Source organism: Poecile atricapillus, chromosome 3 (assembly GCF_030490865.1).
Source record: "Poecile atricapillus isolate bPoeAtr1 chromosome 3, bPoeAtr1.hap1, whole genome shotgun sequence".
Lineage (NCBI taxonomy): Eukaryota > Metazoa > Chordata > Aves > Passeriformes > Paridae > Poecile > Poecile atricapillus.
The window spans coordinates 10,283,481-10,355,058 of NC_081251.1; the positions used below are offsets into that span (position 1 = coordinate 10,283,481).

The following is a 71,578-nucleotide window of genomic DNA, read 5'->3' on the forward strand; positions in this document are numbered from 1 at the left end:
CCAGGACATAACTATGCTGCTACTGCCCTATGACAGTGAGGTTCTCAGCCCAAGGCTCTGCAGTGTGAGAACTTCCAACAGAACAAACAAAGGGACAATTGTAAGAACAGAGTGGTTTGGCAAATAAATGAGTAAGAGACTTTATTTGGCACATTCAGAGTTGCCAAACTGAGGCTGAACCATGCCCTGGCATCTGTCAGGACATGTCCATGTCTGTGTCCATATCCACTCTTGTGTGGGACATGTCAGGCAGGCTGAGCCTGGCTCAGAGATCTCCACTCTGCTGCTGATGGTCTGCTGTATCATAGGATCACAGAGTATCCCACGTTGGAAGGGACCCATAGCTGGGTTATAGAATGTCCTGAGGTGATGAGAGATCCTGGGAGCATCCCTCACCTCATCTGTGTCATCCCATTTTTTGGATTTTGTCTTCTTACTTCAGTAACACTTTCAGCATGTGCTGCTAAGCTGGGTCCAGTTTTGAACCACGTGTCCTTGGAAACTAGAGCAACCCTGTCTCAACCATACATTCAGAAATTTGGGACATTAAATTACTCTGTGCACCTTGGATTAGGCAGTGTTTCACCAGTCACCACATAAAGCTTTAACAAAGTGTTTTAAATGAACAGAACTTTATTAGAGGGAAGGGAGGGAAGGAAACAGAAGGAAGCAACACAGGGAAATCTGACTTAACACTCAGTCAACCCCAGGCTTGACCCTCAGCAGAGTCTTAAAGGAATTAGTCTGGACTCATCTTTCTGCTTGCAGCTGTGATGGTGTCAAAGGGACAGCACTGCCCTCCTGTCTGGTTCCATTCACCCTGAAACATACCTGTGCTCAGGGTGCTTCAGTGGGGTCACTGGTCAGGTCATTTCCAGGACTCTGAGTATCCCATGGACGATGTTCCCAGCCCTGCTGCTGGTGCCTCCATGGAATCATCAGGTCAAGCAGGTGCTCCCAGTTGCCCCAGACTGGTGCCCAGTAGCCTGCAAGCCACAGGTTTTGCCATGGGGTGCTGCAGCTCATGCAGTACCAGCTCCTGCTTACAGCCAGGGACCTGCTCCCCTCTGCTGTCACCACTTGCTTAGGTCACCTCTGGGCCACCACAGCTCCCTTGAGAGGCTGGGGATGCCTCTTCTCCAGGCTCCCCAGTGGGGCTGGTGAACTCTACACCTTTTAGGACATCTAGAATCATGTTTACAGGCCTCCTGGGAGCAGTTGTCTCCTACCATGAGTTTTCACTGTACCAAGGGCAAAAAATGTAAAGTTTCTAGCTATTACTATTGCAAGTGACAATGCAGTAGTGATACAATGATACATGGTCTGTGAGGGGATTGTAACTCTACCTAATGGCCAGAGGTGATGGGACTACAAGGAGGGATGATATCCCTCAGCCCCCTGATGCCCAAGAAGTGCTCAGGTACAGGAGGAAGAATGACACAAAAGCAGGTAAGGAAAGAAAACACAGATGTGAAAAACAAGGTTCGCATAATTTTTATAGAATTTTAAAGTTTAATAAAAAACAACAGTTAGGAGAAAAAAATTAGGTATACAGATATGGCCGGGTGTCTCTGCATTCAGCCAAGAGAGCACACCCTACTAACAAAGGATTGTCCCTTAAAAACAGAACCCTACTACATATCCATAAATTCTCATACATATTCATACATTCTTCTTAGGATCTTTGGTGTTCTTCTGTTTAGTTTTCTCTTGCCCCTTTCCTAATAGATCAATCTTCTTGGCACCATCGAGATTTACATTCCCTGATACCAGAAATGCAATAAATTCCTCCCCCCAGAGTTCTGGTCACTGCTGTCTTCATCTGGATAAGATAGCTTACAAAAGAAAAAAAGGGTCTCCAGCTATCTTTTTCAGTCTTTGGGTTATACAGACAAAAGCAGTTTTTGTTTTAATGCTATGTCATAGCTTAACATATATGTATTATACCACTATTTCTAACAGAAATAAAGGAAACTATGTTAATACAACAAAATTTCCCATTCTTATACACATAACATTTATTTTAATATTTCCGAAAAACCAACAATATAATATGTAACTATAACACAGAGAACAAGGGGGAAAAAAGAGTGGGAAGAACACATGATATGAAACAGGTCAAAAGAACAGGATGAGGTAGAGAAACAGCCCATCTGAGACATGGTGCAGCCATTTCCTACTCATAATGTTTCATTTTCCCTGAGGATACCCCAGCACTTTTCATTCTTCCCTTACAAGTCCACTACTGGCACACTCTGTGACCTTGGGGCTGCAGGCCAGGACACCTCCTGCCTGGACAGCCACAATGGCCCCAGGGCTAGTTGCATCCAAAAGAGTCTGGAAATACTTGTTTCCACCCTCAGCATGTCCAACACTGATATTAGCCTTGAAGGTTCTTGTATCAAGAACATAATTCATTTGTAACATATGTTGGTATAATTCGCGTTTTATTGTACATGTATAAAATCAGGTATAAAGTGTTTTTCATGTATCAAACACAAACAACTTGGGATTGCAAAAGTTGCTGCTGAGAACCCAGGAAGAGGGTAATTTGCAAGAGAACAAGGATGGCATCGAGAAGGATGAGTCCACCCAGGCACAATGGGCCTACCAAGGACCCAGTGATTAACGCCTGATACCAATCTAGTCTAATTCCTCAGGACCATGCATCTTAATGTCCAATTCCCAAAAATCTACTCAAACTCTCTTTCCTTCTCTGAAATCTCATCAACAGACCCGCAGCAGAAATATGAATATGTAACAACACAAGAAGGACAAAAAAACTGAAGCTGCATAGCCTCAGGCCGAAAAAACTGTATAAAACTCAGCTCTCCGAAGGACAGTTTGTGAACTTTGGGGGAACCAGTGCGATAGAGGCTGGTTCAGAGTTCACCCAGCGGCAACCCCAGGCTCGACGCTGACTTTGTGGCTGTTCGGAAATTGGAGTTTTCAAATTTTTCAATAAAACCCTTATTGATAAAATTTGGCTGATTTCATTTATAACAGTTCAGGTTTGCCGGGTGCTATTACAATCCATATTTGTATTTCTCCAAAACCTTCCCACCAGGTCCCAGGATATATTCTCTCTCTTATTACATGTTACAGAAACTCCCTCTGTGTTGTCTCCCCTCCCTGCACACATAGCAAAGTACGGGGTTAACTGAGTTCTCCACAGCACTCAGATTTTTGAAAAATGGGCCATGGGCATCATTCTTTCCAGTGCTCTCCCTCCCATGGGGAGGTGCAGAACCGGAGCGTTCACAAAGGTGTGAGAGACACAGGTGTGAGCTGCACAAAGGTGTGAGAGACACAGGTGTGAGCTGCACAAAGGTGTGAGCTGCACAAAGGTGTGAGCTGCACAAAGGTGTGACACAGGTATGAGCTGCACAAAGGTATAAGTGACACAAAGGTGCGAAGCTCAGGCTGCTGCGGCTCCCTGGGAGCTGTGGCTGGGCTGTGGGCAGTGCTGCCAGCCCAGCCCGGGAGCGCAGACATGGTGGGTGCTGTTGGGTTTGATGAGGGTGTGTGAGAGATGCTGGGACCAAAGGCGGCAGAGCGAACCCCTCTCCCAGTGCCCTGAGCCAGGCTGCCTCGCTCCTGAGGAGCTGACTCATGGAGATACACTAATCAAGGGAAATGTGAAATATTTCACATTCCTCGCATACTCCCACAGCAAAAAACCACACAGTTATCAAGGGAAATGTGAAATATTTGACATTCCCCGCGCCCTGTCACAGCGAGAAGTGGAGAAGTGCGCTGGGTTTCAAGGCCTGCAGGCACCTCACTCCCGAGTGTCCGCGTTCCTCGGAGCACGGATACGACTCGTGGCGCTCCACCGGAGAAGGGAAATACCTGAGCCGTGCCAGGGCCGGTCTGGGATGAGGAGGAGAAGAGCAAACAGCCCTCAGCAGCCGGGGCTGGGCGAGGCCATCCTTGCGCCAGGGACGTGCTGGCAGCCCCACGGGCATCAGGATGCAGTGACGGTGCCAAGTTTCTCTCGGCCAACAATGAAGAGTTGTGAGATGAAATGGAGACTTGCCATGTGGAAGAGTCCTGATTCACATTAAAAAAAAAAAAATCAGTCTGCTGCCACATGCCTAGCTTGGCCCTGTTACAATTTGTACGCGATTTTTGAGCAGACGTCCCCGAGGCTGGGGCAGGCATCAGCCATTTTGTGCTTAAGTAGAAGGTAAAGGATGTCTTATCTCTGTGTTGCCATCGTCTGTCCTCTCTGTACCTCATACAGATGATCTTTAGACATCCTCACTTTACAGGAAAGGGCGAAACACCTAAGAATTCACTTGTATTGCATCGAAGAGAATGTTTTAAAAAACCCCAAACAACAAAACCACAAAAACCCCAAACAACAAAACACCCACCCTACCTCTGTTCCTCCCTCCCTCAGGTGGAGATTTTGGGACCTTGCAGTACCAATCTGGCACTTTGGGCTCCTGTTTCAATGGTGTGTCTTCATGAAATAAATCTTACTGAAATCTGCTTCTCCATCACCAGAAGAACCACGCTGGATAAATCCCACCTCTCTCCCTTCTGTAAATGGCTGTGATGTTCTCACCCACCTGCGCTGGATCTGCGTGGCTTAAAGCTAGCAGCAGTGTAGAGAAATAAAATTAGCATTTTCACCATTTCTTTCTCAGAAATTCATTTCCTGATTTCTCTTTCTTACCTACATAGGAGGAAAGAAAGTGAGAGCCTTTCTGCCTGTGAGAGAATTAATACTTCTTTTTAATTGTCAGGGAGTTTTGCCATAAGTGTGGTTTAATTTCTACCCAGGTTGTCTTCTGCTTCTCTCACTACTTCTCAAAACATTTAAAATATATAATGTGCTACTGCTTCATGGGCTCATTGACTGCTACATTGTGCTGGAATATGCTCCCATGGGAATACCTATTAAGTCAAGCTTTTTAAAAATTAACGGGGCTTTAAGCAATCCTTCTCCCTGCCAGTCCTGATTGCATTGCTGAGGACAGACTGGGCTGAGGCTGCCCCTCTGCCCCCTTCCCATAGGGTCTAGGTGTTTTGAATCCCTGCCTCCCTCTGCAAGGCTGCTTTTTTTTGGACCAATTTCTTCATCACCCCTGCAATAGCAGTTTACATTGTTGAAATGTGAAAGGAAATCACCCCACAAGTACCCCAGCAACAAGAGAGGGTTAAACTTTTCCTACAGAAACCTTCTCTATCTGTAAATTTTGGTTAATATGAAACAAAATTATTTTTTAGATTATGTAGTAGCCATATCTGCTTTGGAGGGCGGGGGGGGGGGGGGGGGAAAGGAAGTGATTTTTAGCTTAACACAGGAGAAAATTATTGCACAAAGGTAACTAAGAGATCTTTGCCCAGACCTTTGCCTAGACCAGAATTCAAATGTCCTCTCTACAATGAGCTGGACATGAGAACAGGGACTTGACTTTTCCTCTACAATCTATATCTGAGTATGAAAACAACATTTCCTGTTTAGGCAGAGACTGAATAAACAATTAGATGAGAAATTTTGCCTTAGGTTGAACCAAGAAATAGAAGTTAGGGGTTTCTGGAGATGAGAAATACTTTTGTTAATATCTAAGATATTTTTGATCTAAACCAACATTTCTCTTGGGGGAGATAGAACTTAAACCTCCAAAGGCTTTTTTTTGGATAATTTTAAAATTCAAGGTGGCTGTCTGCAGTGAAAAGTAAAAGATTTTGTATAGCTAAAACCAGGAAGGGATACCAAAGTAATATTTTCAAAACATTTGCCTCCACTTTGAGGGTCAATATTTTTGGCCAAACTTAACCCAGATTTATAAGTAGATTTATTCATTCTAAAGGTGTTTTGATTTTGGTGTGTTTTGTTTGGTTTTTTGGGGGGGGATGGGGGGTGGTTTGGTGGATTTATTTATTTATTTATTTATTTATTTATTTATTTATTTTCAGGAAAAAACATACTGGTTGTAAAACTAAATTTAGAAGGCTTACATGTCCTCTCACCACATCTGGAATAAGGATTGTGACCATTTGGTTATGCTGAAGTAGGTGAGAGGCTTCTCCCTCACTCCTGTTATTTTTTCATCTCTAAAAATAGTGGTTTCCTCCTGTAGTGAAACAAGTAATCAGTTTTGTAGTCGGATTTCTTGCCAGGCTGTGACCTGTCCCTCGGGGGATGCACTCCACTGCAAACCTTCTTTCTCATTTAAAGCCTGGCCAAGGCATAGGAGCAGTTTTGAACAGGAAGACTGTCAGCAAACCCCTGTGCACTTTCCAATCCTCTGGCATCTCACCAGGCTGCAGACAGAGAAAGAGGTGACAGAGGAATTATCTCAGGCAGTGGCACAGTCTCTTGCAACTAATTCCTGAAGGAAGCAAGGAAAAATTGTCTTCAAGGTTTGAGGATGTTACAGTCCAAGGAAGAGAACAAAACACCAATGCATTACTTTTGGTGAGCTACCCGTAGGTACAAACATGTTTAACTTCTTGAGCTGGATATTGGTTACACTATTGTGGGTAATATCAGCAGGATTACGATGATTTTGCCACTCCTGCATAGTCAGAGGACGGCAAACTGAAATCGCTGCCTTGATCTGCTCTGCCTGTTTGCTCTTGTTAAAAGGCTGGGGACTGGTTTTCAAGTGGGACAGGTTTTTGAGGGCTCATTGTCAACAGCTGTAAGTGCTTTCAGCACAGCTCACACCCAAAGGCAGGTCAACGAGCATTATTTTTTCTTCCCTTGGAAATGTACTGAGCAATGCCAGAGATGCAATTTTACGTAATGCAGTGGTGTGCTTCAGTATTCTGCAGGCAGTTTAGGGGCTTGTGATCTAGACTAGCATGAAGAGGCAAGGTTACTTCAATAAATGCTCACTCCTGCCTCTATGGTATCATCAGAACAAAAAAGTTTTACATGACCTCAGCTTCAGGCATGCTGGTTTTCAATGGCAGTGTGGTGCACTGATGGACATGGGAACTCCAGCTTCACAGACAAAAAACTTGCCACAAATTAATATCAAAAAGTTTTGATTTTCCCTGTATTTGTAGGACCAAGATGCTGCCATGCACGTGAATTTCTCCTTAGCTTTTACAACAGCTTCCTTCTGTGGTCAGAAACCTTAGAGCCCCCCAGATAAATATAATTAAACCAAAGTAAATGCCAAGGGAGTAAGGGCTGCAGTATACACTGCCCAAACTCTGACTCCTCAGCGGATGCCTTGCTTTTATAAGAACCACCAAGTCAGAGTATGACCCTGAGTGCCCAGCCACTGCCTCCAGGCTGTCGTGGGGAAAGCAAAGGCTCATCTTGCCACCTGCTAATTCTGGAAAGCACGTAGTGAAATACAACATCTGAAAGGGCAGGACTGAGCTTTACATCACTTTTTAATTCAATGGCTTGTTCATTCAAATAAGATTTACAAAGACATTATGCAATTTTGCAGCACGCAGTCATCAAGGTTGTGTAATGAATACCTAACCTGCAGCCTGCGAGCCTTAATTGGATGTAGATCTTCTCATGACCATGGCTGGGAAGCAAACAGGGGCCGTGCACCAACTGAGATTGTAAAAATGTGTTGAAGTCTCTGACTCAGTTGTTGTCTTATATAAAAGAGAAATGCTAGAGAATTGTGAAACCTTGTGAGTTATGCAAGGAGGGAGTTTAATTACTATTATTGAATTTGTACATTTTTTGCACTGCTAGTAGCTTTTAATTACTCATTACATTTTGAGCACTCGACAATTAAAAATAAAAACTGCAGGCACATTTGTCCTTGATACTGCTTTTAGAGTAATGGAAAGTTAAACCTATCCATATAGCTTATTTTACAAAGATATCTTAATTCATACATGATATAATGAAAAAGAAATGCTAATAAAAATCTTATTCACTCATTTGTCCCTGAGAACTTGTCAAAGAAATTAAACATTTCTCATTAACAGTGCTTTAACTTCTATTAGAAAGGTTTTCCCACCTTAAAGGACTCCAAAAGCATTTATGGAAATTATAACACACACAGACATCTATTTTCTAGCCTGCAGTTTACTGGGAATATTGATATAGTTTCTTGCAAACAAAAGGTGTAAAAAAGGTAAAAATACAATATTTATTGCTAAATGTATGGAAATCTAATAATAAAACTTGACACAATTAAATTGAAGAAAAAATATTTCTCATTTAAAAATTGTAAATTTTTAATTGTAAATTCAGGAAGGAAAAACAGAAACTTAAGTAGACCTCATTATCTTATCAAAGGTTTTGAGTGCTAATGGAGTGAAGGGCAGAATGAATTGAATTTTTTTTTTACATGGACATCTGCAACCATTCTTATAGAAAATATCAGAAGAAAAACAAGCAAAAATTGTACCACATTGTGGCAGGTACTCAACACAAGGAAATGGATGCCATTTCTGCAGAGTCACATAAAAAACCACAATTTACACTACGCAAAAAAAACCCCAAAAACTTCAAATAATGCTGACCTCAGTCTCCCTTGTCCCTTAACATAATCCCCATGCCCATGGCAGTGACAGTCGATGGACTTAACTGAATTCTTAGTTACATTTCTGTTGCCACTACTGGGTTAAATTTACTTATTTGGTTTATTATTATTTGATTCACTTGTGTGAATTCAAGTGTCTGTGATTATCAATACCAGTGTTGCTCAATACCTGGGACTGAGTCTCCATTGATTTTATTAACCAGCAAGAAGTACAGAGCCTAAATTGTGGTAACGGATGGGGAGGAAAAAGTATCACATTGGTGTTCCTGCAGTTTTTTAGTTATCACTTTCTACTTATTCTGTGCTCTGCACATCCTCAGGGTTACAGCAATTCATTCTAGTGGCTGATCTCAGTTTGGTAATTTAATTTTTTTATTTGTTTCTCATGTATCAGAGTGATGGCACATATAAACAAAGCATGCCAATTTGATTTGAGGACTTTGACTTCTCCTCTGATATTTTACAGCATAAGCGCAACAATAATAAATCTCTGCCACTATTTATTTTTGCACCAAAATCCCTTGCCAAGCCCAGGAGATGAATGTAACTTATTTCTGCACAAAAGTGATGATTAGATTTTTGCCCTAAAGGTTCAAGGTTGCTGTAAAAATAATTGAGTCACTACCCATGGAGGTATTTAAAAGAAAGACATGCAGATGTGGCACTCAGGGACATGGCTTAGTGGGTGACTTAGCAGTGCTAGTTAATGGGTAGACTCTATGATCTTAGAGGTCTTTTCCACCCTAAAGGATTCTATGATTCTGTGAATTAGCATAATTTCAAGGTTTATTCCCACAGCCAGGATTTCCTGGTAGCCAGAAGGAGATGGCAGGATATGGAGGGTGTTTTGGGGCTGGATGTGCCCAGGTTCTGCACAGGACAGCTTGGTGACCCAGGCCAACATCCCAACAAGTACTGGTGCCTGTGCCTGGAGCTGTGCCCTGCAGGCCTGGAGTCTGCTGGTGCCAGCACACCTGACCAGGTCAGACTTCCAGCTCCAGCCACCCACCCAGGGCAGTTCCAAAACAAGCCCCAAATTACATGAAGCTCACTCAGCCCACCATTGGATATTTATTTAGCCTTGCCACTCTCAGGCAAAGTTTTCAGCCGGGTGGTGAAGAATTTGATGCTAAACACTGAAGCCAAAATCCCCAAAGGCTAAGAAGCAGCGAGAGGCAGTGGCGCAGAGCTGCGATCCCGGCAGCCTGCGGTGCCCCTGGCTCGCCTGCCCCTGTTTTGGGTTACACAGTGTGGGTGACTCAGCCAGGGAGAGGGAGCCCCGGGAGGGGTTGGAAATAAATGTGTTTGGAGGAGGAAATTGAAGGAAGAAGAGTATTTTCTGTAGGGGAGTAGAGTGGTATGTAGGACTGCTCGGTGGAAATCCAACATAAACCTTGCACAAGCCTGACTGCTATGATCCCCACGACTGTCTTCTCATTCCTTAAGTAATTGAGGCTGCAGCTCAGCAAAGCATTAAAGCTCAGGCTTCATTTTATACTGTCAGTAAGTGCTTTGCTGAACAGGGGCTTAAAGCATCAAGCTCCTTGCACGAGATTTATCCTACCTAATTTTAGACATTTGCAGTGCAGATATCTACATCAGAGCTAGTGACCCCAGGCTCTCCCCACTGTGAATGAGGACAAATAAGCATCTCTGGGGTGCTGTTCATTATGTTTACTCTACTCTAGAGCAAGAAATAGCACTCACAGAAGTATTTGCAATCAGAGCTCAAAATAGCTAAATCAGATGTAAACATCTACAATCTGTGTACCTACACTCAAGCACCTGAACCACAACAGCCACTGACAACAGATGAGTAGGGAAAAACCATACCAATTGGGAGAAATCAGGGAAATGCAAACTGAATTTTAACAGAGAACGGAAACTGAAAATTATTTTCTCCCTGAGAAAGTCACAGTTGGAATTGTTTTTAAGACAAACAGAGGAAGAACAGAATAGGCCATTGTTATTCCCTTGTTTAAAGCATTATTTCTTTCATACTTGCATTGTCTGAGATTGCTTCCCTGCTTCCATCGGTTACCAGGGGTTTCTGCTCACCCGCCAAACTTTTAGAAAGCTGTAGTTAGGTGAGGTTAATCTCCTCTTGTGTCAGACAGATATTTTTGAAGGAGGAGTCTCAAATATTTGAAATATTTCTGCAAAGTTATTTGATTTAGACCTCATGTTTCTCTGAATATTGAAAACCACTGCTTTCCCTGCGTAGGCAACTGCGATGTAAACTTCTGGGAATCACTGCAAACATGGGAATGCCTGGAATCCCTCTGGGAAATAACTGCGAAACCTTTAATCCCTGTTATCTCTGAGAGCACATATTTTTGTTTGCTTGATTAGTAGTGGGAGAGGATGAGTGATTGGTGTGTTGGGCAGTAAAGCCTTGTGCTGTTTTTCTGGGGCTGCCTCAGGGAAGGTGCTGTTTCCTGGGCGAACCCTTGAGCCCAAGAGCAGCAGCAGGGCTTGGTGTGAAGTGGTGGGAGCAGGGAATGTGTGGCAAATACAAAAACAGCAACAACTGCAGCTGTTGCAAGTACAAGACAGCGACCAGGACTGTTAGACTTAGGTGGTGCTAAATCACAGAATGGCTTGGGCTGGAGTTCCAGCCCCCTGCCATGGTCAGGGCCACCTTCCACTAGAGCAGGTTGCTCAACACCCCATCCAACCCAGCCTTGAGCACTTCCAGGGATGGGGCACCCACAGCTTCTCTGGGCAGACTGTTCCACTGTCTCACCACACCCACAGTAAATAATTTCTTCCTAATATCTAATTAGGAAGAATTTCTAATTAATGTGGTTGGATTCCCCTGGCATGAGTTTGGGATGCCCGTTTAAGCACTGAATTGAGGCAGCAAGTTAGGAATAAAAGTGCTTGACATTTCCTTCTGTGAACAGTGGAGACAGGCAGCTCTAGAAAATAATTCATCCTATCTAAAGGAAAATACTTAAAATTTGTGGATTGGATCTCTCTCTGAATACAATAGTCTCTCTAACTGCAGGAAAGTCATGAGATACTTAACAGTGGTGGATTGTTCACTCCTTAGATATTGCTACCACAAACACTGCTAATACAGAATCTGGAAAATTCTTTTTTTCTGCACTTTGACATCTACTAAAATGAGGACCATGCTGAGATTGCTGTTTCCATGTGCTCTCACAGGGCAGCTGATGACAGAGCTCTGGGCCCTGTGAAGCCTACAGAGGAAAAATTCATGTAGAGGACTACAAGACATCTTTCTATTTTGACATCTAGAACTTTCTTACTCTAATTTGAAAACTTCTACAACAAGCCTGGGAGTTATGTGGGGACTAGATCGAGTAAAGAGTGTGTTTTACTTGGGGACAGATTCTGTCTGGGTGTTTTGTGGGACCCAAAGAAGAGGAAATGATTCACTGACAAAGGGGGGAACAGATGCCTTGACTCACAATTTCCTGCTCTAACCACTAGACAATTCCTCTAGCCATTCCTTAGTGCATCAAAAGGATGGATTAGTTTCTTAATTCCTTACACATCATTAAATGGTTTTCCAGTATTATACATCCAGGCGTACCATATTGCCTGCTGGAGGAAGATCTCTAGGTTTTATTCTGTAAGTTTGTAGAAAAGGTGCCAAAGAAAGTGTGTTTGCCTGTCCAAATGCTAATTACTGATGAAACCAAAGTCCCAGGTCTGCTGTACTGCTTTCCTCATATGTGGAGGGCTGGGGACTATGGGGTTGATTTATCTTTATCTCACTTAGTTCATGAAATTCCAAACATAACAGAAGATATTTTTTGTGCCTAATTCGGTAAGATTCTGGATGATGTTTAAGAAACACAAAAGGATTATGTCCACATAAAAGCAAATTTATGACATTACTGTTCAATTAAATCATTCTGGGGTTTCACTTTTTTCCCGGTAAGTAGAATTTCTCTGTATCCATGACCACTGTAAGTGGTTTCTAGATCAAACAAGGATGATCAAAAGAGTGATTTGTCAGGCATGGATGCAAAAAGCTTATACTTACACTTAAGCTGTCAGCTGTACTTGAGAATCTTAAACAAAACTCCACTGCTATCAGATTGTCTCGTACACACAGTTTCTTTTATAATTATTTCTCCTAAAGAGAAACCACACTATTTTCAAAACCAGTATGCTTAGGCTGACAAATCCACAGGATCCCCTTGAAGGAACGCTCAGATTCACAGCCGAGGCAGTATTTCCCCTTGCAGGCTGATTTTAGTTTTAGGACTGTGCCATCTGCTGTTGGAATTGCAGATTTCCGCACAGTCTGCAGTAGTCAGCTCCGGCGGGCTGGCCACACATGGCTGTGGTTTGTCCCAGGTGAGGGACACGTTGTAGAGCCACTGCCATCCCTGTCAGAGGCTGCAGCCTTCCCAGGATCATTTATTTCACTGCTCTGAAGGGCTCTGCTTTGGCACAGACATGTAAGGACTTCCATTTTTCCCTCCTGCTCAGAATATGACACACATGGGATGCAGAGTCATATTCTACAATATTAAATTTTAGCAGAAAATAGTACCTCCTTCTGCTCTTCAGTTCCATGAACAGAGAAGGTGCCCAGACAACTAAGGAATGGGCAATTTCACCTTCCCAGCCTTATACTTTTGTTCCCATTGTTTATATGCTTGTGGGATCACAGAGCTATTAAAAACTAGACTGAGGAATAGAGATATTATTCTGCTACTGAAACTGTATTACATTCTTAACCACAAGCATCTCCTATCTGCCAACATGAAAGCGATTCCGCTTTGGGAAAACTGAAAATGACTGTACACTGGGTACTCAGATTCCTCACAAGGGTAACCCACATCCTCTGCAGAAGCATTTCTGAGCTCAAAGGTCTACCAGGAAAGACTGGCAGGGAAGTATTCCCAAACGTATTTTCAATTTTAACATTTCAACACGGGGCATTTTCCTGGCAGTCACTGCAGAACAGCCGTGCTGTGCTCCATGCCTGTCTATGGCAGCTCAGAAAATGAGGCAGCTGGGATATGGATGAGCTCTCCAAGGGAACAATACCATATTTTGAGAGACACAACTGACCTAGAACTTCTTAATCCCACTCCTGCTTTCTGTTATAACTACATCTGACTGCCTCACATCATCAACATGCCTACCTACTGGCACTATTAGGAAGGAAATGTCTTTCATTTTAGACACAGAATTATGTGAGCAGTTAGTTAATAGGATTTTGTTACTGAGAGCTATAGAACCTGGCACTTTTGTCTCCTGTCTAATGTGGGACATGGATATGCCTAGGGATCAAACTGAGAATGGCCAGCACACAACACAATAAGCTGTTTAAACAAGCTCATTAGAAATACTGAGGCATACACCTTAAACCCTGTTCTTGGGTTTATCCTGGCAGTTTTTAAGGCTTGTTTTCCTCTCAACAGCATGAAGAACTCCCAGATCAACAAGCATCACTAATACTCGCAGCTGGCATGACACCAGTGCTCCTCCACATACCTGTCCCCAAGGCTTTAGGTGTTCATCCTACCATCAACAGCTCCTGCACCAAAACATCACCCTCCTGGCCATGCCAGCCCACCCCACTGGCCACACCAGCTGACCCTGCTGGCCACACTAACCCATGGCTCCTGGAACCTGCCCCAGTGCTATCACAGGCACAGGGCATTCCAAAGGTAAAACCAAGGCTCCCAGGGAGAGCAGGGAGTGATGTTGCTTTGTGTAGACCATGGGCTGGTGGAGTCTGGGGAGTGTTGATCTGAGAATACAAGCAGATAAAAGATGTGAAAGCAAAGCCATTAGCTCCTGGCCTGAAATGACTTGGCCAGTGTCACCCAGCAGAGCTGGGAAGTGAACATGGCCCCCTCAAAGGTCATGTAAAACATGGTTTGTTTTCCAGCTGAGAAACAAAATGGAAAATAATCGGGAACACAAGTAAAAAATCTCTTTTGCAGGCTGAGAATGTGGCTAATATTTGTGTTCCTCCTCTCTTTCATTTAATCATTTTAGAATTTGTTTATAACAGCAAATGATTCCATTTCAGACAGAAACACGATGATGAAGTGTCAGCAGAGACCCTTGACATAATGATGCCAGCATTTCCTTCCAGGATCTGAGTTCTTCCCACAGGACATACCATCCACACCAAGCCCTTTTTCAGTGGGAGTTGCCCACTGAAAAACTGGGAGTTTGCTTCCCCCAGTACCGCCTGTAGCCTGAGGCTAATCAGAGGAGAGCTGGAAAGAGGTCAACATGCTGAAGACCTTTCCCAGTTTTCCTGGCTTCAGGAGGTTTCAGAGCAAGCCTTGGGCCAGAAGCAGGACTACAAATGAGACAGGAGGGCTGAAAGCAGGAGGCAAAAGTAGCTGTGAGTTTTTGACAGAGGGCATCAATGGGAGCAAGACATGAAGGGAAGCAAGCTCCTTCTGGAGGGAGGCCCTGGGATCTGGCCATCACTGGACAGACCTGGCAGATGGAAAAGGAGCCACCTGCTCCTGCCTCAGCTTCCCTCTCCTGCCTGTCCCGAGGCTGCTGCCCAACAGCGGCACAACTCAGATAAAGAAACTCAAATAAAGAAACTGAGAACTGAGCCTTGGTGTGACTGCCTGGTATGACATTTCCCAGCCTGGATTGCCTCCTGAGACACTTTGCTTCCCACATTCCCAAGGTGGATTTAAAAATAGGACTGCCTCTGATCCGTGCCAGGCAAACAGATCTTATTTTCCTGGTTTGCATGTTTGAATTGCATGGTATCTAATGACCATGGCAAGCTGCAGGCAGCACAGTTTCTGGAGGCTGAGAAAAGACATATCTCATCTCTGGAGATGTCTCATACAGTGAATTTAAGCTCAATATCCTAAATTTAGAACAGCAATACATGAAAGGAACCTGAAGTGTAGGGAACTGCTAAAGGACTTAAACGTGGCTTAAACACACACTCCTACAGACACTCAGAAAATTGTAAGGTACTCCCTTCTGAAAAACAGCTACCAAGTATGCAGCCTTCCCTTCTAAAATGCTGCATTATTTGGGAAGAAATGCAGAAGAACAAGTAACCCTGTGCATGGGAGACTCCAGTAGCACAGCTGCAACAACATGTTGCTGTATGGTGTGGCTGGCAGGCTGGTGGGATGGCTCTGAGGGCTAAATTATGCCATGTTTTGAGAGATACAGCCCCAGAAATGCAATGTTATCAGTGTAAGTTACAGTATAGTTGCCATGGCAATTATAAAATGGGAAACCATCGGTGTCATTTATTTCATTGTCACATGCTTTATGGTGAGATCTTGGCACAATCTTGTGGAAGGAGACAATAAATGTGGGTTTTATTCCAAGTGGCTGAGGGTTTTTTGTGTAGGCTGAATAGAAGAGCAGCTACCCCAACAAATCCTGACTGTCTGGATCCTTGGGGCACAACTCAGGGACACAGTCTTGGAATCCAGACAAAATTGCAGTTTGAAAAACCTTAGGACTTAGCTGCCAATAGAGATTTCTGCTAAAAAGCCAGATCCAGAATCTTCTTTGTGGTTACTGTAGTCCTTTGGCCTGGCTGCTCAGGGGACAGAGCCCTTATTAGAGCAAACCTATGTTCCCTCTATCCGCAGCCAGCTGCAGCCATGGAGGAGACTCAGCCCTGTGCTGTGACACCTCCTTTGAAGGAATCAGGGTCACATTTTATTTAATTCAAATTTATAAACTGGCTAGCAAGCAGAAAAAAAATGAGTGGCCAGCTCCACTGGTGCCCCTCATATGTTGATGAGGAACAGAGGGCTGAAATGATCCCACACCTTGTGTCTAGGATCAAGTTAACAGGTTACAAAGGCTAAATGTTACCTTTCCATAAGACAATGCAGAAAAAGGATTTTGAGAGAATGTGCAAAATAAGAGACTCCAAAACCAGCATGAGACTTGTTGGAAATGCCTTTTAGTGAGAAATAGAGTTCTAGTATCTTCAGCAGAAGTGAGCCTAAGAGGTAAAGTATGTGTGATACTTTCTCAGGAGGAACACGAGAATGATATCGCTGTCAGAGCAAGTCACAGAAACCAGTGGTGGGAAACCAGAGCTAGATAACATTAAATTAGCAACAAGATGTAGGTTTTTTCACGTGGAGGGTGACTAAACATGAGAAGAAACCATGGAGGATGTGGTGGACGTGGTACATTTTTCAGACCTCCACATCTCCAGATCAAAGTGGAAGATCCTCTTCAGATGCAAAGTCTATCTGAGCACATCTAGGGACAGCCACATCTTTGATACCCAGATGGCAGGAGAATGTGATACTGCCTGAACACTGCAGTGTAGCCACACTTTTACCAGTGGATGTGTATTCAGACATTTTTGACACTAAAGCCTCCCTGAGGGTAGTGATGCCTTCTCTCCAGTGCGTCAGCTGCATCTCTCTGAATGCTGGTTTTGATAGCAATAAACTGTGTGTCATCACTCATTTACTCCAAGCTCACTGTGTCGTGTGCCAGTTTGGAAAAAAGCAAGGAGAGACATCTTAATTTTAGGAGACTTCTCTGTAGACATCATGTTCCAGTAAAATTGCACACGTGCTGATGGTTGCTGATGAGGGGACCTAGGAAGTCTTTAAAGCATGAGCTTGAAGTGTTTGTCGAAAGAAACAGCAAATTACCAGCTGGTTTCCCAGACAGCTGGATGTGGGACACAGGCTGAAAAGCACTGAGAATGAATAGACATGGAAAGAACATAATAAAGCCCCATATTTTGCTGCTAAACAAATACATTTATTACTTGTATAAAATATTTATAATAGTATGTCATAGGTTGTATTCAGCATGGGTTTTGTTGTTTGTTGTTTTTTTTGTAGAGGTGAAGTGAATGAATTTTCCTGTCAGACACCCAAATCACCACTGAGGAGATGTGCAGAAAACCTACCAATCCTGCTGTATATTCATGCAGCTCTGCACAGGCTTCCACTCAGGGGAAGAGTGGGTGCGAAGGGTGCGGGTGCGAGTGACCTGGGGCACTTAACAGCTTCTCTCTGAATTGTTTGACAGGGATGCAAACCTCTTCACCTCCAGGAAAGCCAGTTATGCATACTTTTATGTCTACTTCTGCTTTGCTCTCAAGGCCTTTGATTTTATCTTTAAACCAGCAGTGTTTATGGTTCTCAAGATGATTGTGTTCTGCTAAACAAGTTCCTTTGTCTCACAGTGTGGCTGACAAATCTGCTAGTGAAACAATTTTACTATTCAGCAACTTCAGTTCTGCCTCCAACTTTTTCTGTGTCGCCTTTGAACTGCCACTGCTGCATTGATGCCTGCTATGGCTCTGCCTGCCATGCATGTCGTTGCTATAGCCCATTAAAAGCAGTTGCAGCCGTGCTTACCACTGGCTTCCTCCTTCCTTTGAAGCCGTTTTCTTTGACTGGTCTTAATTAATGCAGAAGCTGGGAAAGTGCCTTCTTTCCTCCTTTCAAGATGTTTTTTGTTTCTTTGTTTTAGTTTCATGTCTTTGGCTGAATAGATGTTTCCAGTATGTTCTTTATGAAAATGAAAGGGAAATTGAAGCTTACACAACTTTTTTATTGGTGAAAGAAACCCAGGCCATGGTCTTTCTTTGACTGCATTACCATTGCGTGCTTTTTTGACTCCATTTCTTCTCTCTATTCAGGAAAGCCAAGTAACATGATTAAAGTCTTCTTCCAACTCAAAGACTTTGACAGCAAACAAAGATGGATCACTTACCAACTGAATGAATCATGTACAGGAAACCAAGGCAAGTGTTAAACATATTTACTAGGGGAATCAGTTAAGAATGGTATGCCGAAGATCTGCAATTAATTAACAGCAGTTCCCTGTACTGAAACAAGAGATTGAAAAGCTATTAGATAATTAGTAAAATTCTATAAAGCTGCATTCCTCAAAGCAGCCACAGATGCCAAAAGGAAATGCCGGACTGCTAGGCCAGATACCAACTTGTCAAGGAATTAATCATCTTATTTAATGGCAAATACCTGGCCACGTGGGCAGCCGTGCAAGCGAGCTGAATAGTCTGAACAGATGGAGCACTCCTCTCTCATTACTGGTTATTGTCACGCTGCTGCCAGGCGTGCAGCTACCACCTTCCTCAGTTTCCTCATCGACAGGCTAAGCAAGCTCAGTACTTCATCAGCTTTAGGCATTTCCATGGAAAGTCACTGCTGCATCAGGGCTTCAGACAGGAGGAAAAATGGGAGAAGTTTGCAAATTACACAAATATGTGATGAATTCATGTCCTGCACATCAGCAGATGAACCTCGGGACTTGGTGCAAATGTCCCTCGGAGCCTGTAAACAAGCAGAGGTTTGTGAGACCATCTCAGACTATAAATGAGCTTCGTCACAGCCGAGCAGGAGGGTCCCAGCCCAGAGCAGGGCCCTGCAGCAGGAGCCTTGCTGGGGGACACATCCTCGCTCATTTCATTACCCATGAATATCTGAACCAGAGAGCTGTGTTTTGATCTCAGACACATCCAAACATCCTCCTGCCCAGGTCTGCACAGTGCTCCCCAGAAAGCTTTCCCAGCTATGGGCTCAGAAACACAGAGACTGCTGCAAACCCCCGCTGTTTTCCATCCAGTTACCCCAAATCCCTGAGGCTCAGAGAGGGGAAAGCAAAGCCTTGTGATCCTATAAGGGTCTGTTCTGAACAGCCTGGTCAGCACCAATGGCTCCTCCAAGGGAAGGCACAGCTCATGCTCTGCCCTTGCTCAGGGATTTCTGAGCAGCTGCTCAGAAACAAAACTCACCTGCTTTCTTTCAGATGCACCTTAGGGTTAAGGGAGTCTGATTAAAGAGGTCTCCTCACTGCCCCTCAAAAGGTGGCCTTGATGGGACCTCAGAAGATGGTTTTGCTGGGTAGTTTAAAAGCTTCCTCTCTATATCTGACTTGTTTAAAATCACTTTTAAAATTTTAAATTTAAAATTTAACTTTTTAATGATTCAATAGAAAATTGAAATAAAAACAATGTTTTAATTTCAGCTAGAAAACTCTGCTTTCCTTTACCATGAAAACTGCCCAAACCAAGATTTTTGCCTTTTTGTTTTCAGTTGCCACATGACTTTGTTAAAATCAAACAGCTTTCATGAAACATTTAAACATTAATAAGACCAGGTTTTTCTCCAGAAAACTTCACAATGCCCACCCTCATAATTTCAGCACCTTGAATGACAAACTCTGCACAGAAGCTGACAGGTTTGACCACAACCCATCAGGCTGTGAGTGTCTGCACTATTCTGTCAGTGAAAATCCACCACATTTTGATCTACAACAGATAGGTTGTACCAGCTCCTAATTATTGCACTTTCTGTCCAGGTACAAAGGGAGAACAACTCCCCATCTGACATTTGCAATTAGCTCATGTCACACATAAATGAAAAAATATCTCCTCGTATTTGCAATAAAATTTCAGTCTTTCCATATAACATGACATGATAATAATTTGTGCCATTTTCATGGAGCAGTAGGGTAAGAGGTATGCTGCCAAATGAGCCTGCAATAATGCTAGAAAAAAAAGGTCTAATATGATGATGCTTATCTTTTTAAATAAATGCCATTAGAGGCTAGCCACAGTAATTGCCTCTATTGAAGAAAAAAAGAAATAGAAAGGAATGGTGCAAAGCAGTAATCTCATACTCAATTAAGCAATGCTGACTCCTGAAATGTCTTTCAGCTTATGTTTCCCCAGAAAAAGAAAAACAAACTAATTTAGATGAGCTGAAACCAGTGAATTTATGTATGAGCTGAGGTGTAAACTGTATGCATTTTAACAGCTCAGACTGAGGAGATGTACCTTTATTTTACAAACAGAGAAATAAAGAAGGGTAAAAAATAAAAATCAAGATAAGGAAAAAAAAAAAAGACAAGTATCTAAACTAATCACATAACTGCCATTTTTAACTATGGAGTAAGTCCCCCTGTCTGTGACATTTGCACATGACTACTCAGTTATCAGCTCAGAGCTCCAGATGGGTGCAAGATAGACACACTCTCACAAGACTTCAGTAGCAGGCCTAGGAACGGAAACACTCAAATTCCTGAGCTTTTAGACCACATGATTATTCAGTGCTGAGTTTTAGAAGGTAGGCAGTATGAGATACAGTCTGACAATGATAACTTGTGTGAGCTATGTTTGAGCAGAAGCATCCTATCCCGACAACAGTGTTTGAAGCACCACCATACTCCCACAGCTCTCTCCTATGTATAAAGCATTTCTCACTCCCTCCCAAAACCTTCTTCTCCCCATAAGACCATTCAGCACATCACTTTATTCACAATTCTCCTGCATTTTGTCTGGAAATTTCCAGAATGCTGTAAACACCTTATTGTGCTTTCATAACCTAGACTTGTTTAGGATTAATTGTAATTAGGCCCAGGATATGGAAATAATAAACCTTTCATCCCTGAAGAGTTGGTAATCCAATGGAAGAATGGATAATGAGCCTTCCCCATTGCTATCTTTTCAGGGGGTTTGAGTTTGAGCTCCAGCACTTGCATCCACACTTGAGAGCAGTCCCTGCTGGGTATGAAATAAAGCCATGACAGATAAAAGTCATTTTATCTCACCAGCCTTTTATCTGTGCTGGCTTTACTACAAACATGACTTTTTATGCTGCTTTAGTTAAATAAGCTTTGTTTACTTTTTAAATTTTTTTGGGATTTTTTTGTAGTTATAGCCCCTGCTAAGTCCTGCTGTGTTTGTGCCAGGTGCAAGACACAACCATGCTGAGAGAACGAGATCATCCCTTCCCTTCACTGATATTCAATGTTTATTTATTGCTCAGAGGTTCCCTCTAGATTGACCAAGGCAAAATTCAGCTTTCTACTTTAAAAGAAACTCGGTGACTTTGAAAAAGACTTTCTGAGAGCATCATTTGCACTTATTCATCAGGTGGCTGGAGAAATTTTCCATCCTGCACGGCAGAGGAGTGTGGTTCGAGGCGCTGCGCTCCGCGTTCTGCTGGCGGCGGGAAGATGCTGCTCCTCGGAGCATCAGCCCGAGATGAGAGCGCATCTCGCACTGCGTTACATGGCAGCGCTTGTCATCATCACAGCGATGCTGCTCGATAACGACATGTTCGTAGCGCTGCCTGACAACAGAAGTACATCCCTAAAGACTCTTCTGTCTAGACTGGGGAATTTTGCAGAAAAGCATCACTTGTGAGCATCCCTGCGCACCCCGATCCTCGGCCAAACATCTGCTCTCAAAACGACGCTGCCGCTCCGCTGCTTCGAATCGCATCGCCTTCACCTTTCATCGCGTTCCGCTCTCATCCTTCTCACAGGGAAGACGCGTTCCGTGCATTAACCCCTTCCTCCCCCCGCACCAGCCATCGGCCGCGCCCGGGGTCCCACTCCCGCCCCCCCGCACGGCGCACCCGCCCTTCGCCACGAGGCTCCCGTAAGCACCGACGTGTCCGCGCCCCCCGGGCCCCCCCTCCCTCCCCTCCCCGCCCGGTGCCCGGCCGGCGCTGCCGCCGCTCGGGGCGCGGGGAGCGGAGCGGAGCGCGGCGGGAGGAGCGCGGCCATGCTGGGGCCGGCGGCGCGGATGGCGCTGGGCGCGGGGGAGCTGCCGGGCCGGCTGCTGGCGCTGCTCTGGCCGGCGCTGGTGCTGGCGGCCGCCGCGGCCGCGCTGCTCGTCCTGCGGGGGCTGCGGGACCGAGGGGCAGCGCCGGGACCCCCCCGCCGCCGCGCCGCCGGGGAGGCGCAGCAGGAGGAGGAGGAGGAAGAAGAGGAGGAGGAGGAGGAGGAGGAGGAGGATGGCCCCGCGGGGGCCGGCGGCCGGGCGGCCGGGGCGCTGCCGGCGCGGCAGCCGGAGGAACAAAGGCGCAAGGCTCAGGTAAGGTTAGCGGCGGGGGGTGTCGCGCCTGGCCAGCTCCCCGGGACGGGACGAGCATCCTTCCCTCTTTCCTCCCCGGCACCTTCCCAGGGCACAGAGCAGCCCTGCTCCCTCCGCTCCCGGCCCCACCGGGCTGCTGCCACCCCATCCCACGCCGTCTCACCCCAGCCCGTCCCGTCCCTCACAGAGACGCGCCGTCCCGAAGCTCCCGGTGTGATTTAGGGGCTCGGGGGCTCGGCATTCCCCCCTGAACCCTGCGGTGCCATCAGGATGACAGTGCAAGGCAGCAGGCTGCCCGGGCACCTGGCGGGGGGTTGCTGGAGCTGGCTTTTCATCCGCCGTTTTGTCTGACAGCACAACTCCAAATGAGATTTATCCTCTTTGCAAGGAATTAAAAAAACTCCAGTTAATGTCGATCATATTAAGAAGGAATATAAAAAATAGTATCCATACTACGGTGTTAATACAATGTGCTAATTATGTATGTTTACTCCAAATCAAATGTGATTGCATTAATACGTGGCTGTGAGCTGATGACCATGGCCACCCTGTTGAATATATGCTGTGAGTTTGATTTGGTGCACAGTGTTGAAGTTTCTGTATGACATTGTCATGACTCTGTTGCTTTGACACGCTGTAAGCTGTCCGTAGCTGAAAATCTCAGTGTAAATTACAGAAAACAATTTCACCAAAGCACTGCAATATGAAAAGTAAAGCCCTGAGAATAACTTATCAAACGTAAGTATGTACTTAAAATTAATATATAAAGCTTTTTTAAACATTTTAATCTGTTACCATTGTCTTCTAGATGTCATTTCTGAGCAACACAAATGAATTTTGAGTTTGCAGGATTTTTTTTTAAAGTGTGCTATAAAATAATTGGTTTTGTTCCTCAGGAACAAAAATGTGTCAGGCTTTCAATTTTAATGCTTGTTTTGAAGGGTTTATTATTTTGTCATAGAAGCTTTAGCTTTTAGTTGTATTATAGTCACCTTTTAAGAAGCTATTCCATTTTAGGGCACTTTTTCTTTCATCAGTCATAGCAGAATCTTGACCTGGCAGCACAAGTACCCCTGAATTAGTAAAGAACAATTAAATCCAAAAGCAATCTGAACAGAGCTGCCAATGTCAAGGGGTGAAGAGGGATTTCAGTAACAATTGTGTTATACATTTATAATCATCAATACCAGATAACCTGAGTTGCCTGCAGAACGAGTGAAAATTTTCCAGAGCCACCAATACCAGAGGCACCATGGGACAGAAAGGGGAGACACCCACTTTATTGTTTAATCTGTTACTATTATCTCCTAGGTCTCATTTTCTGAGAAAGACAAACAAAATGAATTTGCAGGGATTTTTTTAATGTGTGCTATAAAATGAGTGGTCTTGTTTCTTCATGAACAGAAATATGTCAGAGAGAGTCCAGGTGCTGTAATGGTGGCAGGGTAATTAGCTGAAGGCACTGATATCAATAGATATCTTCTAGTCAGAGATGCTGCATCTCACAGGCCTAAGTAACAGAAACCAAAGAAGAGGCATAAACTGAAGGGATAAATTTATTTACAGTCATGTGCAGTTTCTGCCATTAATCTCATCTTTTCCAGTGCTGAGTGATTCCTACTCTTTGGGGACTGGGCTCTAGCAGTTGCATTTCCACAGCAGCATCATCCTCTATATGAGACCCACTGATTATTGTGCAGAGTATGGAAAACATGGTCCTGAGGAGGTGGAGGATGAGAAGAGGAAGATAAAGAAAAATAACTTAAAAGATCCTAAAGATCTCTATTTGTCTCTTTTGTTGTTCTTTCCTAACCCTGCCTTCTCCACTGCTCCTTGTCATTTCCCATCAGGTTCTCTCTGTCTTTGGAACATCATATCCTTGAGGCAAAAAATTTATCTCCTTACTTAAGTGCAAAACACTGCACTGCTTTGGCACTTAGCTGATGCTAGGATGCCAGAACAGCCAAACACCTTTGATATGCTGGAATTTGCATATGAAAATCTCCACCAAAGCAGCAGCAGAGGTGTCATTAATAACAGTCTCCCATTCATAGACATAGCCAGTGTGATGAGATGGGGTGTGCAGGTATTACAGGATGGGAGCCCCTCTCTGCTGACTGCTGAGGTATGAAAAAAACAAGACACAAATTGCCTCCAGTGCTCAGGTGTGTTGATACATCCCAGCAGCCAAACATCTGCATATCCTGGAGTGGTGGATAAGTCAAGATCTTAATTAAAAGAACCTAGGTGGTTAATTAGTTTTTCAGTTTGGGAATGCATGTTTGCCAGTGATTCCCAGTTGCTGCCCCATGGGTGGGCTGTCAGGTTGCCTTCCCATGAAATCTGCTCTTACTTGGCTGCAGGATGATGTAGGATTGATCTTCCCTTTGTGTGTCCCCACTCCTCACAGCAATGGGCAGGCAGGAACTGTCCTGGAGCCACAGTGCCTGTCAGACCCACACTGAGTGGCTTCAACAGCCCATGTGAGACAAGTCTGGTGAACAAAATTTCATAGAATCAAAGAATGGTTTGGGTTGGAAAGAGACCTTGAAGATCATCCAATTCCAACTCCCCTGCTGTGGGCAGGGACACCTTCCACTAGACCAGGTTGCTCAGAGCCCCATCCAGCCTGTCCTTGAACAACTCCAGGGATGAGGCACCCACCACTTCCCTGGGCAACCTGTGCCAGTGCCTCACCACCCTCCTGGTAAAGATTTTCTTCCTAAAATCTAATCTAAACCTCCTCTCTTTCAATTTGAATTCTTTTCCCTTGTCCTCATACTACATGCTCTGATAGACAGTTTTGCCCTGTCTTTCCTGGAAGTTCCCTTCAGGTACTGGAAGGCCTCAGCTGGATCACTGTCGTGGTTTAGGTGGTAGTCCCCAATTTAGTGCACCCACCAAGACTCCCCAAGTGCTTCTCCCTCCTGCTCCCCAGCTTTCCCCCTGCCACCTGCAGCAGGATGGAGCTGAGACTTGGAGGCACAACAGGTTAAGATCACAAACTGAGGTAAGATCAATTTACTGGAAACAGCAATGAGATAAGAAAACAAACAGGAACAGGAATAATACTAATGACAGAGGGTACAACAAAAGAAATTATTCGCACAAAACCCCCTTGACAATAGAAAATACCAGACTGGAAGGAACCACTTCTCCCCAAAAGAGAAGCCCTTCCCCTGGCACCTCTGGCAATGCCTGTAAGGTGGGATAGAATAAGCACCAGGTCCTGGTCACGCCCCCTCACAGTTTCTCCAAAAAATGAACCCTGTCCTGTCCAGAACCAGGACAGTCACCCTGAAGTCTTCTCTTTAGCAGGCTGAACAACCCTAATTCTCTCAGACTTTCCTCATAGCAGAGATCCCTCTGATCAACTTGGCCTCCTCTGGACTTGCTCCAACAGCTCCACATCCTTCCTGTGCTGGGACCCCAGGGGTGGATGCAGCCCTGCAGGTGGGGCCTCACCAGGGCAGAGCAGAGCAGAGGGGCAGAATCCCCCCTCACCTGGTGCTTTGGCTGCAGCCCAGGACACACTTGGCTTTCTGGGCTGTGAGAGCACATGGTCTTGTCCAGCCTCTCACCCACCACTTTGTTCCGGTGGATACATGGTCTCCACACAATCATACAAGCACATTTTGAATGTGATCTCATTATGCATAGAACAAAACAAGTTACATTCTGGCTGTTGTCACAAAGCCACACACACCCTAAAAAACCCTCTAGAAATTATGCTGAGAGTGTTTAGTCTTTTTCAAGATGCCTTTTCCCTAATTTTGGGAAATTGCTAATGAGACTTGCTGGAAGCCAACTGATTTGAATGGGACAGCTGTTGAGTTGGGGGTTTGTGTTTATTCAAAGTTTTTGGGCTGTTCTGCAAATTGGTTCAGTTGTAAAGAAGAGCATTTTTTACAAATGCAGTGGCATCATCTCCCTTAAGCAGTTTCTAAAAATATGTGCTGATACATTCCGAAAGAAAGCTTTCTGCTTTTCTGAAGTGTCTTTATAAACTGGAGATACTTTCTGCTTCTTGCAGGATTGCTTAGCAGTACCAGAACTACAGATCCATCCCTTCAGCTCCAGAGTTTTGCAAATACACTTATTCTTTTACCTTTTCAGTTACACAGTATTTTTCATGCCAATGCAACACAGTTGCACAATTATTTTTACACAGCTATCTGGGAAGAGAATTGATTTTTAAAGTATCTTGGAAGGTATTGGAGTTTGGTAATTGCCTCCTTAAAATGTAGCCTTTATCCCTTGTTGAGATGGTGCTCTAATTAATCAGAATAGAAGATCCCAGGAAACTGATTTCTTCATCCCTCCTCACAACTGTTTTAATCTACTCATGCAGCAGAAACTATTTCCCCAGATATGATTTTTTCCCCTGATGATGAGAGCAGCTGGTACCGAGGCAGGTACATGTCAGGTCCTTGTGCTTATGGCTGCTGTGTGGTTTTGTGTGTCCAGGGAGGGCTGACCAGCAGGAGGACATGTAATGCAGGCACCATCATCTTAAGGATGCTTCCCTAAATTTTCTCATGCAATTGCTTTTGGATATGAATGGTTACATATGCAGTCCTGGCTTTCACTCCTTGTCATCAGCTTGTGTTTGTGCTCAAGAGTTCCTATGGGCAACTTCATCCCTGGGAACATGTGCAGACAAATGGGTTTTCTGTGCTGATGGCCCAGATCCTTTTCCACGAGGTTCTTGGAGCATCCATTTGATGGGAGAACTGCCCCTTTCTTTTCTATGTTAGGTGCCTTAAGGGAAGGGGAAAATTTGACATATTCCTAGTGTGTAGTTCTCATATAATTCTGTCTGTTCATTGCATGTGTTTCCCATGTAATCTTCCTTTCCAACAGACTCTTCTTTCCTATTGGAACACATTTGTCTGAAGTGATTTTGCCAGGGAAAATTTTGTATTACCTCATATCAACGACAACTATTAACAATAAGATTATTAGTACTTACAGTATTGATCAAAAACCAGGATTCTGCTCTCTTTTCCCTCCCCTTTGCAGATAAGTCTCTGTAATGTTGTGAGCAGCCATGTCCCAAAGAAGTTCCTTTATGTCCTTCTGCCGTGCATGGAGAGCCACTCTGTTTCCTTTGCTAACAAACCCAGAATTTTTTTGGTTTTCCATTGTCATCTGAGCAGAAATTGCCATTGTGTTATCCTTTCTCTGGCTGTTAGAACTGAATGAGTGATTTTCTTTGCAGCTGGTACTTTCCTGTTTCTCTGATGGCCTCTGCCTCTGCCTGAACCCCATCCTTTCTCCTCTGACAATTCACCTGGTTCCTACTGGTTTAGGGAATAGGTCACCCAGAGCAAAGTCCATCATCATGTGGCATAGCCAGACTGGCCAGGATGTCTGCTTCCATTTATGAAACTCTGAATCAGAATTAATGAAAGCCAGCACTGCTTTATTTCCCAACACATTTGTCTCGCCGGTTCCTCGCTGTCTGTGGATGAAGTGCGAGCCCTGTCTGGCCACAGAGCACTTGGGTTTGCTCTCCCTGTGTTCCAAACCCTTCTTCTGTGCACAGGAGACAAAAACCCACCTGCAGAGAGCCAACAGTGAACTGCAAGTGGTGCTGCAAATAATCTGACTCATAGCATGCAGTGTAGGGAGCAAGGACCAGATCTTCCAGAGGATTCTGAGAGGGATGAAGATTTCCTGTTCACTTTTCAGCTTGCTGAAGATCTACTGAGAAAGCTGAAAAGTGCAGTCATACCTTGTTCCGTTGTAACAGCATGTTTAAGGGAGGTTATTTACTGCCCTGCTTAGAAAGTCCTTTTCTTTTTGTTCTTTTCTCCCACCCCCTCCCTTATTTTAATTGAGTGCATGTTGGTGTTACTTTTGTCATACCAGTATTGCCTTTTGGCCTAAATCCACCACATTTTTCTTGTGTTGTAACATAAAGTGAAAAAAACCTCCTTTTTTTTTTTTTTTTTTCTCACTGGAAATGAGCACTAAGAAACAATTTAATTGAAGTATTTCTTAAATCTGGAAATGGTTTTGTGTTCACAGACCCCCTGCCAGAATGGGGTAGTTTTGCTTCCTTTCATTTCTAGTGTCCAACACACTTAATTTGAGTTTTCTGAAAGTGGTAGCTGAGAACAATTTTCTGAATCTTTTTTCATGTTCTCTGATTTCCAATGTGTGAAGCATATAATAGCTCCCTTTGGGTTTCATAGGCTGAGTTTATTTTGTCCTAGTATCCCTCTACTGGGCAAACCTTTCCATGCCTTCCTAAGGAAGGCAATTTTAAACACCTTCCCCAAGAGGGACAAAGAGTAGTTAGTGAACCTAAAGCCAATGTTCACATAATTTTTAATTAATCCTCTAACCAGTTGGTGGCACTGAGATGTGAAAGCAGTCTGTCTGATCTGATAGACACTTACAAAGGTGTTGGGTTTTATAAAAATGACTAACAAAACTTTTGAAATAGATAAAGGTAAGTCTCTAGGCATACAGCTTTATGGCTTTGAATACAAGGTTTATATACAAAACCCAGTATTTCTTAGCACTTGGAGATATGTGACTTTGACTCCTTTCTTTGTGACTTTATGTAGAACTGTATTAACAGCATAAAATAAATTAAATAGTAGCTCAAGAGAAACAGAAATTGCTAGTTTCAGAACAATCATCAGAAATATAACCTTAAGTTACATAAAAAAGGGAAAAATAGGCGGGGGTGGGGGGGAAATCCTGTTCCACTGGGTCACGAACCAAATGGCCATGAACTAAAAATAATCTTTCTATTGTTACACAGAATGTGAGTAGAAATTAATATGCTAAGTCTGATTCCACTAAAGGTCCTGATTCTCTTTCTCTGCATATATTTGATGTATTTGGAATTGCACTTAAATATAGTCATTTAATGTGGTGGATTTAGTTCTGTTTGCCCTATACAAAACTACATTTTTCATTAAGAAAAAAATTCCCCTGACAATATTAATTTCTCTTTAATGATTCCATTAGGTTAAATGAAACAAAAAAATGAAAATTCATTTTCCCTTTTCATAGTGGCCAAATGGCACGATAAAGAGGCATGACTAATCCCCTACCCTAAGGGCTTCAAAAGGGAAGAATAGGGTAGGGTGGGGTTCCTCAGCCACACAGCCAGCTTACTGCCTGAAAAAGGGTTGGATAAGGGCAGGATTTAATACAAAAGGTCAGGATAACATAATACATTTCCACTGAAAGGAAGTAGAACTCAGTAAAAATTCTTGGTGATGAAAGGAAGGGAGTTGCTGGTATTACTGAAGGATGGCAGAAAAGCAGGAGATATTTCAGGTTTGAAAGAAGAGCATCACCACAGTGGTGGGATGTTTGTTGAGCATTAGTCAGTGGTCAGGTTTGATATTTTTTTGCTCTCGGCTGCTCTTAGAAAGGATGCAACAAGGTTCAGGAGTCCCAGGTGGGCACTTAGGGCTGAATAGCCACTCAGTCATCATGAAGACCCTTGGGACATAGTAAATGACTGTCAACAGTATATATTTAACCTCCTAGACAGTGATGGAGAGAGAGGGGGATGTTTGTCCAGCAGGTGAAATACCATTTAAGTAGCTAATGTTGTGCTTGTCTGGTAAAAGTACGCAGCAGCCAGATTGGCAAAGCACTAAAACAAAGTGCTGCAATTCTTCCAGCTCCTTGTTTACTGTCATTTATATGGAGAGAAGGTCCAGGAACATGATCCTGCCCCAGCTGAGACAAGTCTGTCGGAGCCAATACAGTTTGCATCTCTCCTAATCCTCTGTTGCACTCAACGTTTTCCTTCTGGAGTTCTCCTTGCCTGTGTGAGGGCTCTGTACAGCCTCGGGCTGTGCTCACTTCAGCCAGCCTGGGGGAGGAAGGCAGTTTCATGTCCTTAATCCTGACATTTCCTTGTCTCTGCCTGTAGTCCCTCGTGCTTGCAGAAGCATCTCAATATAAAGACAGGCTAACAGGAGGTGGGATGTCTCTTATCCTCTTATCTGTGTGTGTCTGAAAGAAGGCAAAAAAGCATCCTCCTCTTTGCCTCTTAAGCTGGTATTGCTATTTCTGTGCCCATGGTGGCAGTCTTGCTCAAAGTGCCTTCACATGGCAGGTCCATTTGCAAAGCCTGTAGAAAACAGTGAAGATTTCATTATGAAAACTGGGAAATCACCAGGGTTTGATGACATCAGGAAGGAATATTCCACTTACATGTTGTTTGGCGTTCCCCAGTCATCTCTTCTCGCACTCATTGGATAAAATTCAGTTTTCATGAGGTTCTCTGTCATTTAATGGAAAGTCACTGCCCCAAGATTCTATATTTCATAGAAATTGTTGTCCACTGAGACAAAATCTATCTGTATTTTCATACATTTAAATGGACAGAAAAATATGTTGAGAAGAAAACCTCAAGTATAACCTCAAGTTTTTCCATATCTACATGGTTCAAATTTTCACCAAAATGCCCCTGGTTCTGTATTTTACATCCCACATTTTATGTGAGAGGCTGCTTCCCTCCTTGCTGCAGGTAGAGCACGATTTTTCCCTTAAGCAGAGCAGGAGATGGAAATTGGTTTGCTCTGTGGTGGGTTTATGGAGTGCCCCTAGTAAATGAACTTGAGAGTCTTAGAAGAGAGTGCCCACGGGAAAAAAACAATTCAGCCTTGCTAGCTACTAACAAATGTTGCTGTGTTTTAACAGAGAAGTAATTATTTTACTAATATTCAGAATAACATAATTGTAAACTATTATATTGTTTGCATTTGACAGCTGAGGGAGACAAAGGAGATTTTGACTAAGGTTATAATCTGAAGATGGTGGAATTACTGATATAACAGGCAGGGGTTTTGCCTCCTGCTATAGTGATGTTTTACTGGAAGACCCAGAATCAGTACTGTCTGTGTGCAAAACCCACAATTTTGGGGCTTCCTCTCCTAATAACTGTGGAACCACCAGCCTGCTGGGTCCACGTCCACCATGGGCTTGTAAATGGTCTGGAATTTCAAGCAAACACCTCCAGGGACGAAGCATTTGCCAGCATACAGGTGCCTGTCATGCACTTCAGAACTTTCTGAGACTTGTGAAAAATTGCTTTAAAATCCCCAAAATATCAAAGAGATGACCATTAAGAGCCTGAAGGACTGCAGCCCCACTGGGTCTGATGGGGAGACATGTGGGCAGTCACCCACAGGATTTTATCTGCTGGTCTCTAATCACTGCCACGGTGTCTCAGGGACAGAGATGACCTGTGAGAGTGGGGAAAGGGAGGAGACAGGAGGAAGCATCAGCTGGCTTCCCTTCCCCAGGTGGACTGGGCACCTGAATTCAACAGGGATCAGATGGGTTTTGCTCCAGGCAGGGCTGCCTTCACCTGCCAGGGATCCCCTTGCCCCAGGCAGAGGAGGAGGAGGATCAGGGATTAGGGTGACAGCCTGAGTCAGGCTCCCCTCTGGGAGATGTGGGTTCAGCTGGGCAGCCCAACAGGTCTGATGGGCTGAAGGAAGCCTGGACAGTGCTGAACAGCAGCTGCATTGTACAAGGAGAGCAACCTGGATAAGTCAGAGAAGCGCCATACATCCAGAAACGAGCTGCTGTGTGCGTCAGGGGGAAACAGAGGCACCTGTGGAGGGAGCTTCAGCCTTGTCTTGGCTGCTGCTGGCTCTGCATAGTGTTCAGTGGCCTTTGCTGGCACAGCCCTTGCTGTCTCAGCTGTGGATTTACACCCTCCCATCCCTGTGGCTGGTGGCTGGCAATTGCCAGGGAATCCTGAGACAGCTGAGACATTAATGAAACTGTAAGTCCTTAAAAATTTATTGTTTACTGGATCTAGGTGGGATAAAATCTATTCTTTTACTTGGTCAGATAGACTTGAGAGGGAACATAAGGTCCAGCCCAACTGGTAAACAAGAATTAAAATAAGCCTTCTCATGTCTATGCTGATTTTTTAAAGACAGGCTTACCCTATGTGAAAAACAACTTTGATCCTAGACAAATCTTATGATAAACCACAAATATGTCTGCTTTGGAATAAATCTTTGTGGAGTTTTCGGATTTACATTCATAAAGACTTAGCATACACTAATTAATTTGGAATAAATTACTCCAGTTGGAACAAGGCCACAAATTCTAGCCCAGATTTGTACAGGGGGTTGCTTAGCTGTATCTTTCAGGCTATTATATGTATTATAGGAAGGTATTGAAATAAATGTATTTATATATATATTTACACATACACACATGTGCATGTATATGTATGTAATGTTGTTTTTTTTTATTGTCCACATTCTAGGTTCCAGTGAATGGCCATCTTATCACATCAGTCAACATCAGAGAGAAAAAGCTCCTCAAGGTACCAGCAAGAGCTTTAGAGCTTACATATTATCTTTCAAGAGACAGTTGTTTTAAGAATGTTCCTTTTTTTAAGGTAGTTTGTTCTTCCTTGGTTTGCGGCACCTAAGAGATGATGCAGGAATATAAGAGCATGTCATTTTCTGGCACAGCCACACTGTAGAGTTTGTCACTGCCACCACAAGGGGGATGGGCTCATCATCCAAGCCCAGAAGTGGGTGCTGGAATCTCCCGTATTTCCATTCCAGCTCTGGCAGGGACATTTCCTTGGATCTGTTTAAGGGTTTTACCTTGAGCACTTGCACTGGTGTGGAGGAAGAGGCTAATACTTTAAAGAGCCTCCAAGGCTTTTCCAGAAAGTTCCAAATTGCCCAGAGAAGCTGTGTCTGCCCCATGCCTGAAAGTGTTCTAGGCCAGGCTGGATGGGGCTTTGAGCAGCCTGGTCTTGTGGGACGTGTCTGCCCATGGCAGGGGGGTTGGAACTGGATCATCTTTAAGGTCCCTTCCAAACCATCCTGTGATTTTGTAATTCTAAGTGAGGAGCTGTCCCTGAGCCTGGGCACAGAACTATATTTCTGGCAGGGATTTCCCACTTTGGAAAAGTCAAAAATCACTCTTTAAACTAGAACATTCAAAATGTATGGTTTAAGGTTAGTTCTACTGTTTTATCAAGCTGTATGAAAATAGCCTCAGCTATTCCTGTGCCCTTTCAGATTAGTGTAAGCTACAGATACTTTCATTAAAAATAGGCTGTTCCATGCTTTGAAATGGGGAGGGGGGGGTAGAGGGGGCTGGGTTTTTTTGTTAAGCATTGGCAGGGTCCTAACTCTTGATTCTAGCATTCCTGATTTTAAAGGAGGTAAATACTTTAGACTTTCCTCCTTAAGAGGAAGTGCATTAGAACTTAGGAACAATGAATGCAAATCCTACTGTAGAGCTGGCACCTGAATTAAAATGTGAACTTTCTAACTTAGCAGATCAGATTTGTAGGTCCAAAGCAGTAGTGTTTATTGGTTTGGAATTTGCAATAAAATCTGCTCAGGAAGACTTTTACATGCACTTAAGAGATTCCAGCAACCCCTTATTCTCTCTGAGTATCATGGGTTGTCTCCATTTTGCACCTACTGCCCTGAATCTTTTTTAATTCCGGATGAAATGTAACAAATACTTGTTTTATCTTTCTGCTCTCTATCTCCTCTATACTGTAGCCTAAGAAGAAGAGGAAAAATCAGTGCTCAGACAAGGAAGTGTCAAAAGATCTGCTTTCTGTGGAAAGAGACAAACTGCAAGAAGAAGAAGGTAACAAAAGATCTGATTCTTCTGTTATCTGATGCATATTACCAAATAATAACATGGGATGAAATATGTCAAAAGGGAGGCCTTCTCTACTATTCTGGAGTTCTGTGTTAGTGGGGAAAGCTGCCAGTTTGAGAGTTATTGCTATCACCTGCTCCTTCCTATGTGTAACTACGTGGACAGGTGCTGTTGTGATCCAATTTAATTACAGAGGAGTAAAGAGAACTAACTCTGTGAATAAAATGGATTGAAATCAGAAAGATTTGAATATACACAAAAAACTTGATTCAAAGCAAACAATCTTTGATGTTGAAATAAAAAAAATTATATATTTAATTGTAGAAGAGGTGAAGAGAAAAAGAAAGAAAGAAAAATAGAAAAAGAGGTGTGGGGGGGACACAGGGGGATGACAAAGATTAGAAACGTATCACCCCTCCATGAGTTCCAGTGACGCTTCGTTGTTTCCCTCCATCTGATCTTCTTGGTGGTGAAGGTCTCCTGCCTCAAAGTATAGAATCACATGGATTAATATACATTTGGGCAGGTGGGAATGCCTATGTACCTCCCCTGAGGGGGGCAGGTTTGACACTGTCCCTTGCAACACTGTGGATTTCTTGCATCAGGTGCAGTGCTCTGCTGCAGGGCCTGGGGACTCCTTTGGGAGGGGCCTCTGATGGGCTGTGACCCCCCCTCTGCTGTCCCTCATGTGGATGTCCCTTAGATGTGGCTTTCCTGGGGTGCAGGGGCCCCGCAGCTGAGCTGCTCTGCACCGCAGAGGATGGGCACTCGTGCCTCTGGCCAGAGGTTGTGCCACGCACCCAAAACCTCTCCTCCTCCCCCCGCTGGTGCAGGGTCTGTGCGAGCTTGGCAGCAGATAAACCTGGGGCTGTGGCCTCCACCTCAAAGAAGGTGCTGGGCTGGGCCATGGGTGCTCTTCCAGATGCTTTGAACAATAGTGTCACTTTCCTTATCTCAAGTTGCCTTGGGTGGTTTAACTCACAGGTCAGAGTTTCAGACAGGAGGCCCATCCAGGGTGGGCTTTGGTGGTGGAGCTTCATTATGCACTTTTTCTGTAATGGGCAAAAGTCCTTCATAAAGATATTTAAGCTGTTAGCCATAACATTTCAGTCTCTGACAGGGGCCATGTGCTTTCCTGTCACACTCCCCAGGTCCCAACTGTGTACACAGGGAGGGTAAATCTGCAGGTGAGGAAGGATCTCTGAAGTGGTCAGACCCAGTGGTCAGCGGGGTCCTTCTTCATGCTCTTCCTCTAATCCTGTGGCCCTGCCATGCTGATACACAGATGGAGCAGCATGCTGTTGTGCCCATGACTGAGGCTGGTAAAGGTGCTGGGGCAATTCACAGCCAACTTGTAGCATGCCTGTGAGCAGAACCAAGACCTTTGTTTGCAAGCAGATCTGCAGAGAAATCTGGCAGAGGCCAGCATGGCTCAGGCAACTAGAATTTCACTGGAAAATACATTGCATCCCATAAGCCCTTCTCTGCTTCCCCCCACTAAGGGTTACATTGAAAACAACAAATTTTAAGCTTTTCTGGGCTTAAAAGATTAGAGTGTGATTAGTGTGGTGGTGAGAGCAAGAGAAGGCCTCACTGCTGTTGGACCTTCCTGGGGCCTGTGAGGCTGCTGGAGAGAAGGGGACACAGCAGAAGCTTTCTTCAAATTGATCTGTAATTTTTTGAATGGATGAGCCAGCTGAACTGTTTCATGTGTTTTTTTGGGATGCTTCATGTGTTTTTCAGAGATGCTTCAGAGAAAGGAAGTGTCTTGGAATCATTAACCATTTTTGCCATCACCTCCTTTGACTTCTTGGGTCATGGAGAGCATGGATGGAGACAGGATGTGGCCCCATGGGTGTGAATGAATGAATGAATGTGTGTGAACCAGCTGAGTAGGAGAGGGTGTCCACATTGCAGAACAAGTCTTAGGGTATGTTCAGGGCTAGAGGAATCCAATAATTGAAGGCTTATTTAATGGTTAATTTTTCATTAACTTCTCCCCACTGCCAGACATATAAGGTGGTTGATGCTCTGCTGTGACATCTCCCCCAAGGGAGTGGGTGTCACATCAGGCTGACACACAGGACTGAAGAATATCTGCAGTTACGTGAGTCAGGACACAACAGACAGGTCTGAGATGGGGATTTCTTACGTAACACATCTCTGCAGGGGAAGGAAGCAAAGGCTGCACACAGGGGACATGCTGCACGAGATCTGATGCCTCTTTTACAGCCAGCATCAAAATCTTTCAGATGGCTGCTTACCTTGGTGCTAAGCAGTAAAGGCAATGAAGAAAGTTCTTTGATAGCTTAAAAATGAACTTTGCTCTGTGTTGTAGGAGTTTGGCAGACCAAGATCAGCAGCCGCGAAAAGAGACACTTAAGGAAGGAAAGGCTGAAACAAAAAGGTAAATGTACAGGCTCAATTCACACACCTGATCTAACTGGGTTTGTTGTCCCTCCCCACACCCCAGCATCTTTCTGTTTGCTCTATTCATCATTTGGCAGAAAAATCCATACACTTACTGAGGCTATTTACTTAAGAAAAAACAGCTTTGGGAGCTTTTACTTGGGAGATTGCCTTTTACTCTATGCTCTCATTAAAGCACACAGCACAGCACACAGCATTACCCACAGGACTTTGAAAGCAGATGTCTGTTAGATCATAGATCTGCTAAAGGCTTGGTGTCACATGGGCTTGTTCCTTTTGGTGGCTTGACAGAAGTTTTCTGATAATGGACATATAAAACCACGCATAATTTGCTCAATTCCAAACAGGTTCTTTAGTCCAGGATTGCCCAGACTAAAGAAGTATAACAAGAATATACTCTTATCCTAATCAGATTAAATGAAACAACATTTTGTGTTCACTCTACATTTTTTCTCTGGGGATTTCAAGCTGTCTGCCATGCACTTATGCCTATATACATTTCTGCCAATCATGTTATATGTAATAACCACTATATGAAAGCACGTAATGGAATTAAGACATTTGGAAGTATTTTCATTACCTGTGATAAAATGATCAAAATCACCTTTAGGTTTATAATAGTAGAGTAATTAGAAGCTAAGATAAGAGTTTGGATATTGGAGAGACGTAGCTGGATTGGGAGATGTAGCTGGATATATGTATGAGTTGGTACACTGCCTGCAATTCCACATGGAGCCCGTGAGAAGGACAAGAAAGTGCAATAAGGCTCTTAAAGTGCTCTCAGATGCTCTATTAAAATTGAAGGGTAAGGGAACAGGAAATTTCAGTAGAAAAATATACAGATACCTTGGGACCACTTTATCATTTGGATTATATAGAGTGAAATATCTAAAGTTTAGATTTTTAACTCTTGGTTTATCAAGGGTCTTTAGAGGCTAGAGGAGCTGAGGTCTCCACTTTCTCTCTAGCAAAGTGAATGGATCCACATTTCTTTCCTCATGTAAGTTGACCCATTGTCATCAGTGGTGCCAGCTCCACATGCAGAAGCCCACAGGGTTTAACCCTAAGGTCATGCAGGTGTTAAGGGCTTTGCTGACCCAGGAAAGGGAGCTCAGTTCACCAGGTCTCATTTGAAGCACCAGAAGTCTTTGGTGCAATCCTGCAGCCTGGGCTGTGCAGAGTGCTGAGCCCTGTGATCATGTTAGCAGGGCATTTACAGAGTAGAGAGATCTGATCTTCTAGGAAGAAGCCCTAACCCTGATGAGTGCTGGCTGCTGTTCCCTGGCAGGGGAGAAACAGCAGCATCACCATTAAGGTATATGAAGGTGAAGTTGATGTCAGCAGTGGTCTCTTCCTCACCAGAGCTCCAGAAAATGCTTTGCTGTACTGAAGGCTGTAGTCATAAAACATTTAAGGAGTCCTTTGGAAAAAAAATGCTGGAGATCACTGTAATTTAAAAAAAAATATTCATATGCCTGCACTGATTTTTCACTAGCAGCCTTGAACTACCAACATCCAAGAGGTTTGCTTTCTTTTTTCTTGGAGGTCTAGCTGTTCTCTTTCTCTCCCTTCACTGCTCTGGGTCCCCAGCAGGACTCTGGAGGCCTTGAGCCTCCCCTCCAGGGAGGGATGCCCAAGGGCGCTGTGGCACTGTCCTTCTCACATTGGTGTTCCTGTTTTCCACTTCACTGTTCCATCCCAGGAGCTCTGCTTTGCTGTCATCATATCTGTAAATAATTTCAGTTGGAAAGAGTCTGATGGGTTTAGATCAGGCTTTGTTCTGTTGTCTCTCCTGTACAAACTCTTGTAATTAAAAATAATGATGATCCTGTGGCAATGTTTATTCCCGAGAAGACCCCAGCAGAGCATCTCTGAGTAGCTCAGTGGTTGAGCCAGCCTTTGACTGGGATGAGAAGGGAGCGGTGTGGCCACTCACAGAGGACACCAGTGGTGGTGGAAAAGGTGCTTTCTTCACCAAGGCAGAGTGTGGGACCGTGCTGAAGGGCTTAGGAGCCCTACGGGAAGAATTGGCACCCTCCAGGTCGGAAGACGATGTTTTCTCCAATGTAGGTGAGTGTTGACATTCAAATATTGTCAAGGGGAAGCTTCACAAATTTCTTTGTCCTCATTGGGGTGCAGCCCCACTGACCTTCATCCTGCACACATAGTTTTGTCCACACCCCTTGTACCCTGCTAGGTGTAATTTATTTCCCAGCAATGTGAAAAGAGGGGTCCTTATGGCAGGAATTCCTTGTGTTGTAGACTACCAGTTGGGTTCAAGTTGTTTCCTACCCACAGGTTTTATTTGTGTCCTTTACAACTAAAGCATTGCCTTCTGAGGATGTTCACACCTGTTCAGAGTTAGGCTGCAGGGTGTATATGTGTATTTCAAGAAAATACAGGAAAAATGCCTTTTCAGGAAAAGGCAGGGTATTACTAAATAAAAAGCATTTGATTTTTACTACATTCTCAGTGATTAATTGAGCATGGTGGCTGAATTGAATGGTATATGAGGCCACATGGTGACTCGCCTACAGTAGCAGTAATCCAGTACTCTGATGATTCAGAAAATGCTCTTAGGATGCCCTCATGTGTGCTGCCTTCTCTGCAAGAGCCCTTTTCTTGCAAAGTATAGGTTGATGGGGGAGGACATTAGTACCATTTTTACTCTAATGCTTTCAAAAGGGCAAATTCCAATACATGATGACAACTTCTGCCAGCAGTGCATAAAGGGGGCATCAGCTCAGATGAGTGAGGAATTTAAATCCAGAGAACTGCCATGCTGGTGTGACATGCACATTGAAAATCTGAGAAGGTGTACATGGTGATGGGGCTAGACTCTCTCTGTCCATAAAGGTGGTTTCTCCTTGCTTGATGTTTGTCCAGCAACAGCAGTGGCTGTATTGAAATAAGAAGAACATGGAAGGGCTGTAATGAACTTGGGAGCATGAGGTACAAACTGTGAACATAACATCAGATTTTGGGTTACTGTTTGTTTGCATCTTAAATGCAGGAACATGGGATATTGCAGATGTAAAATCCTGTCCTGTGACCTTTGGGACATTGTCAGATGTCTCCAGGGATTTAGGTGAGTGGCCTCTTGTTGTCCTTCTGTAAGAATTCTTCTATCACTTTCTTAGCTGCTTGGCTGAAAAGGGCTCTCGTTGATCACACATGGGTCTCCCCCCAGAGCCACATCTCATTAGTTACTCTCCTTGCAGAGCTTGCTTGCATCTGCAATCCAACACACCAGTGTTTTAGGGAGCGACATCAGAACCTTTTACTGAGCACTTTCCAAACTTATGCACTCATCTTGGAATAAATTTTAAAAAAAAATTGCTTTCCCTGCAGATTCTTTCTTTTAGGTTGACTCACACAGAAGGTTTCTGTTGTGCTCTGATAACCAACAAATTCAGAGAATTTCAGACCGAGGGAGGGAGTGAATGTGCAGCTTGGAAAGGCTGTGTTAGAGGCTGCCTAGCCAGCAGCTTCTCATCCAGCACAGTGAGGGATTTTCTGCTCGAGCCTCTCCATGCATGGCCTTGAGAAGGATGGAGCATCTCCTCATTTTACATTGAGTTAAGCCTCGTTTCTGGCTTTCACTTTGCATCTTTACAACTGTCAGTCTTCACTGATTGATTGCAAGCATCCCTGGTTCATTCATTCCCTGCCTACCAGAAACTCACATTTGACTGAAACTTTAGCTGAATGATGAATGCAAAGTCTGGTCCTGAATCTGTTAGAGATGCTAATGACAAGCATAGATACATAAAGATATCTGTGCACAAAACAGTGTGTGTAACGTTAGCCAGAATGCTGAAATTGGCTCTTAAAGCCAGATAAGGCAATTAATTTAACACATGCCATATGTAACCATCTATTTTCCAACAGTGTCAGTGGATTAAAGCAGTTCCTAATGTATAAGTATTCAACAAGGAAAAATATTTTTTAACATCTGCATTTATGCAGCAAAAAATCAAACTGATACACAGTGGCATAAACCTCAGAGTTCATTAGGTGAAAGGAAGAAAGGAAAAGTCAGAGATGTGAAAAAACCTGATTTATGAAAGATGTGAAGAATACCCTGGTCTGTTATGTACAGGCCTTAGAAATGGTCTAAGGGGAGTCATTCAGGGAGGCATGTGAATCCTACTGGTTGCTTTAGTTACTGAAAGTAATCATCAAAACAACCTTATCTTTTTCCTCCAGCAGCTCTTTCACCTGTGCTCTTTCATGGAGCAATCTGGTAATTATTGATTTCTGTTAGCTTGAGCAGAAGCCTCCTCACTGAAGGTGGTGGGAGTTGAAGCTGGATACTCTGGATGTGGCTTTTGTTCTGCAGGAACTACATCTCCCTCCTTAGGTCCCCAACAGAGATGTGCCAGAAATTTACATTTCTGAATATTGTTAGTGTAGCCTCTCCTGAGCGAGTTGTTTTTAATAACTTATGCAGGTAGTGTCCTCGTTCAGCCTTTGTTAATAAATCCACTGTGATGAGAAGCATAGATTAACGTGTGGCTTAAATTACATAATATCCAGGCATCGTGACATAGCGAACAGACAGAGGCATGATTAATTGGTTTTAATAACGTGAATATATACCTATGTGATTATCTTTTAGGCTTGGGATTTGGGCTTTTTTTGGTTTAATTTTTTAATGAAGATGCTTTCCTATGTGCAGATAACATGAAGAGTAAATCATCTGAGGACAGCCCTTCCAAATGCTGTTGGCATGGCAGCTCGACTTTCTTCCCAGCAGATGATGCGTGGCGGGGGCAGGGTACGTCTCTTTGCCCTTTTTCTATAGACAAACAAGTGCACCAATGCAGGAACTCTCTTCAGTCCATTCCCTAAGCCTCAGACATCAGGGTCCACTTCCCATGCAGCTCATTTGCTGGTCAGGGAGAAATCCCGTGTGGGTCTGGTTTTGAGCAGGTGCCCAGAGCTGCTGTGAGCTCCCTCAGGGCAGCAGTTGTCCATGTGGAACTCTTGAGAACGGCAAGGAGGTGCATTTTATTTATTTTTTCCCTGAGAAGAAAAATAATGCAGTAGGTACAGCCTGTTTTGGTGAGTACATACTGGTGCAAAGTGCAGTGAGAGCTCCTGGGCAGCAGCATCAGCTGTAGGGGGCTGTCTGCAGGCTCCGTGTCCTCCCTCCAGCAGCTGCGCTGCTATCAGCTGCGGGCAGATAACAGGAACAGGGCAAGCACAGGGCAATCCCTCCCCACACCCTGCAGAGAGCGGGCCAGGGACTTCCTGAGCCAAAGGCAGCAGCATGGGCTCTGTTTCAAAAGCCCCACGTGCTAGCAATCAACTCAGATTACTGAATTTGTGAAAGGAGTTCAAAGCTGCGTTTGGTTTCCATAGCTGAAGCATTGTGCTTCCCTCCCTCGCGCTGTTGTGTGGGAAGGGGGAGCTGAGTGGGCCCTGTCCAGGCAGCTGCGGCCCGGGCTCCGTGGGGTGGCTGGGGAAGAGCCGTGGGAGGACAGGGTGCTTTTCAAGCTCTGTGTGCCTCTGCCAAGACTTTAAATTTCCTTGGAAATGCCCTGAACCCAGATGCAGAATACAACTCTGGTGCACCGTGGCAATTAGGATTTCAGTCTTTTTATGACTGGTAATGGGTGTTTTTTCAGTTTTAAAAGAAAGACAAGCATGGGTCCTGAGTGACTGGAATAATTTGGTGTGAACAGTGTGGGTATTAGATGACCTTTTCTCTTTTGAGTTAAGTATTTCTGTATACCCCTGCTGTTGGGAGGCCTTTCCCTGCTCTTGCAGGAATGATGGCTGATGAGCTGAGCAAACTTCTTTGTGCTCTAGCTGCTCTGATTGCTTAACTGCAGGAAAACCCAGAGGGGTGGAATGCATTAAGAAGAAAAGATTGTGGTTGTCTTGCTTCTCTGCCCAGCAGTAACTGAAGCTCTGCAGCAGATGCATCATTTTGGCCATGATTTTATAAATAGCACAGTTTGCTTAAAAAAGACTAAAAACAAAACCCCCAACCCTGAGCCTTCCCTTCCCTTGGTGCAGTGTTTCTTTACCCCTGCGTTGCTGCAAAGGGTGCCTGGCCCTTTCCAACTTTGGAGCCCATCACGCCCACGTGGGATGAAGGGAGGCAGTGTGGGCAGCTCCTCAGCAGCGTTTCCTTGCACTACATTTAGCACATGTCAGACGTGGCACACTCTGGGTTTGATCTGCACTTGCAAAGCCAAGCAGAGCTCTGCTTTTGGAGTTCCATATCTGTCTGAGGGTAGAACGATAGGAGCAAATTCAGCAGCTTGCTCCTGCAAATATCAGAGCAGAAGTGTTTAGAGGATTCTGTCTGTCTTACAGCTTGCTTTTTTGTCCTGGTAGTTTTTTTCCTTTGAATCATCAGACTTGATATTGATGCAGGGGAGTGGTGCATCAAGAACATGTATTCTCTGAATTTAGATGAGGTAATGGTTGGCATTAAGGTCGGCGCTGCAGGCAAAATGAACCTTAGACAGTTAAACATGGCCTGTTAGCTCTTGCAGGCTTGGGATCTCAGAAAAAAAAAAACCAACAACATTCATAGCCTATATATGAGCTGGAGTCATTCTATCAAATCCAGAGCAGTACATGTAATGAGTCTCTTTGTTCTGTGCTGGGCTGGTACAGCTGAAGGAGCTGGATGCTGGCCTCCTGCCTCTGGCCTTGGCCTGCTCCGTGCTCCACATTGGGTTATCTTTTTGTGAAGTACCAGCAGTAATAACACCCTCACTTACAAAAGGCTTGAGGTTTAAGTGTTGGTACAACTGAAAGCATATATACACAGAGGGAGAGAGGGAGTTAGTGGTACAGGGAACTGGGCAGTCACTTCTGGAATATTTAAAAGACTCTCAAGCAGGCTGGTTTCCAAACAACACACTCCTGTGTTGACATTCATTAAAGATACATGCTGCTGGTGGTTAATTCTTAATTATTGTCATATCTGGAGTCCTGTGTCCATTTCTGGGCTCACCAGTATGAGACAGTCAGGGATATACTGGAGAAGGTCCAGCCATGCCTGTGTATGAGCACCTAATGGGTCATTGCCGAAGGTTGGCCCAGAGAGTGGGGAACAGGCAAATGTGTAAGAAGTGAACTTTCACTCATTCATAAGTGAAAGCTTTTCTTTGTGGTGAGAGTCGTCAGGCAACAGAACAGTTTTCTCAGAGGGGCTGCGGACTCTCCACCCTTCAAAATATTCAAAACTCTGCTGCATTCTTGAGAAACCTGCTGTAGCTGAGCCCTCTGTGAGCCATGAGGTGGGACTAGACAACCTCCAGAGGCCACTTCCAACCTCACTGATTCTGAAATTCTCATTCTGTCATCAGTCATTGTCTCTGCATATTCAATCAATTAGTCCTTAGCAATCTAAGCCTTTGTTAGCTGGGGGCATTCAGTGTCTTGGAGTTGAAGCCACATGGTCTGCACTGATGGCTGCAGTCCCAGCAGTCCCACCAGCAGGCTGAAGTGGCCAGGAGGGAAGGGGGCCCCAAAGTGGGAAGCTTTGTTCATCATCTTTTTACCCTACTCATCATTATTGTTTGCATACTTTCCATTCCTGTCACAAAGAGAAAGAAAGGGGGCTGGACCTCTTTGGGTCCTGCCATAATTCATCTTTTCTTTGAGCCGGGGAAGTGCTCTGCTTTCACCAGGTGCCTTGCTAGCTTCTTCTGCAGGGCTGTTCTTGATCCTCCTGCCTCTGCCTTGGAAGCTTTACTTGCATGTGTTTCCTAATACTCCCTTTGTGTACCTATGCCACACATCTGCTACTGCCCCTTTGGTGACTTTTATGTACTTCAGCTTTGCTGTCCCACAGCATGCATTGCAAACTGGCTGGTTTTGCTGCTGTAAAGCATGTAACTCACACAGTGTGGCTGGCTAAGCTGTTTTAGAGCACTTGTGTCTGATTCCAAGGCAAGGGAATACTAATTTTGTCCCATGCTTCCAAGTGAAGCGGACCTGTGCTTTGGCAACAGTGCAGTGCAGTCTCAGAAAATCCACATTCTGCTTTGCAAATGTAACATCTCATGACCATGACAGTCACTTTTTGTCTGTGTCTTGGCATCCTCCCAATGACTCCTTCTTGACTGCCAAAGCAAATTTTCCCCATAACCTAAGAAAACTCCCACGTCTCCTGACCCTGTGTCTCCTGACTCCCAACCTTCCTTCTGTTCCAGAGTTAAAAGCAATTTTAACCCCTTTGTTTTATGGGAATCAGTAGCTTATTTTTTTCACTAAAAGAAGTCTTCAGTCTGGGGTTTATTTGATATTTTGCCTCTACTGAATTATGCTGAAGGAAGGTGCCAAATAAGGCATTCCTTCACCCAGCTATTGACCTGTAATGCAGAAATTCAAGCTTTATACTGGAAATTATCTACCCATTTCAATTGAATGTATTACACTTAGTCTACAAGTGATGTCTTGGCACGGATTTGGGTTAGGACTGTGTTCATAACACAGCACACTGCTGTTTGCAAAAGGATGGGTTTTCTACAGCAGCCTCAGAAAAGCTCAGTGCCATGGACAATATGCAGCCTACTGAGGGGTTTGCCCTGCCACATGAACCTCTCTTAAGTTTCTGCTGCCTATATTTTGGGACAGCATGCCAAGAGAAATGCTGGTAGATTAGAATCCAAATGTACAACTCTGGATTAGAAAAATTTTAATCCTCTTCTTGGTGACACAGACTGAGTTTTGCTGCAGTACTTTCCAGTTTCATTTTCCAGACCAGATAATTGGGTTCAGCCTGTACAGTACTGTACTCCACCCTATCTATCAGCAGGCACAGAGAACTTGCTGACTGTCCCCTTTGACCAGATCCTGCTGCTGTGGGGCCCTGTTTGCCTGCTCCCCAACACCCCCCAGGGCACATCTGTCTGCTCCCCATCTGCCCCTCGTCACATGGAGAGGAGTTACTGGAGACCAAGGGTGTTCAGGCAGCTGGTGCTGGGATGGCCTTTCTGCCTGCAGAGGTGCTGGCAGCCTCCCTGATTTCTGAAAACACCTTCAGTGTTTTGCCTTTCAGGATCTAAAAGTGTTTTCATTGCATGGAGTACATGGAAACCACCTTGGCCTTGAAATGCACTTTGCAAATGTTTGCTGGCAGCAGAAAAGTACAGCTTTGTCTGGGTGGAGTTTGCTGGAGGACTGGGGTGGGTCACAAAGAAGAACTTAGTTGGAAATGACATTTAACAGCTTTGCTTTTGTAAAAATGAACAGCAGGAATTGCCAAGGTGTTGGTCTGTGTTGGTGCTTAGTGAAACATCACCTCTGTAGGGGCTAAACCCACATGGGGAGCAGGGGCACTTGCTGCTGCATGGCACATTCCTTTTAGTGTTTATGTTAACAGGAATTACTGATCAGTTTTAGCCTGTGAGAGAATTGATAACCCAAGGAGAATCAGATTTAAAAATACTAGAGAGTATTCAAAGTTTAAAAACACTGTGGGAGATGTCACTTTAGAAGGGAAATATGCTATACAACAGGAGAGATTTTAAGTCAGAGCTTTGGGATAAGTACATTTAATCAGAGCTTTGGGATAAGTACATTTAATCAGATTTCCCCATCAAATCCAGCAAATTGTAAAGAATCTTATATTGCCCTTAATTTTAGTCTGAGTTGATTTTAAACACCCCTGGGACACAATACTTTGGGAAGAGTAATTCTGAGATGAGGCAGAGTCACTGCTGTCTGGCCAAGTTTCATGCCTACATGTGACAAGGGTGAGGAATTAACATAAGCCCATTGCAGGCAGTTTGCCATCAAAACTATTTTCATGTTTAGAAGGATATACATAAATGCACTTTTTGAGGTATCAGAAGTTAAAAAGGTGAAAACAACAGTTGTGACTTTCCATGTGTTAAGTTATGGACTGTTTTGCTCACACACCCATGAGAGCATCCATCAGCAGAACTGCTGCCTTGCAGCTCAGGAGATTGAATTCTATTTTGGACTGGAATTTTATTGGGGAATGCATTCAAAATTAGTTGTTCCCTTTCCTTTTGAAGAAGGAAAGACATATCATCTATATAGAGGGCATGGATTTTAAACTGAGAAACCTGAATAACGTTTATAATAATGTTTATAATAATGTTTATAACACTTGGCAGCAAACTGGTCAGAGCAACTTTTTGGAAACAGTTTTCTTTTATCATTCCCAGCATGCTTTTGGTTTTGGCGCTGTTTCAAGTAGAAGTTTTTCCATCCAGCTTGTGTGGTTTTTTTTTTTTTTTAAGAGAAGTAATCAGCTAAGAGCTATTATTATATGTTATGTTTTTAAAGTCGTTCTTCCTGTTAGGATAAGACTTAAGATTGTTACATTCAAATTGTTAAAAAATAATCAAGTAGTCCTTTCAACATCTTATGCGGATTTATCTGTTTTTTTGCACCTCATTCAGTTTGGGTGAAGGAGTTAAACTGGTCTGTTTTGCCTTCTTGACTGAGGATAGTTTGCCAGTGCTTTGTGGAGAGGCAGCTGAGGGCTTGCAGCCAGATTTTCAAAGGTACCAGATGCTGAATGATAGAGAAACCTAAAAGATTTTGAAAAGTTTTTTGCCCAGTTCCCATGAAATGATCAGAATTGATGCAGGGTAGGTGTTACCTAATTAAGGCCTATTTAGAGTTGTGTCTTAACGAGGTTTGGAAATCAGTGCCGGGATGGAATTTTTCTGGCTTACATTCAAGAAAAGAAAATAGAAAAGGAAGATGAAGTTGAGAATGTACTTGATTCTATTTTTTGTGAGAAAGAAAACACCAATGAGAGCAATAATGAATGCACAAATCCTTTGTTAATATTACTCTTCCATATGAATAATTGCCCAGAGGATGGTGCGTTGCACTGAATGGAAGAGCCTGTTGTGTCTGCCAGTGTTTCTGGATATATCTCAATCCTTCTTCATAAAATTAAAAGGAAATATTTGACAAGCCACACTATTAGTTTTGTAAATCTTGTTTTCTTGAAGCGCAGGCTGGAAGAGCTTTTGTTTTCGTATGTGCTTTTCTGCCCTTCTTTAATTTTACTCCTGTCTTGAAGAGTGCTGTCACTAATTCTGAATTGGCAATCAATGTATATGTCCTAATAAACTTTTAAAATAAATTTGTAAATGTTTTAACACATTTAAGACATGCATACATGCACATCCAAATAGCACATGGGCAAGCAAGAAGACATCAGGCATTTTTGCAGCATTTGTACTACTCCTGTGAGGCTGGGAAGTAGTATGGATTTGAACATAACTCATTCAAATGCTTGCCCTAATAGGTGACCCATCAGTGATTGACCTGGACTCTGACTGGAAGGCTCCCACAGAGGAGTGGGGAAACTGGACTGGAGATGAGGAGCATCAGACAAGGGATGAGAAGAAGGTGAGGCAGTGCTGTTGATGGCCAAGGAAGACCTGGTCCACGGGGTCAGTCTCATCCACGCTGGGGTCTCCAGTCTAGCCCTGGAGACAGGCTCCTTTGGTCGTGGAGGCTTTCTCATGCTGGGATGAAGTGCCTGGCATGGTCCCTGCCTGACCTGTCTGAGATAGCTGGAGCTGGGGAGCACCCTTGCAGGAGGCATGAGATGGGCTGAGGGAAGCTGGCTGGTTCTGGGAGTTCATCATCCCCCTGGTATTGCTGTCCTAAGGAGCAAACCCGGGGTGTTTGCACACTACTGCTGCTGACGTTTTCAGATACCCAGGTCTTAAAAGAGGTGTGGAGTCCAGAGCCTTCTCAGCATCTCAGGCAGCCAGGACATATTTATTTAAGTTTGCTGATAAGAGGGTTTGGTGACAGTGATACAGCGGTATCTTGGGTGGAGGTGTAGAAGCAGAAGTCTTGCTGTTTAAATACTTTCTAGAAGCTCAGGGAAATGTTCCCTCTGGGCAGCAGTGGGAAGAGCATGCTCAGCTTTTTGCACATGTGTTAACCTGAGGTGTGCACCCTATCCAGTGAGATAGCCCTGCTTGTACACTGTCGGTGCACACTCCTGGAGGTAACCAGTTTTCCTGAAAAAACCCCAAAATTAGCGGACTCCTCTTACAAAATCTCTGATGCTTTCAGGATTTGCCAAAAGGCAAAGCAGGCATTCGTTTCTGCCTTTCTGGACCCGAAAGCAAAACACAACGGAAGAAGAAGAAAATGGAAGTGAAGGAAGCAAGGGATGGAGCTGGACTGAGGCAGGTGAGTATTTTGTATTCCAAGAATAGTGTTTGGTTTTCCATGAGCAGGGAGGGATTCTTGTCTGTTAGGATGACCTAAGGGAGATTTTTCTTCCTCTCTGTCTTCTGGCTTCCTGTTCTCTTTTCTCCCTGTCTTCCCACAAAAAGAAAATATGAGCACAGTGATTAGTGGAGTTTTGCAACATGGTATTCCCTAACATATTTTCAAAACACTTTGATTTTGCAGTACAGAATATTGTGCACAAAACTTGGAATGCAATTGCCTAAACATTTTTTCATCCATGATTAAAACCAGATGCACTCCAAATTTAGTGTACAATTGACCTGTGTTTCATCTGTAGCTGAAGGTCACCCAGAGATATCAACAGTAATGAGAAGGTGGTTCCCAAAAGTCAGTGAAGATAAAACAAGGCCACTGAGATATCACTAAAAAGCTAATTGAGAGAAAAATGTTTCAGAGTGCAACAGAGAAAGGTTGTGGAGATTGTCAGTTCATTTGGGATGGGAAATGCAAAGGACCAGTGTTGACTGGCTTTTGGACCAGTCCTTGCCTGTGATTGGTGCTCAGTGAAATAAGAAATTGCAAGGGGGAGTGCCTAAAATGTCCAAATCGCATTTCATTCACTTGTCACAGAATATGTTTTTTCTATACATGTATGGCTGCTTTTTTAAAAAAAAAAATTGTCTTCCCCTCACACCCACTGTTGTCTCTCACAATCTTTGAGACTATTTTGCTCCCAGATCTCCTGATACTCCCATTTTAAGGGAAAGGTTTTAACTACCTTACTGACCACAATCCACATAATCATTAGGATACCCTATCAGTTCCCAGAGTGCTGCCATACCAGTCTCTCTCTTGCACATCCAATTAGTTGGTTTAGCTTTGTATGTAGCTTCATGAATAATCTTAACAGTGCTGTTCAGACTCCTCAGGACAGCATTGCTTCTTCAGATGTGTTTATGATGGGCCAGAAGAAGCTCGTGTTGCATGTCAGCCCCAAATGCTAGTGTCTGGTGCCCAAAATGCTGCTGTGCAAGCTCAGCCTTCAGATGGACAAAAAAAATTAAAGTACTTATGAAGCCAGATCCACAAAACTGCTCATCAGACTCCTTGTGCTACCTCTCCAGTGTTCCTGTGGACTCTAGTCATTTAGTAGTCACTGAGCACGTCGTACTCTTCAGTGTCACTACACAATGACAGTACTTTCATCTCAGTTTTTCTTGCTGCTCTTCTGTTCACTGGGGGAAGCAAGGGGAAAAATAACACTTGAAAGACAATTTCAACACTTTAATCCCCTCTAAAACAAATAAATGAGGTAGGTAGATAACATGGCAAACTATTCTAATCATGTAAAAATTAATTTGTCCTGCAGTTTCTTTACGTGCTCCACAATAATGACATTTTCTCTCATATTTTGTACTTGCATATGCTTCGTTTAACTCATATGCTTAGTGAAGCATATTGTTTCAATTAAGCCCCAACAAGGTTTGCAAACAAGAATGGAAGAAGGCCCCAGGGACTTGATATCTGCAAAACATAGCAGTGATGCAGTTGGTGCTTCCTTGGACATTGTTAATAATTCACCCAATAACGGTAAGTGATTGTTTTTGCACATCTGATGAATTTTCAGAATAATATGTAATCTAAGAAGTGTTCACAAATGCATTTTAAAGTGAATATGTGAAATGCTTCTCCTTCAGCTGCATATTTTAATTCCTTGAGAGAATTACTGTATTACTCAGAGGCTTTTCTGTGACAAATACCTGTTCCTCTCAGAGTCACTGAACAAAATAAAAGGCTCCTATTGAATTTAGTGACAGTAATTTTTGCACAGCTCTTTTCAACATGAAACAGAAGCAAATACGAGTGAGTCAGAGCCCACTAACAATATTGAGTCCTCCCCATGACTTTGAATTACCCTTGAAAGTAGGTGGCCCTTCTAAAACACATCTAAGAACCCTTAAATCCTCTTCATTAGGCAAAAAGCAAATGGTTCTCAGGGATGCAATTGCATGTGGAAGGTTTGTGCACTGTCCCTGTTTGTATGGCAGGCATACCTGGAAAAAAGGAGAGGAGGAAGAGGAAGAAAATGAAGAAAGAGACTTGAGGAAGCTGTGTAGCTGCCAGAGTGCCAACCCGATGGGGCAGACATGCCAATGAGCTGCAAGGATTCTGCTTTCTGCGATGCTGCTGAGCCCCAGGCAAAGAGAGGCTCCAGGAGACCTCCCAGCTAGAGGAAGAGAAGAGGAGCAGTGAGCCAGAGAGCGTGAGTGTGTGAGAGAGCGAAGAGAGGGAGCAGGCTGTGCACAGGAGGTGGTTTTGAAACAGAGTGGCTGTTCATTGCAAGCTGCTGCCCTTGATCAAAAGCTGTTGAATGGGGTTTGACTGGTTGCATTAAGTCCTTTCAGTTTTTTGCTGTCACGTTGTTCGTCAACTTGTAGTGTTCTATGCCATTGTAGAAATAGTCGGGCTGTACCTGACTGTGATTGTACTTTGGTCCCATGGAGGATCCACCAGCTAGTCTGGTCTCCTCTGGCAATTTTGCAGAGGTACTCATCGACAGGCTAGTAATGTACAGAAAGAAGCACTGTTCAGAAACAAAGGGAGAGTAACATGGGTGATTCTCCAACCTCCTAACTCTTTTAAATCCTTGGTGGCTGCTACTGTCAGACTTTTGCCTCCTACCTTGCCATGTTTATACTTTTTACCCCACATCAGACTAGTTTGCTCCTCAAGGAACATTTCTAAAGGAGGTTTTTAACTTGTTTGGAAAGATGGTCTAAACCCGTCTTTCTCCCTGGATTTCATGGTGGGCTAAAGTTTAAAGTCTGTATGTCCAAAGCATGTTGCATTTGTACTTATAGTAGGCTGAGATAACTTTTAAAAATAATTTTTCTTAATCTGATGTTTGGAAGTTTTTTATCATTTTGTCACTTGAATATTCTAATATAAACTAAATTTGTGAATGAAGTTTTTAAGTCAGTTTAGTGTTTATTGAAGGGTGTGTATTTCTCCTTGTCAGAGGGCTCATAGTACGGAGGAGAGAATGTGTTACAATAGAATACTGTGGTTTATAAACAATGCTGAGCTGACACCACTAAAAGCATAAGACCTTTTCCCCCAGAGGAGTTGCAGCTTTGGTGGTAGCTGGAGAGGTGGGTCTTCAGTTGGTCCTGAGACTGTGCCTGACCCATCCCAGAAGTGATGCCTCAATGGATGAGATAGTGTTTCTCAAATCTCCATCTGCATTTGACCCTGTGCCTTTGGAGATGGAGGGGGACAATTACTAATGCATGTTAAATGTGTGCACATTTGTAGGCTTTGGGCTGATGCTGTGAAACTTTTCACTAGGACAGTGAATAACCAGGGATGTCTGTGGTTTTACACTGCCACAGCTGCATTCCTGTTTGCATCATGGAGACAGAGGAGAGCTCTGTGCTTCTGCCATTGCATCCCTGATCCCAGCTTGTCTAAGCTTTACCTGCAGCTCAACACTTTTCCCTGATGGCCTTCATCTGTTGCATAGCTGTCAAATCAGCTGTACCCTTCAGAGAAGCAATTAACTGCAGCAATGTATTTGTGTTTAGAGTTTAGCTACTGTGTGTTGAAGGGCAGTTCTCTTGTGCTGTGATTTTTGGGGTAGTTAGCTGTACTGTGTGCCCTTAAATTTAGCACAGTAGGATTCTTTCAGACAGGCTGGAGAGGGGTAATCTTAACTGATGCCACTTAGCAGCCCACTGTCTAGGATCTGCACATCTTGGTGTTTGTGTCTTAGTGTAGGTGAAATACTGGCAGTTTGGACTGAACAGACCAAAGAGCTTTTATCGGGAAAGTAACTGGTTTGGAATAGATGCATAACAAGAAAATACATGGCCTCACTGGAGGAACAGGTACAGCAAGTTCAAGGATTTAGAAGATGAGCTAATGAGTATGTGGGTAATGAACAAAGTTCTGTTATCTCTGAAGCCAATGGAAAACATTAATTGACCTCATTGGGGCCAGGATGTTGCCCATGGCCCTTGCTTAGCATTGAAGATAACCTCTGTCATCCAAAAAAGAAAGAAAAAGGAAGAGATAAAGAGAAGCTCACAAGATTGGTGGACTACAGATTTCTTCTGCTTTTTTTCTCTATATCTGCTTGTAAACTTTTTGATGTGTTTGTAATTATGCTTTATTTCAACATTTTTCAGTATTTCAAATGTCACTGTTTTTATAATAAAAAATTAAAACTTTTGTCCAAAGCCCAACACTCATGAGCTGTTTTATTTAATTTGTATGTGTGTAAATGAGAGCCTGTTTTTGCTGTGTTCCATTTTCAAGCTTTTTCTAGGTACTATAAATTTTTTTTTACAAGATTCCCTTCATTTGAACTCTTCTATGTTTAGGAAATCCTTGCAACTTTATTTTGTTGTTGGGATGAAAGAATAATCCAGACTTATAACACTAACAAGCTGACTGAGGTGCTGATGACAAGCAGCAGCAAATTATATTACTGTTTTTCTATCAAATTCTTCAGTACCCCTCTTTGTGACTTCAGTGGTGTCTGAGGCCTGTGTTTTCCTTCTGGCTTCACTGTTTAACTTCTGGGAAGTCATCACAGTAATACAGATGGGCTCAATAGTTTACAGCAGCACATTATTTAATACCACACTGTAATGTAGGCAAAAAAAAAAAACATTTCTACAACTAAATATTCTTGCTCATAGGCTTTCCTAAATAATTGAAAAGCACCTTTAAGGGCACATTGGGTGGCAATGTACAGCATGCTTCTGTGATTCATCTGTTTTGTCTGCAGTTAGGAAAGGGTATGTTGGTTGTTGCTTGTTTGATATGGCTGTGGCAGTGCTTGGACTGTACCACGTACCTGTACCACGTCCCCCAGCAGTGCTGCTACACAGGCTCCAGGGATGCAGAAGTGTTCTGCAGGGAGACAACTGAATTTACAAAAACAACCAAACCAGAACACAAAGCTCTAAGCAACTCTGTCAGCTTCCATTCTTTTACTTCCCTGTTGTCAGCCTGAAAAACCATCACACAGCTTAATAAATGGTCTCTGCAGATTCTTTGAAAATCAGACCTTTGAGTTCCTTAAGAAACTCCCCTTTATCACCACATGTTCAGGTTATTCCTTGATTTCTGTGCTTTTAGGACAGAGGCTGTGCTGATCATCCGCCTGCTCTGCTGCTCCTGGCTCCAGCAGGGCTAAATGTGTGTGCTGGATCTGCACATTCTCCCAGTCTCAGATCCCTGCTAGCTGAAGACTATTGTAAATCCTCAGACAGAAGATTCGACATCCCCCCCAACATGCTGAAGTATTGCTTTAGCTATAACTGAATGTTATCCCTTAGAAGAGTAAATTGAGAGTAGCTCTCTCTGGTCATTCAATAATTCAGTACTGTCTAATTGCCAGTTCATGGGCCAGGTCCAGCTGGCATCCTCCGCCTTTTCCCTAAGCAATTTATTAGCTGCTTGAGAGACACTTGTCTTAGGAACAGCCAAAAGCTCTCCACATGCCTGCAAATGGCCCAGTGGCTGGAAATCAAGCCTCTGGTGAAGCCACAGTGTGGGAGGTGGGATGAAGTGTGGCTGGCAAACATCTATGATCTGGTTAGGGGCAAGAAGTTAATTGTTACAGGAGCAGCTGTAAATGATGAAATACAAGGTTTTAAGTTTCCACTTTCTCTTAAAACTCAGTCTGCTCCATTTCTGAAATGATACTCTTTCTTGTGGGCAGCCTCTTGAAGGTGGAAGATTTGCTATATCCCTAATAAAAGAGCCATATCCATACATGATGAATTCATAGTATCACAGGCATTAAGATGTGGCTGATTAAGTAACTGACAAACTCCTGACCTACAAAGTTGTGTTTACTTGCAGGCAGACAGCAGGATGCAGATGCAGAGACTGAAGCTTTGCTTCACATTCAATCCATGATGTAACACCACCAGGGTAAAGACAGGCAACCATAGAGAGGAATTTGGCCTGCTGTTCCATAATTATCCATAGCTGATCACTGTAATTGTCTATAATTATCAAGGTCCCACCCAATGTGCAGATTGCTGCCACAGCCAACATGTGCACAAGCTGACTAGCAGGTAGACATGCTAATTGCCTGGCAAGAAATAATTTTTTTACTATGCTTACAATATGAGCCTACTCTATAACACTGAGTATTTTCTAAGGGTAGCTCGATGTTGTGAGAGAGGGTTTTCAAGTCATGGGCGACAAAAATAAGATACAGGAAACTTTATCCTTTGATTGTACTGAACCAGACCCAGAGATCTTTTCAAAGTAAAATGAACTTTCCAGTTTGTGCCATCCCTGACATTCGGCCCTGCAGGTGTTCCTGCAAAGGAAAGGTCCTCCTGTACTGACTGAACAGACACTGTAATGCGTGATCTCAGAAACAACTCCCTCTGTCTTCTGGGGAAAAGGCCACTGTAAGAGTAATTGACCCCTGTGTCATCCCACCAAGAGAATATCAGAAATTTGGTAAATGTTATTTTCGATCAAACTTTGACTTCACTTTGCATGCACAATTTTCCTTTGGTGCTGGTTCTGAGCAGTGCAGGTTACAGGGACTCACGATAAATGGTTTTATCAAGCTCTTCTGGCAGCAACAGCCGCCTGCCACAGGCTTCCTCCTGGAAACCTGCTGCTGTCCTGAACTGCAAACACAGTCAGGAAGCCAACGTGTAAAGAAATAATAACCACTAGAAGGTAAATTCCTGCTTCCCTGAGAAGGCAGCATTCAGATCCTCGGGCTCCTCCTGTTCACCCTGCCAAGATTCATGGAGGGGCAAGTCCAGGCTGAGGGCTGGAAGGGGGAGGCTGCCAGTGACTACAGGAGATTTTCCATTTCCAGTGCTCACTGTTGTTCGTGTGAAGGCACTGAGATATCTGAAATTGCAAGTACCATTTTAGATCATGTTATTTTTAGACATTTTCATAGGTCCTCAGCTATGTGGAGGCTGCTATAAATGAACCACAGCTCTTTTAGTTTATCAGATTTTGATTCTCTAAATGAAGACAAGAATTTTTATTCAGTATTTGAGATTTAGAAAATCTGAGCATACAGCAAGTAACCCAGAAACAGTCCTGGGCTTAGAGAAATTTTATGTCATGCTGTCATATTTTCGCTTATTTTCTAACCCTGACTTTCTGACCCATCTGTTATGAGTTTAAAAGGTTTGGAACTGAGTTAAACTGACTCATAATGGTAAAAGATAATTCATATTGTTAACAGCAACCAACTAGAACAAATAGTACAGAAGCTTGGAACATTACATTAGGAATTCCAAAATGAAGTTGATTAATTCAGTAAACAAGACTAAAATTCAATAATCACAAAACTCATTGTGATACATTTTTATTACATTCTAACCCTTTTTACAAGAAACCACTGATCCTCCAAATTAGATTGTTTTACTTCAAAATTAATCTCAGAAAAAAAGGATGGTAAAATTTGTTAGTGCTGACTTCAGGATATCTATGATTTTGCTGTATGAGTCACCAACAGGAAAGTTTCCCCATGACTAATTTATATGAGTTTTTTTTTTCCCCTCATTGATATGTTAATATTTTGCTTTTACTCTAGTACATTTTTATCTTTTTTAAGGAAGCAAAAAGTCAATCCATGCTTTCAGCCTGGGTATTTTTCACACCTTCTGCACCAGTTCTATAGATTTTTCTAAATTCTGTTACGGGTATACAGTGTTATATATTGCAGTTTCTATGTAAAGATATTTTCTCTGGGATGTTGAAAAACTTTGTTTTTTTTAATCTAAAAATGTTTTTTCAGCATGGAAAATAACTGAGTCTGAGGAGCTAACTAACCTTTGCTTTTTTTTGTTTTTGGTTTTTTTGTGGGGTTTGTTTGTTTGTTTTTGTTGTTTTAGAGCAGCAGGCACATGCATAAAGTTATAGGAAAAAAAATAAATTAAAATAGCAGTAGCTTGTTCCTGCCCTCATACTCTAATGCCTTCCATTTGGGACGCAGTAGCTCCAACATGTCCTGCACCGTACCTTTTATTTCCTGGCAAAGAATGGACAAGATGTTCCTAGAAGTTTGATTGACCTGTAGTAGTGTTGGTTATATCTGTTCATCTCACTGTGTCCTCGTTTCTCAACCCCCATCAGAACAATATTTTCGCTATAAAGTGATATGAACTCTGCCCGAGGTTACATGTGATTATCAGTTCAGAGTCTGTAAATTTTCCTTCACACAACACAGCAAATGCTGAAGCAGAACAGCACCTTATTCTTAAAAATATTGCCATCCTGGCAATGTGGTTACTGCATTAAACCACCACCTTCTAGCCAAGGATAGGCTGAAGAACAGCATGAAAGGGAAAAACTATGGTATTACAAAAATTTGCAGAAAACAGTCTTAGTGCTGCATTGTTTTAACATCCTGCAAGTGTAGGACTTTAAACTGTAGAAGTTGAAGTCTGGTCTCTCATTTACCTGATCCCAGCTGTTTTGCTGTCACCTCATTAAAATGTGATTATCCAAAACTAATTTGTGTTTTGTAAAACATTGCCAGGCTCTCTCAAGACAGAAGTGCAAATCTCCTGTCTAGACATGGGTTTTGAAAGCTCTGACTAGTTTGGCTAATGAGGAACACCTCGATATCAAACCCTTTCCTACCTGCTGAGAGGGAAGGAGTTAAAATGTCATGCTGGTAAAGGAATCCAAATCATTCTTTCGAAGCTGCTTCTGACTTGCTGATTTGTGTATGGCTTCCTGCTCTGACTGTTGTGGATGCTTTGGTCCTGCACGCCATGGTCGTTTTGCTATTTGTGAGTAAGTTTTATCATTAGTACTCGATGACTCTCTGAGATTTTGCTCAGTCTGTCATGAATTTTTATATATTTAGAATATATAAAATATATACAGAATATATAAAATATATACAGAATTTTTAATATATTTAGCCTCACAAATCCTCTTTGAACTAGCAAAAGGGAGAGAATTAAGGCTCAGCAAAAAGGAAGTGTCTTGCCTGAGGTCATCTGGGCTGCCCGTGGCATGGAAGAACTGGAATCTTTCACAGAGGGTAGGACTAAAATCATTAACCTATTACCTCTTCCCCTAAGTACAAGAAACAATGCAATCATTCTCAAAATACTCTTTAAATCTTTCTTTTCCTTATTTTTTTTTTTTTTTTTTAAGAGAGGAGAAAGTAGACAGGTTTTTTAATGCAAATTCAGTAGTTCCACATCAGCCTATCCTGCTGTGGAAAGCTTCTTTGTGATGTTAAATGAGATTCACATTATTCTTCCCAGTATCTTTGTTGTTTGCAGAGTATAACAAGCAGTGAAGCTCAAGGGAATCGCATCAATTTTTATTCTGAGTCTGGCTGACAAAGATATGAACACTTAATTAAGATTTCTTTCATCTCATGAAAATAGCCCTGAAAATCTGAGACTGACGAGAGCTTGATTTTAGCGAAGGCAGAGTGTCCAACTGCAAGATCTTAGCTGGAACACTTGCCCTCACAAATCATTTGAACTAGGAGTGGGATCTAGAGGTTTCCAAGTGGATGTCCAAACTTTGAGGGAGGGGCTTCTGCTTTTATTTCTGACTCATTCTAATCCTGTGAATTACTGTTTCACACAGGGACAGACCAACAGGAAGGAGAACCTCTCAGCTCCGCAGAACAATGTAATCAATTCAGGCATGCATGAAGCAGGAATAGTTGGCTTAGGCTTCCCAAAGTGCCATCTGTGAGAAAACTGATTTTTTAAATGACTGATTACAAGAAAATGCACATTATTTTTTCTATTTTCTTACATGGACACTTGTATATTCATTAAAATTAGTCCCTTCTTACTACATTAAATCAGTGTTGATAATTTGGCATCTGTGCACAGGGCTGAGAACATTAGGACCACTAAAGAAACAAACAATAGTTTATAATAGGATCATTACAGCCATCTAAGCAGCACTTACAACATGTTTATTCAAAAATGAAATATGCCCTAAGGAAGAAAAACACTAACTATGGAACTCTGGGGATTTAAAATAAAAAGGTCACTTTTAAAGCCCTTAAGTAAATAATTTCAAACAACTCAGCAACAGTTCACATTAAAAATAGACTAAGCAGTCTATTATTCAAACAATAAAATGTGTTAATTGTACAATCTGGAATGTATCAAAAGGACAAACACTGTCACTCTCATTACCTTCTCAATGTTCAAAGTGAAAAACTCAAGTTAATACTGACATACATTTTGGTGTATACATGCACAGCAAATATTTATGGCTCGGTCTCTCAGATTGTGCACTGCCAAGAAGGACATACTTGCAGCTGCAAGCAGAAGGTTAAAATAAACTGTGTGCATTTCTGCATCAACAGGTCAGGTCTCCAGAAACCATCGGGTCAGGGGTCAAGGGAACTTTGCAGGTCCTGCTCCTTGTGGGAACAGAAGACAGTGTGTCTAAGTGGAGCTGAAACTTTCCACATACTCAACGAAGACAGCACGGTTTTTTTTTTCCTCTGATGGCATATCCTTTTAGCATGTAACACAATGTTACTCTTTAATCCAAGGAATTAACTCAGAAGAACAGCAGAATGGAGACGGTTCATGTGAACTAAACCTTCTGCAGCACTGGATGAATTTCTGCAAAAGCTGGGGGATGTTGGCAGTTCCTCAAAGCATACCTCTGCCCAAGTGTCTGGTTTAGGAATGGTACTCCCCAGTTTAGGACCCCTATTGAGACTTTCCAAAACCACACACTGCTCTATCTCACTCCCCCTTCCCCTCATCTTCCCTGCTGTGTTGGGATGGAGTTAAGAATTGGAGGCACAATAATATACTGGAAACATCAGTGAGATAAGAAACCTGCCCCCGCTCCCAATAGACAACATCAGCCAGCTCCCTCCTCTGTGTTTTCTCCATAGGAAGAAACCCCTTTTCCCCCTGCTCCTGGAAATGACCAGTGATGTGAGGTGGGATAGAATAACCTCCACATCCAAGCCATGCTCCCTCCTGGCACCTGCAGAAATTAACACTGCCCCAGCTGGAATCAGGACATCAGGAGACATTATTTACTCATTATTATTTTGGAATTAAGGGTTTTCCATAATCACAAATTGGACAGAAGTTGGAAAAGAGCCATGAGATCATCGAATCCAAATCATGACCTAACGCCACATCAGCCAGACCATGGCACTAAGTGCCACATCTGGTCTTTCTTTAAACACCTCCAGGGATAGTGACTTCTGTTCCAATGTCTAACCACCCTCTCAATGAAGAAATTTCTCCTGATGTGCAGACTAAACCTCCCTAACGCAGCTTGAGCCCATGTCCTGTCATGCTGTTACCAGTTGCCTGGGAGAAGAGGCCGACCTCTATCTGGCTACAGCCTCCTTTCAGGGAGCTGCAAAGAGGAATAAGGTTCCATCTGAGCTTTCTTTTCTCCAGGCAAAACACCCTCAGACGCTCCTCCTTAGACTTCTGCTCCAGACGCTTCACCAGCTCGGTTGCCTTTCTCGGGACTTTCTCTAGAACTTCCATGTCCCTCCCGAACTCAGGGGCTCGGAACTGGCCGTAGAATTCGAGCCAGCCCTCACCCGCGCTAAGTACAGGGGAACGTCTCCAGACAGCGCAGCTTTCCCCATAGCTTTTCACTGCCTCCTCGGCTGCCACGTTCCGGCTCTTCAAACCCCTGGCGAGCTGCTCCCCGTGCGCCAGGCGAGGCGAGCAGAGCAGGGTAAGGTAATGTAGGGTAAGGTAAGGTAAGGTAGGGCAGGGCTTTCACCTTTCCCCGTCAGACTCGCCCGGCGGCAGAGGCGGGCAAAGCCCAACATGGCGGAAATGGCACTGCCCCCACCTCAGGTGCTGCCCCCGCCACCGCAGGTGAACGCGGGGCGTCAGTCCCAGGGCTGTTGTGATTGGTCGGAGCTGCTGTCAATCACCCGTCGCTGCGGCAGCACAGGCTCGCCCCGCTACGCTCTGCCGGCGGTTGATTGGTCAGTGCGGCGGTGACGCGCGCGCCGGGGGTTTTACGGCCCTCGGTGTCGGGAACTGCCCGGAGAGGGCGGGTGGTGGGTCTGGCGGTTGGAGCTCCGCGGTGCCGCCATGACGTTCAAGCGAAATCGTGACCGCTTATACAGCACTCGCTGCTGCGGCTGCTGCCATGTGCGCACCGGCACCATCATCCTGGGCACCTGGTACATGGTGAGAGTCGGGGGCGGCCAGCGGCTAAAGGGGCGGCGGTGGGGGCCGTGCTCAGCGCGCGTGCGCGGGGTGTTCGGTGGGGCGGGGGACCGGCGCCCGCGCGGCCGCTCTGAGGGACCGCGGGCTCCCGCTCCCCTCGCCCGGGTAGTTGTTCCCTTCCCCGAGGGACCGCGGTGTCCCGCTCCCCTCGCCCGGGTAGTTGTTCCCTTCCCCGAGGGACCGCGGGGTCCCGCTCCCCTCGCCCGGGCAGTTGCTCCCTTTCCTGAGGCGGTCGGGGGAAGATGCACGAGGGCATTTCCTGGGATCACCCAGCGAGGCTCGGGTTCCTCTTCTTTCCCGGGGTCTCCTTCGGGCTAACAGAGAAGCCCTGCTGTCTCTTGGCAGATTCCCTTGTGGTTGGAAAAAGAAAGTGAAGAGAAAGTTCTGAGCGTTTTAATTTGCGTCTCCGAGAGATTGTGTCACTCTTCTGTTTTTTGGTTTGGAGGGCTTGAGACTTTAATACACTACTGAGCGTGTTCTTGGTAAGGGAGGAGAGCTGGGGGAGGCTGGAATTTGGGGTATATAATAGGGGAATGAGATGAGGTACCCGTGAGTGGTGTGTAACCTCTGAGAGGAAGATGAAGAATGAACGAGAGCTTTGTGGCAAGGGAAGTTCCTGGTTATTCCATACTTTGTTCTCGACGCAGTGATTAAAGAGCAGTGGAAACAAATTTGGCTCCCAAAACACTTCCTTTTTTCTCACTGGTGAATGCTTTCTCTCTGAGAAAGAGCTGTGATAGTGAAGATGAAATATTAAAGTCCTGAACTAGGGTGACATAGAAATGTGAAAACACTACCAGGAAGTTAAAGGCCTGGAACCCTTAAAGGGGGCCTGAGCTCCCCTTTATTGAAGTCCTTCCTAATCTTTCTTTTCCCTTACCCTCATGGGCAGTAAAAATGAGGGGATAGTTTACAAAAGTTGCATCATAGCTTTTCTGTTCTGAAGCTGTAATCAAATCTGTATTCTCCCTTACTCTTCTCCAGATTATAAGAAACAAAGAATGCTGAATTTTTGTGCTTTGTGGTATGAATCAGCCATGTATAGAAACCGCCTTTAGAGGCATGAGGATTTGATTTTTGAGAGTTTATAGCTTATTTTCAACAAGTATGGGGAGATCCTATTTTTATGCGTCTTGGTCACTCAGTTGGCAAAAAAATGTACAGGCCAACAAAGTCGCTGGAGAGAGAGGACCTGAAGAAAAGGCAGGGTAGGGGGTTGGACATGTAACAAAACTTTAGGGAAAAGGTATCTCTTTTTCAAAGATAAATTGAACAAAAGTCTTGGTGCTGATTAAGTTTTGTTATTAGTTCATTACAAAGGAAAACGTCCATTGTAGTATTGAGAATCCAGTTCCTTTTGGAAACCTGCAAAGCACCCTGTGCTGATGGGTGGAGTTCAGGAATATGCTTCTGGTCAGTAATCCTTGTTACAGAACAAAAGCACCTCGCTGCCTTCCGCACTGCGATTCCTGTTCGCGGGAGCGTCTGTAAACCCAGGAACTTGCTGGGGGTGGGGGACAGGGAGATGTTTCCGTGGCCACAGACCTTGTAGCACTTCCAGTTTCTACCTCTCCTGCTGTGCTTATGTTTCCTCTTGTTGCCTGGATGCGGCACCTCTTTCTTCTTTCTGAATGGGTACTGGGGACGGTGGAAGCTGCGCCGGGCACCCGTGAGGCTGCGGCTCCCGCGGCGGAGCGCGGCTTTGATCTCGTGTAACCGCGGCCGCTCGGTCTGCCAGAGCGAAAAGTAGAGCTGAGTTCAAGGTAGCAGGGGGCGTGTAAAGCGCTTCAGAGGTGCGGATTTTTATTAAAAAAACCCTGTATATCGAACGCTTTGTTAAACCGTGCGTTGAATGTTTTTATGCAGTTCTCAGCTGTCACCTAGCAAAGGGTGAGAACTTTTAAGTCTGGCAACAGTTGGCTGTTTGAGCTGAAATAAGGTTATAAGGAAGCTTTAGGTGGTCTTGCTTAGTGCTTTAAATCAGAATTCAACTATAAATTACGCTTTTTTAAAGGTAAATTACGGTTTGCACAGTAAAAGTTAAATTTAACTGCCTGCTGCCAGACTTTAAAAAAATGGTCTAGAATATGTCAGGTTTTTTAGACATGTTAATTAACGCACCATTTAAGTATAGCTCTTAGTCTTTCAGGTTCTTAGAAGTATTTCTAAATCAATTAAATAATCTCTACTTTTAAGTTACGGTGGGACAAATACTAATAACTTTCTCTAGGGTGATGGGTTTTGGTTTGTGGGTTTGGTGGGGTTTTTTGTTTGTGTTTTGTATGTTTTGGTTTTGTTGGGCTCTTTTTTTAAGGATGTAGCTTCTTGGAGGGGGAGAATGTTTAGTTCAAGGATAGTTTTATGTTACTGAAAATCTTGCATTTTACTATATAAACTGTGTTCTTGTGCAGTGCAGTCCTGAAGGAATTTGCTATCACTTAAAATGGAGTCTCATAGCAATCTACTCCAGATGTTTTAGTAAGATAAGACTTCTGTCTACTTAATACATGTGTTATTCTTATGTAAACATTTCTTTAGGCATTTTCCTATTCTTTGCTTGTTTGTATACTGTTAAGTCATGTGTGTAATTAACTTTACTGCTCACTAGAACAGTTTTATCACTGTCCTTGCTGTGTGCTTCTGCAAGTCCAGAGAGAATGAGGTCTACCTTCTAAAATGTCTGCTGCTGATGCTGTGTGAACAGAGCGTGTCTCAAGCACAGTTCTCTCCGTGTGCTGCTGCTGTTTGTGTTCAATAAATAAAAGCATATTTACCAAAAGAAAAGTTAAGAACATTTCTGGCAGAATTGTACTTGAGTTCCAGGACTGATAAAGCTTGATTAGCTGTGCAACACCCACTGCTGTTCTGTGTAGGAAGGAAAAAGAAACCTCCTGTTCCTCTCTCCATAGTTTCAATCGTGTTGCTTTGAAGTTTGTTTCTTCCTGTAAACTTTCATATTGGGCACTGCGCTTTCCAGAAACCGGAAGCACAAACACTGCACTGGCAAAAATATGATCAGAGTTCAGTAAATAGCATAAAAGCCAATAGCATTGTTTTGGAGGGAGCGGCTGGTGTGTTCTGGCAGCAAACTTCAGGGCTGGAGTCAGTGATGCAATTGCTGCTGGTTAGCAGGAGCTGAGGGGGATCTCTGGAGTTGCTTGTTCACTGAACCAGATAGACAGAAATGAGCCAATATAACTGGTCTCAGTCTAATACTGGTAGTGCTACAGGCTCTGAAGTACCCTCTTTAGAATTACTCTTCAGTTTTTATTATTTCAGTATATTAATAAACGAGACCAAATCAGAATCTTCATCTTGGATTTTTTTTTTTTTCCTTTGTTGGGAACATGTCTAGGGAAAAAATAATGGAAAAGTGAAAGGAAAATGAGTGTAGTAGTGCAAGGCAAGTTCCCTCTTCCCCCTCATAAAGGGATACAAGCAAATTAAAAGTAGGAATTCTTGGTTTTGCCCAAGTCACTCAGGGTGCTTGGGGAAAACTAGACTTCATGTCCAGGCCTCCAGAGAGATGAAGCACTTACATTATGAGACATAAAGTGTACACAGTGGAGATAAAACTCACTAATTGAAAAGGTTATGCTTGTTAGTAGTTCCAGAGTATTTTAGAGAGTTCTAATCACATGGGGCACTAATATTTCTGTTACCAGTGTATAATAAATGCTGACTTGCTAATTGAGAATTTGAATTTTTAGCTATTTGAATTATGATGCGAGCTACACCAAACTTTTAAACGTAACTATCCCAGATATTAAAATGTAAAATACACTCCTTAAACTACTACAGAACTAAATTAAGGTTATTTTCATCTTAATGGAGTTCTTTTTTGAATAAGAACTTGAACATGCATTTTGCAAATTATTTTTGTTACTATTTTTTATTTCCTAGCATAAAAGACCAGAATGAGGCTGCTGAGATTTCTGAGGTTTTACTTTAGGATGCTGCACAGTATCTGCTGAGTGCTGTCTTGTCAGGTTTGGGGTTTTTTCTGAATAGTTTTTGGTTTGTTTTTTTTTTAGGGGAATATGGTGATAGGTTTAATTCTCATATTACACTGAGGTATACATGAGTTATGTTTTTTGACCTCTCTATGTAGACATTTGTGGACATACTTGATTTGCAGTGAGTATATACTTAAAAGCTCTAATGATGTTCTGTGGTCCAAACCATAGTCTTGCTGCCTATTACATCGATTATTTTGAAACAAGCCTTGTGGTCTTGCTGTTATCAAGCTTCTGGGAAAGAATGGAAGGAGTTAAAATAGAGGCTCTGGCTGGCTCTGTAGCTCTTAATTGAAATCCATATGTTAAATGTGTTGAATTACTCAGTGTTGTGATGGATTTGTAAACAGCAGTAATGGAGTGCTGGAAACCCTGAGGTGTTAATTGGCAGAGGTTTGGGTTTGTTTTTGTTTAGATTTGTTTTGGTTGGTTACTATTTTTATTTGGTCTCATTGATTCTGATAGACTGGATTTGGAATGACTTTCTTTTCTCTTTTACTTGCATACTATTTCAGGTTGACAAAATAAACCCTTAGTACTTGGAACTGTACTCAGTAACTAGTGAAATTACTAAGGACTTTGGTATGTTGAATTATGATGATTGATAGGATGAAAATAAAAAAAGTAACAGACGAGGAGTTACAATCTCAAAATTCTGAGGCATTCAAGTTTTTCAGTACTTCTATAGTAATTCAAGTGCTGCTTGCTCTTTATCCTGAAGCAGGTAGCCTATCATGGCAAACTCATGACTGTGTATAAACAGTAGATGATTTAGTTGCAATTGAACATCTACCTTTATGCTTTATAAAGTAGAGATGAATGTTTTAACTGCCAGAGACCTGAACCTTGACATGGGCTCTTTGAAACAAGTACAGTGCAGTAAGGTATTTTCCAGAATCCCCAGTTCATTCACAGAGAGGAGGAAATAGAAGGGTTGAAAATGCATTGAGAGCAGAAGGCCAGAGTACAGAAGGACAAACCAGGCGTAAGATGAAAGTGTTCTATATGTGTGACCAGGATTGAAGCAAAATGAGAATTAAAGACAAGAGGTAGAGGAACAAAAGTTTTGCCCTTTAAGAAGTGTCCTGTAAGAGTGAAAATGTGTGCATTTCAAGGCAAAAGATATTGGTGGTTAAGCTGTTTTGGTTACGATGTTTTATATTCCAAGGCATAAAATGCCTTATAAAAATACAACTGGGTCAAAATAGCTGGAAATTTTAGTAAGTTTGTGTAATACATGATGAGATGATTGCATTTCTACAAAGTGACCAACTTTGACTCCACTAAAGGCTTCTTTTTAGCAGAAAGTACAAGCAAACTTATCACCATATATCTCTAAACCCCTGGGAAAAAAAGAAAATAAGAAAAAACGAATAAAAACAGTGAGGGGAAAAAAGTTATAGGAACTGTGAGTCTGAAAATTTTTAAAAGGTTAGAAATATTTTTTTCCTTACTGAAATCTTCAGTAATTGTACATAGACTTGCCACCATCATTGACTCCTGGAACCAGGCCAGTAGAAGAAGTACCTGGCAAATGTTCTTAAGTTGTGAGAAACTGCAAACTATTTTTTTTTTTTTTTTTTTTTTTTTTTTTTTTTTTTTTTTTTTTAGGCTAATTGGATGGGATCCTGCTGGTGGTGGTGACAGTACTGAATTCTGACTGGAAAATGTCTGCAGCTTGAAAATACCATCATGAGTTTTTTTGTGTTATGTAACCTTTGGCATATGTCTCCAGATATGTCCCTGTAGACTTTGAATACATTATAAATGCTGTCAGGGCAATTTTACAGAGGCTTAAGCTACTTTTGAGTCTTTGAGCTCTTACTGAAGACATTTCTGGTGTGTACTAAAATGGGGCAACAGAAGGATTCTTAAGTGGCAGTGTGAGGGAGGAGAAGGACTGGTGAGCACACAGCCCATGCTGAATGTGTGCATGATCTTTGTGTGAAACTTTTTAACTTCTCCTGTGGTTGTGTAGACCTTTCTGATAAGGACTGGTGAGGTTTTAATAAGTGATCTGGGAAGCAGAGGGAGATTTTCTAACTTATTAAAGCTGAAACATGGCAGAAGCCCAGTAATTTATTTGTGTGTTAAATTAATTAAATTTGTTGTAGAAAGCAGAAATTCTTTCCAAATATTTCTCATTCTGTACCTTTACCTTCCTGACCATTTTTAATGATTTCCAGTTAACAAATCTATACATTCATCAAGCAGAATCAGCTTAATTATATTATTTGAATCCTAGGAACCTTACCATCCTCTCAATTTGCAAAATTATCTAATTGTGATTCATTGAACTTAGCAAGTGCTCCACGTTCTTCGGGTCATTTTGGTAGTGGTTTAACTAAATCAGCTTGAAATTTAACTGTAAGTTGGGCTCTTCTTTTTTTCTTCCACATACAGGCAAAGTGAAGAGTTTATTTTTAACTGTAATAAAGGATTATTAGTGGTCATTAAAAAATCTTGCAGTGTAATTAACCTTGAGGTAACTGTGATCTCTCTCAGGTGGTGAACTTACTGATGGGCATCTTGTTGACAGTAGAAGTGACTCATCCAAATATGGTGCCAACTGTTGATATCCAGTATGAAGTCATTGGGAATTACTATGCTTCCGAGAGAATGGCTGGTAGGTCTAGAACACTGCTGGCTGATTGGAATGTAAAGCATGCAGTATCATGGATTTGTCTTACACTAGGTTGTAATGTACACATATATCTTTTAAATATGGTTATCTTGTTTTCTGAATTTCTCTTCAATTATTCTGGGATTGAATTCTTTTACAAGAATAAAAAAAACTTTCTGGACTATTATTTTAACTTCATTTTATGCCCAAGTATCTTAAGTGATGAGATTTCTTGGCCTTCTGATGCTTTTGAGTGTTGAAGTATGTGTGGGACATCTGATTCACTTTCTCCATTAACATTAACTTTGCTGTCTCAGTGAAACAAACAGCAGAAAACAAGTTTAAAGACTTTCCTTCTGAATTTTTGGTCATCTTCATACATCAGGAAATACCTTAGAGCTCCTGCCTATGAATTTACTAAGAAGAAAAACATACCTTTCAAAGAAAAGTGGAAGGATTGGAATGCCAAGTACTTGAGTGAAACCAAAGTGTTTCCTCTAAGTTTCACCTGCAGAATAAATGAAAGGGAAAGCACCATGAACAGAATTAAGCCTACTCTTCATTCTGTTACGCAGTGTATGATGTATACAAGTGTAATTGGTGTCAAGCTTTTTAACTATTGTATCTGTAAACTTGTGCATATGCTTTGCTTCTTTTGGTTTTAAATGTGCAGAAATATGTGTAATGTGGCACTTCTAATCTACCTCAGTCTGTTGTATCACATAAAAATTTAGGGAGGGTCAGATTCAGTGAAGTTAAATAGTACAGCACAAAACTGGGTTTTGAGCATTTTGGATTAATTGTTCATGACTGAGTTGAGGATCAGTTATGACCTGTGACTGTAAAGCATATTTACTAGTAATGCAATAAGAGTGGGAGCAAGGACCAAATTCTTCATGAGGCTAAGATACTAAGTAAAATCACAGCAGATAATCTGTAAAATGTCATATGATCTGTAAAGGATGTTGGTGTACTTGGTAGCCTTAAGCTTATATGAGTAAAAGATGCTTCTGAAGCTGCAGGTGCTTTCTTCACTCTTTAGTGTAAAGTCTGTTACATGCTTTTGACTTAAAAACTTAGTCCTTATGTTGAGATCTGGCCTAGAGAATTTTGTGTGCATGAAAGAACATTACAGATATTATTGTATTTGTGTATACTCTGAGTAATAACTCCTCAGAAGACATCCACACTTACTGGTGATTGCTGAGACTTAGGTCTGGTCAACACAGTGCGTTTCAGACATGGGGAGGCTCTTTCTTGATGCCATCTGTATATGTAGATATTATTACCTTTCACTGAATTGGATATGTAAGTGCTTCCACAGTGTGTCTTTTCAAATTAATTGCAGAGTAGAAAGGGTTCTCAGATAATCTCTTTTTCAAGCAAGAGAATTATAAAATTTTGGCTTCAATATTGCTAAAAAGCAGTAATTTACCACATCTATAGACTCAAGCTGGTTTCTTTGTGTTTAAAAAGGAACAAGTGTAATGTAACTTGTGGAAAGCAGCTGTAGTTCTGTCATCAGTAACTGTGATGCACAAGGAGAATCTTTATCCTGCAACTTCCATGAATGTCCTCGATTTTGCTACAAATTGGTTTCTGTTCAACTGCCTTTTCTTGTAACTAGTGGGATACCTTCCACACAGTGATTTCCTGTTTTCCTTAGTGTTACTGAAGGAGCAGTGCTGCTCTCACTGCCAATGACCAAATTACGTAACCAAACCATTTTCAAGTGTAAAGGTTGATACTGTGTTAGCCTCACTTAAGATTCTGTCGAGCTTTAAAGTTAATCACTCACATACTTTCAGCATTGACACACATTGCAAATCAACATCATTATGGTGCATTCCTGTCAAACTATGTTAAGCTTCTAATTGGTGTTCCTGGGCTTTAGTCAGGCTTTTGATTAAGGCAGAATAGTTGTAGGTCTTCTTGAACTAGATCTTTTTCTGTTAGGAAGGATCTGAGCTACTCTATTCTGCTGCTGCTGGTTGGCACAGATGAGTCAGTTGAGAACAGATCACAGTAATGGACAAAACTTGGGTACCTGTCAGCTGCAGTATGACAACTCCAGGAAATGACTGATTCTTATTGTTTTTCTTTTAATGCAGAAAATGCCTGTGTTCTGTTTGCTATCTCCCTCCTCATGTTCACAATCAGTGCAATGATGGTGTATGGTGCCATTGCTGTAAGTATATTTATAATCCATGGTTTTAAAGTTGCTACTTGATTTTTTTAACTAAATAATTTACAGCATGCTCCTTTTTTCTATATCTCCTTAGCATCGTGTAGGTTGGCTGATCCCATTTTTCTGTTACCAACTCTTTGACTTTGTGCTCAGTTGTCTGGTTGCCATCAGCTCTCTAACCTACTTGCCCAGAATCAAGGATTACCTGGAGCAGTTGGTAAGTATTCAGCTGAAGCTGATGTTTTACATTTGAAATTAAAGTTTGTTTTGATTGGATCAGTGACTGAGCTACACTTTCCTTCCTGTGCATAAGAAAAAAAATTCAGCCTGCAGCAGCCATAGGTGGTTATAGTGGGATGGTAGCTTATCAGAGGTGGAAGAGTTAAAGGTGTCATTCCTCCCTAAAACAAAAGACAGGGAGAGTAAGGAAAGAATTGTGATGGGAACTACTGGTTTAAACTTTGTTGGTTACAATTGGACTTGGAAGTGTATTCGTAACCCTCAAAGCAATGGGGCTCAGTGGCAAATTTGCTACTGCAGATTAAAAATGCGTTGACCCTTATTTGGTAGGGAAGGGGAACAGAAGTGTAGGTAAGGATTCCTGCAGCATTACGCATGGAATCTGAGATTCCAAGCTTTCCCTTTTCCATTCTATGTGTCTCTTCTCAAGTTGCAACAACACTTTCTAAGAAAACTGAAATGGAATTCTCACTAACACTGCCTGTGTTTTAACTGCAAGAGTCAATGCATAGAGCATACCATCAGCAGGGACCACAAGCTCTGGCTGGCTGGTGTTCTGATCTTTTCAAGTAGATGTTTAAAAACAAGTCCTTTTTAAAACATAAAACATTACATTGGTGTTTGAGAGAGGCTTTGTTCCTGTGGTCAGGGAAGGAAAATAGACAGGTTTTCAGAAGCTCTGTTTTGTCTCCTCCAAGTTTGGGAGTGGCTTCTTATGCTGCACACCTGTGTTACAGGTTGGACTGACAGGATGTAGTTAACAGTAAGTCATTAAAGAGCTGTGGAGGACCATAAGTACAAATACTGTCCTGCAGCTGTGAAGAAGAGTCTTTGTTGGGCCAAGACTGATGAAGTGACTAGGGACACAGACTGTACTGTAGTGATCTGTTCCTGTGGGACAGAGGCAGGCTAAGTACTCTGTTTTGTGGGAGGATAAAGAGGAAACTTATTAGAAATGGAACTTTTTGTTTCAGGGGAGTAGTTTATACAAAGGTTTGTTGCATTTGGTGTGAAGTTTGGATGTTTTTCTATCATATTTGATTGTGCAGTGTTCGTTCTTCCCTTTTACTCCCTTCCCCCCTCTGTTTTTTTCACTAGCCGGATTTCCCTTACAAAGAAGATCTCCTTTCTTTGGACTCCAGCTGTCTCTTGTTTATTGTTCTGGTGTTCTTTGTTTTATTTATCATTTTAAAGGTAAGTTAAAACTTAATCATGTAACTGTTGCAAGAGTTAATAAGCATTAAGACACTGTCAATCTTAGTTAATTCTCAATGCTGAATTGAGAACCCAGCTTGCCACCCTAATGCTGAGGTAAGAACTTCTTTGAGCACAATTGTTAGGCTGTTCAGTTCTGGTATGACTTAATATGTTGTGTACTGGTGTCTTCAGCTAACGTGTGTGTGCACTGGGGTGTGCTTATGCAGCTCTGCCCTTCCTGAGGAGGAAGGAGGAATGCAAAGAGACTTTATTTATGTAGAGATAATTTTAATATTTGTAAGTTTGTAGTGAAATACTGAGTTAATGCATACAAGTTTCTAAACAAAATGTTTAAATTTGATTAGCACTGCTGAGTCAGATAGATTAGTTGAATGAATCTGTGAATTCTTTTGCTAAAACCTGTGTGGTGCATCCTCTCTGAGTCACTGTGACAGCAAAGCTAAATGGAGAGGAACATAGGTATGTGGCCAGGTCTGTGAAATAGCAACCATTCCTTGGATATGTATTGCCTAAG

The 71,578-nt window shown here is 43.0% G+C and overlaps 2 protein-coding genes across 3 annotated transcripts in view; both read left to right on the forward strand.

The window, feature by feature from the left end:
- Positions 1 to 21,999: 21,999 nt before the first annotated feature.
- LOC131577075 (protein LYRIC-like) lies at positions 22,000 to 52,796 on the forward strand. The gene is made up of 12 exons (XM_058834433.1): positions 22,000 to 22,137; positions 22,219 to 22,311; positions 32,582 to 32,641; positions 33,849 to 33,939; positions 36,293 to 36,361; positions 38,239 to 38,454; positions 39,398 to 39,472; positions 41,066 to 41,164; positions 47,651 to 47,754; positions 48,436 to 48,555; positions 50,031 to 50,148; positions 50,607 to 52,796. Exons 1-12 carry the CDS (start codon positions 22,000 to 22,002, stop codon positions 50,660 to 50,662), a joined length of 1,239 nt encoding a protein of 412 aa, XP_058690416.1. The 3' UTR covers positions 50,663 to 52,796.
- Positions 52,797 to 60,557: 7,761 nt separating this feature from the next.
- Positions 60,558 to 71,578, forward strand: part of LAPTM4A (lysosomal protein transmembrane 4 alpha) — a 12,516-nt gene continuing 1,495 nt past the window's right edge. The window contains exons 1-5 of one of the 2 annotated variants that reach the window (XM_058835449.1): positions 60,558 to 60,740; positions 67,301 to 67,421; positions 69,530 to 69,606; positions 69,701 to 69,823; positions 70,945 to 71,040. In XM_058835449.1, coding sequence (XP_058691432.1) covers positions 60,642 to 60,740; positions 67,301 to 67,421; positions 69,530 to 69,606; positions 69,701 to 69,823; positions 70,945 to 71,040 — 516 coding nt within the window. In that variant the 5' untranslated portion in view covers positions 60,558 to 60,641. Of the gene's footprint in view, positions 60,741 to 62,367; positions 62,573 to 67,300; positions 67,422 to 69,529; positions 69,607 to 69,700; positions 69,824 to 70,944; positions 71,041 to 71,578 lie in introns of those variants that run through there. The other variant, XM_058835450.1, reaches the window with a different exon arrangement.

Excerpts from the sequence above, each read along its gene's own strand:
- LOC131577075 (XM_058834433.1), top strand. The coding sequence starts at position 22,000 with ATGCTGGGGCCGGCGGCGCGGATGGCGCTGGGCGCGGGGGAGCTGCCG. Across the intron at positions 38,455-39,397 it reads CGATGTTTTCTCCAATGTAG|GAACATGGGATATTGCAGAT; the intron begins GTGAGTGTTGAC and ends TCTTAAATGCAG. Across the intron at positions 47,755-48,435 it reads AGACAAGGGATGAGAAGAAG|GATTTGCCAAAAGGCAAAGC; the intron begins GTGAGGCAGTGC and ends TGATGCTTTCAG.